Here is a 62868-nt window from a genome sequence, read left to right on the forward strand (position 1 = left end):
TCAGAGACGGTTGTGGTTTTAATATAATTGCAGTGACTAACTGAAAGCCTGAATCTTTATGGAAATGTCTAAAAATATAATATTTAATCTAAAGTTCTTTCCTACTGTTCCTCTGTGCTTTTTTTGAAAGTGTGACCATTGATCATTATAATCTGAGATGGTGGATATTATACTTCAATGATAAAACAAATTGGGTGGGTATAATATGTTTTGTATTTGATTCACATGATATTAAAGCGTTTTTCATTTTATTTATTTTATCTTCAAAAGTTGAATTGTGTCTTTGGGATGCTTTGACATTGAACTATCAAAATGTTCAGGTACTCTAAACCATCTGGCTAGAGTCTGCAAATTAAATTTGCAAACAAAAACTATACGGACACAGGTGGGTTTTGTCACAAAATGATTTTCCCAACTTCTAATTCTAAACATGACCTCACAGTTTTTTGCTTGTAACTCACAGCTACAATAGTTTATAAGTAAGAGCAGTTAAGATGATAATTATTCCAAAGTGCTGCTGTGTGTGTGTTAATCTTTGCCTCTTGTGCACACACACAAACAGCCTGACCTTGCAAAACAACTACTTTATTTAATGTGTATTTGATCCAATAATGTGCCTAAATCAGGAACTCCAGTAAATTAATTGTTATATGTTTTTTTTTTTTTAATCAAATCCATACAGCCCAAATCTGACAAGAAAATTGATATTTAGTAAATCAACAATATTCATTCCCAATAAATTAATAGTTGACATGCGCTGCATTATTTGGAACCGCTGCCTGTTTGCCATTATTTTTGGTTAGTTTTCTGCAGCAACAATAATAAAATGGTACTTCACGACGGTACTTACACATACAGGTAAAGCCAGTGGCATTAGAAAAACCTGTCGCTTGTGTTTTCCAGTGGTCAACACATCTTGTCCTGTGCAAATAAACTTTTTATTTGACATAATTTATTCATAGTGCATGTGGCAGTTTCTTTTCACCTCTCTTCTACTCGCCATGTGCACTTGGAGTGGGGGTTGGTCTTGTTACATCTGTCTTAAATTACTGTCAGTAAAGGCCACACAGTCCCTCTGAATCATCAAATTTCAAATTCTACATATGGGTGTTAGGTCTACCTGAAAATGTAATAAAACCACTGAGCAGGCAGTAGTGTGAATCATGTCAAGCACATCCAAATAACCAAAGATTGCTTCTTCAATTCAAGGCTGTTTTCTCTTCCTTTTTCCATTGAGACTGAACATGTGAGCGACTATTATTGTGTAAGGCAGCTGAGTGTGTCTGTTTCTTTGTCTGTGTCACTGTGTTTCATGTTTTATAATTGTATACTTCAAGGCCAATCTAACGCACAAAGCCCTCTAAAATTAGCTAGTCTGTGAGTCATCTTTGAAACCATCCCATAAAGGTTACATGATTCTCAACGGCAGCAACTGCAATCAGGGTCCGTTGAATGAGATTGGGACTTAAACCACTGAGACCCAAGTGCTGTCGTGTTCTTTCACATGCTCTCAGTCAAACCTCATCAGGGTCTGTGAATGGAGTCAGTTACCTTAGTATGGTTTAAAGTGAAGGTTTGTGAGTCTCTGAATTGTTGTATCATACATCTGATATTACTGATGTGACGTGTCGAGGATCACAATTTTGTTACAAATTCTGTAACAACCTGTTTTTAACCTTGTTCATGGCAATGCTATAAGGATGGCAACGACTGTTGTTTGGTTGGTTCAGGTTTTGATATTTCAAAAAAATGTATTGCCCTGAAAAGTCATTGATGGTTCCCATAGGATCATTCCTACCAACTTCAGTATTCCTCTCACTTTTCACCTACCTTTATGCCATCTGACATCTGTGTTTAAAATGTCATTTCATTCATTAGCATTCAGCTGAAAATGCATATGTGCTTAAGTACAGTGTGACTTTTATAGTGATTACTGTAGCTACAGTGGGAATAACAACCACAGTGATATAACACCCAATAATAAGAAGTACATACATGTATTTTTGCGTAACTGTTTGGACAATACGTATGTTTAGGGGGGGTTTTGGATCTAAACATTCACCATGTGCCCATATCTGCTTCCTCGATAGTGTGTAGCACAGCAACTGACCTATTGAGTAAAGAGAATGTGTTTAAAAAAACGGTGTCAAAGAAAATAAAGAATGTGGACACAGTTCCTAAACTTGCCAATGACGTCAGTCATGTCCTCTCAGCACAAACAAAGGCAGCCTTATTAACTTTAGGAAAGCAGGATTTGTTCTATCTTTGCAGCTTTTATTTCGACTGCATAAGAACTTTCATTACTGTCGTTGTGTGCATTAACACACTATTTAACACCTTTCAGAAAGAACTGTAACACCTTTTAAGCTACTGCAACAACTGAAACCCCCATGTTCGTGAACAATATCTGCATTTTTTATATGAGCACCTTGCCTTTTATCTTATTGTTTTCTAAAAATGATGTTCTTGCAGCAAAGGGGAGTGGAAAAAAAGACCCTGACTGCATGAAGGTAATTCATATGTATTATTCATCTCTGCCTCTTCCATTTATACTTACAGTTGGCTGAAGTTGTATACAATGAAACAGCTAGTGTACACACTGGATGAGAGGCTGCTTGCTGCACCCTTATGCTGTTATTGCATGTTTTGCATTTTCATTCCCAGAAATACATGAAATTCCATTCTATCAAAAATGAGGACTTAGCAGTCATAACATAGGTGAACATATGCATGAAATGTATCTTCTTGGCTGCTGTTTTAATGGTGTGTATCCTCTTTGTTGAAGCATAATGTGGTGTAAATTAGTGATCATTGTAGTTATGAAACAGCAGCAGAGCCTGTCCACCCTTCCTCAAGATTTACAGAGAAAAAGGTAGAAATGTTGCTGCATGGTCTGTGAGCCTGTCATGGAGGAAGTCATTTTTCTGCGGCACCATCGCTTTCAGATGTGGTCAAACGGCACGGTCTCCTAATGCAAAAAAAGAACACATATTTCTGAAAATGAAGTGTTTTGAGAGAAATGACTTTTGGGGGGAGAGTCCCTTCATGGAGACGAGTAATATAAACTCACAGAGAGAAAGCTGTGTGGGAGACAAGAACCAGTTTCATAAAGTGTTCCATCAGCAGGGACCTCCAAATATAGAGCTGACAAATGACCAAACTTTATTACTCATTAAAATTGCATTGTATATACATCTCTGCTCAGGTTTTATTAAAATGTTTCCCTTACAGGAAGCTAATTTAATTAGATTTTTTTTTGCGAAGCAATGAAATTACAGCATTTGCAGGAAACGCTCTGAAATATTAATAAATGTTTTGTATATTCTTAGTCTTATACATCCTCATTTATTGAAACAGCTGGCTTTGTAAAAAATACGATCAACAGAACACCAGGTATTTTCAAGCCTTAAAGAGCAGCCTCTTAAGTAATAATGAGAGTGAGAAATGCAGTGCATTTAAGTGAAAACCCTGATTAATTATGTATGATTAGAAGACTCTTAAAAGCTTTGGGGAGAGAAAAAGAAAGAAACTACATAAACAGAACATGAAGTCCAGAATGGCAGAAAGGATAAGAGATGTGAAATTGTAAATGAACCTTAAGTATACAGGTGACTGCAGAATGATGAGAGATATTGCTTCTGCATGACTGGATACCGGCTGACCGTTTGTGTACAGGTCATGTCCCACTTACTGAGATCCATCGCTTGCAATTTTATATCAATGTTTTATATTTAAAATGTGTTGTTTAGAATTTGTGTTATAGTATAACGTCTTTTTAAAAAATATATATAATAACATGTATCAAATGCATTGAAAATGTCTTTAAATGTCCTGGATGGATGGATGGATCTAAATGTCCTTGCATTCATCTAAATATTTATCTTATTTGACTGCTGTTGAGATCTAGCCGATAAAAGTGGTGCTGTGTTAATACAAGAGGAGATAACAGTGTTTACCCAGTATATTCTTGGAGCTACATGTATGTTTTATCAAAGAATGAGTCACTGAGCAGAGGTCATTTGGAAATATGATTTCAGCAGGAAATACATTCAGACATGCAGGTCATGCTTTACAACCCCGATAACTTCTACAGACCTCTGTTGCTTTTATTCCTCCTTTCTTTTCCTCACTCTTCCTCCCTGTCAGTGGCATCATGTATGTTTTCACCTCTAAAGTGATTGTACCTGATTTATATGACAGGCCTTTAACCCCGCGTGTGCTTGTCCATCAGCATCAGGCAGAAAACACCCAAGGGCATGTGTGAGCAGGACCAAATCTGGCTCTCTGTCATTCAATGGCTGTAACCTCCAACCAGAATGCACTTCAACAAATCACATTTATTCCTGCACTGGTCGGATGTGACTCAATCGCACAAGGTGAGAAGTGCTACGGGTTGTATGCTACCAAAATATATTTCCACCTGATCAACAATCCTAGTGAACTGTTTATTTTTGAAAGAGTTCATTTATTGTAATGTAAATCCTAGGAATAGAGAGTACTTTGGATGTGGCAATTCATTGGCAATTCAACAAAATCAGACCATTTGAATCAAACTTGTTTTTAGATTAGGCCTGCAAAAATTAATTGGTCGTGAAAATCTGAGCCGAAAGAGTGCACTTGCATGCATTTCTTAAACATTGTATTGCATTTCAATACTAAGAGAGAGAAAACTAAATTGAATGTTGTCTCCACCTGCAGTCCGTAGATGGCAACAGCAGTGAAAGTTTCATTGTTTCAATGGCCCCACTTACTGGTCATGAATAGTATTACTAGCTAAAAAGAGCTTGTGGAGGTTAGCCATCATAAATATAAGGTTTAGTTTTTGTTGAATAAATGTAGTAGTTGAATTAAATCATCAATTAAGTGTCAGTTAATTAGTTGGTGAAAAAAAATGCAAACATCATTGGCTCCATCTTCACAAATCTGACGATTTGGCAATATTCTCTGAGTGATAGTTATACTTGTTTTAATCAAATATTATTTCAACATCTTTTGTCTTGTTGGCTGGACACCTTAGGCTATTGATAGCTGATGGGTAGTTAGATAAGGCTACTTAATTTAAACTATGGCACAAAAATGCATAAAAAATTCAAAAAATGAATAAAAGCAAAGCTTAAGTAACCTACCGTGGGCTGCTATTAGGCTATGTAAGAGATAGATAACATGCTAATATTATCACACAACACTAAAATTTAAGTAAGTATTTTATAATTGGTCCCAATCCAATTTATATGTATTACCTTTATCATATTTAGGGGATATTTCGTCATTTAATCAGTCTCTATGCCATATACTCTTGTATTTATGCTATGAGATCGACTATTTATGCAGTATTTAATATATCTTTTAGTTAGACAATGAGTAAAATATTTCGTACATTTAAATCAAGTTTTTACGTAGTTCCCGGAAATGGGTTTTTGTGGAGATTTCAAAATAGAAGTCATCTTACTTGGTGATCACGTGACTCCTCTGTTTACAGGCATCCGGAGAAACATGGAGGACACCGCTGGCAGTAATCCCCAATCTCTCGGATTTACAGAGAAATTAAAGTCTTGGCTCTCCTGGTCATGGACCTACGTGTGCTTCATTTGGTTTGGCATGGTTCTGATCATGATATACGTCCTTTGGAGCCCGCTGAAACTGCAGGAAACTCTTACCTCAGGTGAATGAAAGCAAATGCTAGCTAGCTATTGTTAGCATCGGGTAGCTGGCTTTAGCTGACAGCAAGCGGGAGATGTTTGTTTGACAGTCGGATTTCTAAGCCATTAATGCACAAATAAATTCATTTTTTGGTTAGTTCGTAGTCGAGTCTTTACATATGTATGTCACCTCCGAGTTATTTTATTTTCTAACAGCAGTGTGTATTGAATGTATTCATGATAGGGTATTTTATTGTTGTGTGCTCATTTTTACACAATGTAACTGAGAAAATGTATGGGTCTACATGCCACCTGCTTTACTAAAGCCATTGTCAGGTTTTTCTGTTGAAATGTGGTTTGTTGCATGGCTTTTTTAATTGCACGGTCCCAACATAGGACACCTGATAGCATTATGGCAGTATACTAACTGCCTCCCCTTCTTCTTTCAGCGTCAGTGTTTCTGAATACACTGACCCCCAAGTTCTATGTGGCTCTCACTGGAACCTCCTCTCTCATCTCTGGACTCATCCTTGTAAGTTATTCCTTACACCGTAAAACCTATGTTTAATTTACCATTTTTACAAATATATTTGATTGTAAGCCTCTTGCTTCAATACAATAAAATCGTCCCAAATTCTGAATTATTTTTCAAATAAGATTAAAACCAAGGATCTAATGAAAAAAAGAATGATAGTATACCATTGCATTTTGTTTTTAAACTGAGGGATGAAAACACTTTGCGAGTGGATAAATGATGGAGCAGAACAGAGGTTGAATACATCACAAACAAGAGTGCTCTTATGTTGGCAAGGCTATTTAGAATAAAGTTTAAAAAATGGATGCTCACAGAAAAATGGTATGAATGGTGCAAAATGTACTTTTGCCAAATAGTTGTTAAGGTTAACATTTATCCAGCCACTCAATAGATTACCATTTTATCATTTTGGGGCGAGTGTGACTGCGAGGGAGTGCAGTCTTCTTTGAACCAGAAGGTTGTGGGTTCGATCCCAGCCTGTGCAGTCAACATGTCGATGTATCCATGGGCAACTTAACCCTGAGTTGTTCCCGATGGCATGGCCAACGGTTTGTGAATGTGTATGAATGGTAATTCCTAGAGCAAGTGGCACTGCTCTGTATGAATGGGTGTGAACAGGTGAATGACTTGTAGTATGAAAAGCACTTTGAGGAATCGTTAAGACCTGATAAAGCGCTTTATAAGTGCAGTACATTTACTATTAATGTTGTGCCCTGATGTAATGTAGATGAACAGATTTTTCGCAGGGGAGAAAATAAAAAGATGAAACTTACCAGACAAAAATACCAGCTCACACATTTATTGTCATTATAACGACAGAGCCTTGTCTTCTCTTTGAAATGGCATTTTGGGCAGAGATGAACTGCATTTTGCATTAAATTAGTTTTTGGTTGCTTCCAAAAGGGGGGATGACAGAAAAGTGTAAGAACCACTGTCTAGTCTAGTGATATGAAAGCAATTACCACGAAGGGATCACTTGCCAAGCTTTTATTTTCTTATTGCATACTTTATAAAACATGTTGTTTTGTGTTCATCTACAGATATTTGAGTGGTGGTATTTTCGTAAATATGGGACCTCGTTCATTGAGCAAGTGTCAGTGAGCCACCTGCGTCCTCTGTTGGGTGGAGTGGAGAGCAGCTCCACGACTGGTCTGTTTGCATCAGTTAATGGAGAGGCAGAGCCCAGGCCCAGTGTTTCTGGTAAATATGAATATAATATAAAATATCACAGCAATGCTACTCATAATGATATCAGCACTTATAGAAATGTCTTCCTTTCGGTAGAGTGTAAAGTCTGGAGGAACCCCTTAAATCTGTTCAGAGGAGCAGAATACAACAGGTATGTGTTATTCAGATTTGGCACTATGGAACTCCCTCTAATAGTGTGTCTTTGTCCAAGAAGATTGCTTTATATCTGCTTATAGATTGTGGATCATAAAACCGTAGCTCAACAGTTACTATTTTATATTTTACACTACAGGTACACCTGGGTGACAGGGAAGGAACCCTTAACCTACTATGATATGAACCTGTCTGCTCAAGACCATCAGACCTTTTTCACAGGAGACACTCCACAACTACGGCCAGAAGATGCTGGTAAGTTTTACTCCGTGACTAACAAACAAAGATGTAATATTTCTCTGAAAAAAATTAAAAGACCACTGCAGCATTATCAGTTTATCTTTTTTGACTATTTATAGGTATGTCTTTAAGTTAAATGATGTTATTTTATTTTATTGTATTCTATAAACTACTTACAACATTTCTCTGTGTTGGAATTCAACAGACACTGGAATGGCTGCCATACATGTAGAGATTGAGATTTAAGAAACATTTCGAGTGGTCTCTTAATTTTTTCCGGAGCTGTATGTCAGGATTGTGAGGCAACATGTTTCATAGCCTTGAGTTTCTCATCTCTTTACAGTTATGCAGAAAGCCTGGAGAGAGAGAAATCCTCAAGCCAGGATCAGAGCAGCCTACCAGGCCATCGAAATGAACCAGGAGTGAGTCCTACTCTTACTCAGTTTTATACCATCTCTTAAATACTGTATTAATAAGTATGACACTGTATCTTCTAAGTTGTATTGACTCTACTGTACAGTTGTAATGCGTTTCATATTGTAAAAAAAATAAATGTATTTATATGATGGCCTCTTAATTTGGGCTTTGGTGTTCAAATGATTGCCTTAATGCTTTACATTTACAAGTGCAATTCAAACAGGAAGGGCTTTTGAAAGTATGTCTCTTTGTGTCTTGTATTTGTCTGCAGATGTGCTGCTGCCTATGTGCTCCTAGCAGAGGAGGAAGCAACAACTATCACAGAAGCTGAGCGCCTCTTCAAAAAAGCATTAAGTATTGGTAAGAATGGATTTAAATTTACATTAAGTATTCAAGCATTTTAAAACATGAGGCACAATTTCAAAAATAATAGCCAATTAGTTTAGGAATAACTACACCTACTTTTATTAGTAGTTATGCAACATGCCCTGCCACACCCTGTGCAGTGCCAGCAGCGCAGGATGGCTATAAATAGAACAGACTACATCTGTCCCCAACCACTTGTGATGAAAGATGTAGTCACAGGTGCAACATGCCATCAATGCATCAATGCTTTTCATCTACGCAAGACCACCATGTTTTAAAATCTATTGACTGAGTGTGATTAAACGTCTCATATTTTCTTCCAACACAGCTGGAAAAGATATCAACTTACTGGTGTACATTAAACGCAGAATGGCAATGTGTGCACGCAAGCTGGGCCGGATTAAAGAAGCAGTTAAAATGATGAGAGATGTGAGTGTGATTTGTTATATAAACATGCATCTAAGGCCACTTGCTTACTATACCTTCAACAAAGACAGTAAAAAAGTACTTACAAATGGTATTTTTACTGTTTAATGTGTTCTGTCTTCAAAGTTAATGAAGGAGTTCCCACTGCTGGGAATGTTAAATATACACGAAAACCTCTTGGAGGCACTTCTAGAGCTTCAGGCATACGCTGATGTCCAAGCAGTCCTCGCCAAATATGACGGTAATACGAAACGTATAAAATAAAAAGAAATCCGAAGTATTTCTGTTTGCACTAGAATTACCTCAGTGACATTGCAATCTTCACAAAATATGAGATATGTCACATGACCCCTATTTCCTCTGCCATTGTAGACATCAGCTTGCCAAAATCAGCCACTATATGCTACACATCTGCACTATTGAAAGCACGGGCTGTATCAGATAAGTATGTGTCCCTTGTTTTAAATATCTTTTGAACCTTGCATACCACTCAGTGTCTTTGAAAACCTGTTGTGTATGTTGGTGCTAAGGGCAGCATTAATTACAGTGTGAGCTGCTACAGTGTGTCATCTGTGGTGATTTGTCACAGGTTCTCTCCAGAGGCCGCGTCACGGCGAGGGCTAAGCACGGCAGAGATGAATGCTGTGGAGGCCATACACAGAGCTGTTGAGTTCAATCCACACGTGCCAAAGGTCAGTCATTACACCAATACACCACACACAGAATCTGATGGCTGCGGGTCACAAAACCAATTCATCACTTTTTGTTGTGGTTAGGTCTGTCACAGTACAATTCTTCTGTTGGTCGATATATAACCTCAGGTATAATTGTGGTGAATAATATTATTCTCATTTTAAGACCATTTAATGCTGATGACAAAATATTAACATACCCTTTCTTAAAGTCTTATTTTGGTTGGGAAAACCCTGTTGTTATTCTGGCAGCATGCAGGCCTTGTTGTGCCTGTTGCTGTTCCTCAATTAGGGACCAACCCTCTGTTTGGGCCTCATACATCCTGTTTAAATTACACACACATCTTTCAAACATATGCATTAAAGTCTGTTTTCATCCATGCAGCTGCTATGTTAGATTGTTTTTAATCACATCATTTCTATATTTAGTCCAATAAGGCTGGTCTCGTATGCCTGCCATGTGTGAAGATCACACACAAAAAAGAAACAAAAAGGCAGAGATATAAACTAACAGTCATAAAATGTATAGGTGAGTTATGTCAGCAGTAACAGGTGCTGTAACTTACACATAGAGCACTCTTGATTCAAGACATGCTATGTACCGGCTCACCAGCAGGTGACGGTGTGGGTCTTTAAACAGGAGCTCTTAATTCCTTTTTATCATACCTGAATTCTCCGATTTAGATGATCAAGCTTGGTTTTAATGCATATTTGTCAACTTATATCAGTGATTTGGGTGATTATTGTTATTAGTAATAATCATTCAAAGTTAAATCCAACACTATTATATGTGAAATGGCTGCATTCAACCTTTTTATCACCTACACTTAGAAAGACCACACAGTGTTTTTGGAATCATGGCTACATTGTGTGTTTTAACAGGTAGTATAGTTTGGATTCCACATGTAGGTCCCTAGGAATAGGGTAAAAGTACAGCAGAGTGCTTTCGGTTTTGTATAATAAGAAAGCAGCTCTTTTTAAACAACTGAACCATGGAGAATATACCACTGGATATCTATCGGGCCTCTCGCATCAGTTCCCACAGGATTAGATGTCACGCGTGCACAAACCGAGTCATACACAAGTAGCTGCTGCAGAGTTGTGTCTCAGTTTGGCCTTTGTAGTGTGGTGTTGTTTCATCTCGCAGGCTTTTTTTTCTGAGAAAGAGAATCAGTGTGTTTGTGTGTGTGTGGGAATGAGGTGTCAGCCAGCACTTTGATCCACCCTTTGGTTTTAAAGTGAGGGCCCTCATTTTCACTGTCTTTCCAACGGCTCCCTCCCCCACTGTGCCCAGAGGCAGCCATCCTCTCTCCTCTCATCACGTACCCTCATCCTGTTTCTTATCCTCTCATGTTCCCTCATCCCCCGTTTTAGCCAAACAGAGAGTCTGATGTTGCCCACCATTGCCAACTTTAGGAAATTTGTAGCACACCATTCCCAGGGAATTATTGCTAGGCTCATCTCTCAGCCTTTGACTGGCATCTGGTGCTTAATCAGGCCTCTAACAGAGTTGTGTTACGTTTTGAGTGGCTGAATGTAACAAGGAAGGAGGGGGGGGTTTTGCTTTGTGTTGTCTGCCATGATGAGTGCACCTGTGACTTCTGCCTTTCTAGACACAGGCTGGTCTGTCGCCACCTTAAGTAGGGTTTGCAAAAGCTTTTTTTCGAAAAGTTCACTAACTCTGTAGTCCTGTGTAGATTTAACTCTAGCTACCTAAATAGTGTAGAAATGTGTGCATACTTAAGTGTCAGTCTTATGTTAGAAAGTCATTGGCCAATCATAGGGCTTTAACTAATGGATACTTTTAATAGTAAATCATCTATCATTCTTATCAGTACAGTATAATCAAAGAAACTGATTTTAAACAGCTAAATGTCATATGGTGTCAGATAAATGTATTATCCTTATAGATGCGAAATAATAACTAAACAATTATCATTCTACATTTATACATTTTACATCATCAGTGTAAAGAGGAAGGAGATGCGTCAAAGCTTGTGTGTGTTTGTGTTGCTCTAGAGAGGCCATATTACATACCAGTGCTACACTGAGCTGGAGCACGGAGCAGCATGGAGAAATGTGAATCCATGGGAATATTATTTTTTCCCCTTTTTTTACGATCATCATCGATGTACCAGTGATACCTTGGTTTCAAGAAACTTACTTGTGACAGGGTATGAGTCATTCATTGCCTGGACCAGTGAGTCAAATCTGTGTGTGGAAAATAGTGATAGAAGTGTTTTCTCCAGCCTCTAATGCAAAACTGAACCTTGATCACCTATTGTGTGTGTGTGTGTGTGTGTGTGTGTGTGTGTGTGTGTGTGTGTGTGTGTGTGTGTGTGTGTGTGTGTGTGTGTGTGTGTGTGTGTGTGTGTGTGTGTGTGTGTGTGTGTGTGTGGTGTGTGTGGTGTGTGGTGTGTGTGTGTGTGTTGTGTGTGTGTGTGGTGTGTTATCATAAGGTATGCCAATAATGAGTTATATAAATTATTATGAATTTCATACCAGGCTGCATCACATGAGCATATCCAAACTCTACAGCCACACTCACACATGCTTCAGTCTGGTTCAGTGCACACCGCCTTCCTCCCAAACGACCCTTTCCCTCGCAAGCTCTCCATCTTGCCCCTATTTACTCTCCCCCCACCTTATATTTTCCTCCCCTCCTCATCTTCTTGTCCTTCTCTATTTATCCCCCTCTTCCACATTTCGTTTTCTCCATCTGTCTGTCCATTCCAATCAGCCTCTCAAGCAGCCAGTGGTTTAAAAACTGACAGTTTTCTGGATGCTTGGACAGCTGATCAATTGTTCCTGCTATCTAAATCTGTAGTACATTGAAATTTACCACCACTTAGGTCCATGCACGTTTATTTTGAAGCAGTTTTGATGACCTGATCCCATTTACCTTGCTAGTTTACTCCACTTTGGAAGGCGGTTTCTCATCTCACCCAATTCTGGTTGACATGTTCTCCTCTAGATCACATATCAAGGCTCAGAAATGCAGACCTTTGCTTAGTTTACCTCTGAAATTGCCTTTTTGGTTTGTAAATTGAGACAGAGCAGCAGTCATGGGTTTGTTCTGTATTAAGATGGATGAGGTTTGATTCAGACAAGGCAAAGGGAGGGAGAAGTAAGGAATGGCCCACTTTAAATAAAAGCTGTGAGCTGTCTGCCCCTGTCCTCAGTAGAGGTTGGAGTAGCTAGCAGAGGCGTTTACTGACTGTATGAGGTTCCTAATCTGCCACACCTGTTTGTCTTTATGTTCCTTCGCTAAACACGTGTATGTTTGTCCGACCCTTATAGAGCCACTACAAGGCTGATGTCATTGTTGCCTGTGTGTCCCATTGTGAGCAGCAAAGTGCCGCAGATTAGAATCAGAAGGCAGCTTATGAGTTATGCTCTGGGTTTATGACTGCCCAGGGATAAAAGGAGAACACATGAAACCCAATCCCTTCATCAAAGAGGCGACAGGGAGTGGAGAAGCAGGCCGAAGAACGAGAGGGTGGGGGGCGGTCGGCCGGCACAGAGGACTGAGGTGTCACCAGGACTAATACCGTGGCATGCTAGGAAGGACAGCTGAGCAGCCAGCCTCTCTAAATGGTTAATCTTAAAACACAGAGGACCCACATCTACAAGGCTGCCATACACTGGTTATTCAAAGTAGCAAAAAGACTAAAACTGAGTTAGAAATATGGGTAAAACTGTTAAATATTCACGTTTAACCAAATAAAAAATGTGCTCGCTAACGGATGGTCAAAATCCTAATGCCCTAAATTAAAATCAGCTTCCTACTCATCCTGGGTTTTCTTTAGGTGTCAAAATGTATGGTTTTTTGTTAGAAATAACAGTAGTTTTGCTTCTGGAGCTGGCTGACTGCCTCGACTCCGGTGCCGGGGGAGTCAAGGATGGTGAATGTTTTGTGCTCAGAAGAAAGGAGACTGAAAATGGTGAGGAGGATGAACGCTGACAGTCAAGTATCTTGGCTGGAGCAGAAAGAGCTGAGTTAAGTCAGTCAGACAGAGGATAAGTGAGAAGGTCAAACAAGCAGCTTCTGGTTGTCTTGAGTTGCCGGTCCTTGTAACGTCTACAGAGGCTGTCAAGATGGAAAGAGAAGAGGCTAAGAGATGAGTGAAGAGGAGTATTCACACCGGTTTGGTAGTGGCGAGCTGTTACCCATGAGGGTGAGAGATTCAAGAGGTGGCCAGCGAGAAACAGATGAGTAGGATGGGCTGTCTGCAAAGAGCATGATACACAGAAATATGTTTGAATATGGCTAGAATACAACAATGAAGATATTGGCAAGTTGGAGAAAGACGGGGATGAGCCAGGTCGTAGAGCCCGGGCATGCTGTGATCATGAGGGTTGAGAGTGGAGAAAGAGGGTAAGGCAGGGCGAGATGGGTGAAGCATCACGGGCTGGCCGGCCGACTGGATAGATGGATGGATGGCTGGCTGAGCCTGTGACCATGGAAGGGATTAGACAGGATTAGCTGTGGAGTAACCTTCCCAAAGTGTCAGTCTGAGATCCAGAGCGCTGTGAAGCTGGCCGCCTGGGAATCCAGCACAAGGGGCCACACACACACACACACACACACACCCATGCCACACTGGGCACCACAGATATACATTTCATAGAGTGGCATGTTCACCAACTTTAGCATAAACTCATCAATGACTCTTCTATGGACAGAGATCAGGCTTAACTTTAAATAGATATTGCAGAAAAAAACAGCATGCAATATTTTCATTACATTTTGTCTAAATGCTTGTTAGCTGTAATATCAGAAAGCATACCTGTTCTATATGTTTTAACTCTGTGATGTGGGCCTTGGTCAGCAGAGTGAACCGACTGACTCACTGGGACAAACTTACACAGTAGGGGAGGAGAGGAGGGGTGAGCATTCATGGAATGAGTGTACTGTACTGTAACAATAACACACTCTCGCAGAGCTTTGGAAAGCTTTTCCCTCCCACCTTGAACAATTGCAAAATAACTCAGACAACAAATACTTCACATGAAGAAAATATGTATTCAGTCTGCAGGGAGTTCACTCGAGGGAATTGCACAATGAAATAAAATAAGTGAAGTGCTGACTGAGATACAAGAAGAAGATGTGAATGAAACCATTAGAGTGGAACAAATTGGCTTTTAACCATAGGTGGAAGACCAAACCTTCAGCAGCAGATTTTAGGCTGACAGTTGCTTACTTCTCATTCAGAAACATCTCATTTCAGTTGTGTTTTTCTCACCAGCAATAAAATATTTGGTTTCCTTTGCCTACTTAAATGTCAATTTTTCGCAGGCACTTTGCATTTATGCTCTAAAAACACTGTATATAGAACGAGTACAGTGACAACAAAGTTTGCCAACTATTTTTTGTATATTTGAATCAACTGCAGCCTCAGTTTTTTTGCAGAGACAACAGTCTCAGCACACTTTCATAATTTTTGACTGCAGTATAAAGTGCTACTTCTCAGCTATTCTTTTCAGAAGAAGTTCAGAAGCCAAAGACATTAAGGTACTGACATCATGTTTCTTGCTCTTTCTGCTGTAGTACTTATTAGAGATGAAGAGCCTGATCCTTCCTCCAGAGCACATTTTGAAGAGGGGTGACAGCGAGGCAGTGGCATATGCTTTCTTCCACCTGCAGCACTGGAAGAGGGCAGAAGGAGCCTTAAACCTACTACACTGCACCTGGGAGGGCAGTACGTACCACTGTTACCTTCTCTATTGAATACCACTGCTTTGAATATTACATTTTGTTTTGTTAACCGTTTTGAAATCATACTTTCTCTTGGTATTGTCGAATGCCAAAACACATCATTCTATGTATGGTCAAAATTCACAAGAACATACTTGTTTTGTTCATCATCTTAATATAATTTCCCATTTTTGTTTTTACAGCCTTCCGGATAATTCCCTACCCACTGGAGAAGGGTCACCTGTTTTACCCCTACCCAGGATGCACAGAAACGGCAGATAGAGAACTGCTGCCCTGTTAAGTATAATAGCTAAGCATAGCTGTACAAAGCTGCTGATGATTTGCTTCATTTTTCCTTATGGCTATGTCTCACTTTCTTTTTTCTGACCGTGCTCTCTTTTTCTCCAGCGTTCCACGAGGTGTCTGTGTACCCAAAGAAAGAGCTTCCCTTCTTCATCCTCTTCACAGCAGGCCTTTGCTCCTTCACTGCCATGCTGGCCATGCTCACACATCAGTTCCCTGAGCTCATGGGTGTCTTTGCCAAAGCAGTAAGTACTTTTTACACATCAAATGTATTTTCAAAGTCGCTGTTGTCATACGGTTGTGCTGATTAAGATAATGTACTTATAGTCATGACTAAAGATAGTATTGTATCATCTTTGCTGAATCTCTGTTAGGGTCATTTTATAAAATGCACGTTCTAAAATGAACATGTTTACCTCTGTAGTAGTTGCTGCCTCGATTAGTGTCTGTAACACCTAGAGGCTCATGGGAGTCGTAGGGTTGTAAAGTCCATGTTTACCGCCAAAACAAGCTGTTACCCAACTAAAGCTATCAGTGTCTGCAGCTGAATAACGCAAACATAACAGTGTATCTTACAGCCTCAAAGGTTTAGGAACTTTGAATAACTTGCTTTTACTGTTTATTTGTCATAGAAGTGTTGTGTTATCTGTTTTTGCTAGTTTGGCAAACTCCTAACTTTGGCTAATCCTTTGTTTATGACCCTGTTTAGTGCGGCCTGCCTTAACATAGGCTTGTAGCAAAACAAAGCCACAGAGAACATCTAGTGCTCTTCCTTTTGTTATGGGAAAGATTGAGGGGAGATTTTTATAGCAGCCCTGGCGAGCCTGGTTTGTGTAATGTCCAGTTGGAGTGCATGAAAACCATGGAGGGAGGAACACAGAGATCCTCACGTCCTTCTGAGGCAAAACAGATTTCTGTGAATCTGCTGCTCTTGGAAAGAAGATGCAAGCTACACAAGACAGTGGAGGGGGACGCAGTCTGCCTTTCCTTTGTTTATGGATACCAGACATGCAAGCATAGTGGTTGAATATGTTTCATATATAGAACGGGGTTAGAGCACTTGATTTGCACTTGTCTGGCCAGGCTGATACGTCCACTTATGAGACTATTGAAGTGTCAAGTGTATCAAGCGCACCTCAAGTAGTTTCAGAGAGAAGCCATATTGTAATATTTTAGAGGGCATTTTGATATTACTAGCTAACTTAAATCATTAACATGTGCATATGTATGCTCTATTATACCAAATATATCTTAGATCTGAATCCTAGATGTGAGTGGATATATGCCCTGCTCGTAGTCGTAAAATGATTGTTTGAGTTTGTCCTTTTAGTTTCCTAGCATGAGATGCATTTGTTTTTGAGACAAAAATGGTATTGGTCTTTCTTTTTTGACCTACAGCAGAAAATAATAATAATAACTTATGATAATTGATTTGTGTGAATGCCACAATGTTGAATTGCATCTACAGTGGGGAGAACAAGTATTTGATACACTGCCGATTTTGCAGGTTTTCCCACTTACAAATCATGTAGAGGTCTGTAATTTTTATCATAGGTACTCTTCAACTGTGAGAGATGGAATCTAAAACAAAAATCCAGAAAATCCCATTGTATGATTTTGAAGTAATTAATTTGCATTTTATTGCATGACATAAAGATTTGTAAGACTTCCGGCTCTCACAGACCTGCTAGTGTTTCTTTAAGAAGCCCTCCTGTTCTCCACTCATTACCTGTATTAACTGCACATGTTTGAACTCGTTACCTGTATAAAAGAGACCTGTCCACACACTCAATCAAACAGACTCCAACCTCTCCACGATGGCCAAGACTAGAGAGCTGTGTAAGGACATCAGGGATAAAAATGTAGACCTGCACAAGGCCGGGATGGGCTACAGGACAATAGGCAAGCAGCTTGGTGAGAAGGCAACAACTGTTGGTGCAATTATTAGAAAATGGAAGAAGTTCAAGATGGCGGTCAATCTCCCTCGGTCTGGGGCTCCATGCAAGATCTCACCTCGTGGGGCATCAATGATCATGAGGAAGGTGAGGACTTGGTCAATGACCTGAAGAGAGCTGGGACCACAGTCTCAAAGAAAACCATTAGTAACACACTACGCCGTCATGGATTAAAATCCTGCAGTGCACGCAAGGTCCCCCTGCTCAAGCCAGTGCATGTCCTGGCCCATCTGAAGTTTGCCAATGACTATCTGGATGATCCAGAGGAGGAATGGGAGAAGGTCATGTGGTCTGATGAGACAAAAATAGAGCTTTTTGGTCTAAACTCCACTCGCCGTGTTTGGAGGAACAACAAGGATGAGTACAACCCCAAGAACACCATCCCAACCGTGAAGCATGGAGGTGGAAACATCATTCTTTGGGGATGCTTTTCTGCAAAGGGGACAGGACGACGGCAGCGTATTGAGGGGAGGATGGATGGGGCCATGTATCGTGAGACCTTGGCCAACAACCTCCTTCCCTCAGTAAGAGCATTGAAGATGGCTCGTGGCTGGGTCTTCCAGCATGACAACGACCCGAAACACACAGCCAGGGCAACTAAGGAGTGGCTCCGTAAGACGCATCTCAAGGTCCTGGAGTGGCCTAGCCAGTCTCCAGACCTGAACCCAATAGAAAGTCTTTGGAGCGAGCTGAAAGTCCGTATTGCCCAGCGACAGCCCCGAAACCTGAAGGATCTGGAGAAGATCTATATGGAGGAGTGGAACAAAATCGCTGCTGCAGTGTGTGCAAACCTGGTCAAGAACTACAGGAAACGTCTGATCTCTGTAATTGCAAACAAAGATTTCTGTACCAAATATTAAGTTCTGTTTTTTCTGATGTATCAAATACTTATGTCATGCAATAAAATGCAAATTAGTTACTTAAAAATCATACAATGGGATTTTCTGGATTTTTGTTTTAGATTCCGTCACTCACAGTTGAAGAGTAGCTATGATAAAAATTACAGACTCCTACATGCTTTATAAGTGGGAAAACCTGCAAAATCGGCAGTGTATCAAATACTTGTTCTCCCCACCATTATCAAAGCAAAATGTTGTCATAATGGCCAAAAATACATTAGTTGTGAAGCTTTATTATGGAATAACTAATGAACCACATACTGTGTACCTGTCATGATTATAAGGGTCTTTGCTCTTAATAGTGTCCGTCCGAGAACCATACAAATATATCATAAATCACATTTAAGGCTCCTTTCAAGATTTAAAGATGTCCTTTTACCAGTTTTGTATTTCAACAATTTGTAACAAACGTTAAGAAATCCCTTATAATTATTTCATTTTCAATATTTATAAAATGAAAGAGATACTAAAAGTCAACATGATTTACTTGATTATTAAAGTATGTTGATATGTAAATCATAGATAATCTAAAGTGTATTCCTGTATCAGACTTTACAGTATGTCAGGCTGTTGCTACAAACATTTAAAAAATGATAATACTTGATAACTGTTTTTTTATTCCCTGCGACCCTGCTGCAAATCAAATGTGCTTTCTGCATCTAATGTTCATCCAGTCACATGATGAATGCCTTGTTGCAATGTCTCCCTGTTTTTAAAAATTGGGCAAGATCAGTACTCATATTGTCACACCTGTCTTGTTTACAGACCAATAGGCTAAAGAGTAGAACACACCTAGCGTAATGTTCTCCATGCACTGCCAGTATGTTTCTGTTTGAATCACAACTTTTGTAAATGTTTTACTTCAGGCACTGAGACGGAATAACAATGATTTAGTGAAATTATGTGCATGGCTTTATTTAAAGTGTTTTACTCTGAACATTATCTAAGAATGGATGGGAAAAGTTTTTACTGATGTTTAACTGAAAGCTCATTCTGCTTATTCTCTCTCTTTCAGTTCTTCAGCACACTCTTTGCACCCCTGGGCTTCTTCGCTGACAAGATGGAAAGCTTCATGCCGTCCAGTTTTTGGCACCAGCTGACTCGAATCTGACCCCAACACAAACACACACACAGCACACAGACACACATACACACATACACACACACACACCAATACCACTCCAAACCCTCAGACATAAAGTGTTTGCTCTCCTGTCTTCAGCATTACTCTCCACTTGCTGCATTGTTACTGATTATGTTGGCTGAGGTTGTATCATCACGGCAATACGCTGTCAAGATACTCTCCCACACTGTTCCAGCAGCAACAGTTTTCCAAAAGCACATTTACTAAACACTATTTTAAACGATTTCACAGGGTCGTTCACCTGTCATTATGTCAGCACTAGGCGAAGTTTTTGAGTTCCCCACAAAACCTGGCTGTAGATTACTTTGTCCAAAAATCATATAAGTGACTTGTCAGAGATTGTTCCATCACGATAATGAATTAAATCATGATAAAAGCGTAAACAGAATGTTTTATATACTTCTATGACTTCTGTCTAATCAAATAAGTCAGTTTAAACCAATGTCTTACTGACAACAGGAAACAGATACAATACTATGTACTTTACAAGGTGAACTGTAGACAATTTTAACCAATATTATACTATTTCACTGCTCAATTATTTCTATGCATCACAAAATATCCCTCCGTGTATTTGGAATGACTACTTTTGTGTCCTTCGTCAACCCTTGGTGCCCTGTAGACATCCAATGTGACAGATTTAAACTTATGTAAGACCTCCAAAACAGAGCTGGGATTTACACCCCTGAAGGGCCTGCAGTGTATACAGCACCTCTGCAGTTTAACAGTTGTTTCCATGGCATAACACCTCAGCACTATATCACTGGTGCAACAGACGCCCCCTAAACATCAACTTGTTATTATCGCTGGTTACAGTTAGTCTGTTAGTCAACTTCTCTTTTCCCCAATCAATTATTATGCAAACATAGCAGTACTCATACAGAGAACATACCAGCACAGGAATTGTAACAAATTACATTACTGTTGTTCAAAGTACACCCTTAAAGGAGAAATTGGTGGAACATACAGGCACACTTTTTTTTTTTACCATCTAATAATTTTTTTATCAGACTAAAGATGCCAGCATCCCCCTGTTGTAAATGATAATGTAAAAGCTGACTGATAATGTGATAACCTGTCAGAAACAAATGGGCCTGGTTTGAGATCTGAAAGCCTGTAAGTGTAATATATATATATATATATATATATATATATATATATATATATATATATATATATATATAATACGTATATATACTCTACGTGAAATGTAATGATTGAAGTTGAAACATTCAACTGTTACACCACTTATTTGTGAATGATAAGAAAATGATGCTGCATCATCCTGCATTTCTATTACATTAACAGGTTTATTACATTGTAAACCTTTTAGGGCAGACCTGTTTACTTTACTTTGTCAAGTTAAGTTACCTCATATTATATAGATGCAATACAATATAGAGTACGAAAATGTACTTAAAATCTCATTCTACATTAAATTTGATAAAACTTGATAATAAAGTGCCTTGTAGTACATCCCAATACTCACACACTCTAATTTGGCATTTATTGTTTAGTGGCTACTCCGTTCAAATATGATGGATTCAATTTGATATATAGAGCATTAAAAAAAATGTTTTTTTCTGTATTTGTTGATTGTTCAATGATTATCATAATTACCGTAGATAGAGCAGCCAAGTAACAATGGCAAACATACTTGTGAAAAAGTAGAAAAGGGCCAGCTGGTAATGATGTAATGACATTAAAGAAAATAGTGTTACTACAGTTTGTTCCAAATTTAGATTGTATTTTTAATATGATCTACTGCAACGATTCTGGTTTGCATCCGGTCTGTAATATGTCTGTTTAAATTTGTGACATTTGAAATGTGAAATATTATTATGTGCAGCTGAAATGTATAAGAATACATGCTGAAGACAGGAGACTGTTGAAGAATTGAACTCCCATTGGATGAGTTTGGAAGCAAACTCACAATAAATTTCTCTTTCAGTGTAATTTCCGTCTGTGATTGTTTTGTTGTGGAGATCTTTTTATGATACTCTTCTAGAAATGCTGAATTGGTATTTTATTAATGATTTTGTAAGCCCTGAATAATTTACTTTGGGTGCGAGTACCAGCACTTAAACAAAAAGGGGTGAAAATACATTTTATGTGAGATCCAAAATGACTACAAGAATGCCAAACAGGTCATCTCCAAAGTAAACGACTTTCTGAGCAATGTGAGGGAAATTTTTAAATAATTTCCCTTTTTATTTTGTGTGCAATCCCCCTTCATAGTTTAAAATCACTTCTGTATTGATAGGAAGTTATTATCTTGTTCAAGGGCAAACTGCTCCCTCAGTCTGCCACCCTGCTGCTGCTCCTGGATTATATAAAGCCAAGTGCCGTCATTATGATTACACCACTCCACCACCATCAGCGGATGCTTTTATGTGGCATATTCCCAGTGAACCACTAGTATCATAATCATACACCATACACTCGCGCTCAAGTAGTGAACAGCAGTAATGAAAAATCGCTGTTAAGGACTGTTGATGGGTGCTCAAGTGTTTGCTCCCAGTGCCAGAGTGCAGATTCATTCTGAAAGTTAAAACATGAATTGTTCACTGACCTCCAACTGACCTCAAAGTCAGGGTAAGTGAGAAATTATAGGATAAACATCATCATTTTACAGTAAAACTTGAGTTTTTATTTTGTACCCCACTCATGCCGTTAATTTAAAAAACTAAGGTATGTTTGAAACATTTACAACATTTAGGGCCACTGCCAGTAGGGTTAGTAGGCAAATAAAATACTAAAATGATGGTTCTGAGAATATATACTTCTTGTGTGGGAAACCAATGCAGTTGGTAAATTATGTAGCAAACACTTAAACATTCCTGTGGAAAGATGCAGTCCTGACAGTTGACTAACTAAAAAAGTTTGTATGTGTAAATGCCCTGCTGCCAGTGTACTGAGTTCCCCAGCACGATGAATTACTGAACTGTTGTGGCTTGGGATCTTTGCCAAATGTGTCCCTGAGGTTTCATACAGTAGAGTATGTTTGACTAAAATCTACTAAGTCGGTCTCAAGTAAAATAAAACACTGCTAACATACAGTAGGTGTATGATGTGATCTTTCGAAGAATGAGGTGAAAGAAATGTTCTTTCGCAAACAAATGAACAATGATATTTTAGATATTTTGTACGGGATTAATCCATTAGTTTTTTCTGATAAAAACATAATGTGTTAATAACTAGCTGTGCTGTTCCTGCTGAAATGAACATCTCCACTGACATGTCCTTCTTTAGCTGGGGCCCTAAAACGCCATTTAACACCGGGAGTCGCTTTCTGTCAGCTGTGGGACCATGGAAACTTCTCCCAAAGATGTTGTTCTGCTGAGACTGCTGCTTCACTTTTCCAAGGTAGGCCCAGCCTTTGCTATCATGCTGAAGTTGATGTCTTTGCTGCTGTTTCTCTGCGTGGCTGATTTATGAATTATGAAACTGGTAATGCTGTTGGCTGCTGTGTTGTTACCCTGCAGGTGTGTGAGCAGCATTGTTTTTTCTTGAATGCTACTTTTATATACCTCTGGGCCAACATTGTGGCTAGGGTTGCAGTTTTTGTTGTTGTTTGGCGCAGTCACTTACAATGCTTTTTAGGTCTTTAGTTGAGCATGATATTGTGTATTGGCTCAAGAAAGCCTAACATAATGTTTATTCTTACTAAATCCTCATGGGATGATAAACTCATCTCATCTACAACACTCACTCTTATCCATGTATTGTTTTCTGTTCATTCTCTTTGTGTATGAGACTTCATAAACTGACTTTTTATGCTCATGGCCTCATGCCATTCATTCTTTTTTGCAAGTTTATAATGCACATCCTGTCTTAACCTGCTGCTGCTGCTGCTGCACATCAGGGTTAGGTTGAAGTTCACTAGATCACAGAGGCACAGTGCAGCAGGTGCTTGTGGCTAAATTAAATAAACTTCACATAATGGCAGGTGGGATATCTGTTTGTGGAAATATTTGTCTCTGCTCTCCTGGTCTATGGTTGTGGTGTAAAGCAGCGTCAAGATGCCAAATATCAGCTCTTTCAAACTATGGGATTGCCCTTGAGCAAGGCACCGGACACCTCCAATCCCCCCTCCCCATTGCTCCCCGGGCGCTGCCCAATAGCTGCCCACTGCTCCTAGTACTAGGATGGGTTAAATGCAGAGGACCAATTTCACTGTGTGTGCTCTGCTGTGTGCATGTATGTGACTAATAAAGAGGGTTTCATCCTCCGATTCTATCTTCTATCTATCTATGTTTGAACATGATTTTCTGAACGTGTGTTTGCTGAATGAATTCAAGAATTACGCATTTCCTATTAATGAAATATTTGTGTCAGTAGGGCTGCACAATGTCTTGTTTTTTTAAGGCGGAGGTGTGGTCAAAAAGGCAGAACTGAGCAGTACACTTTAATGTCTGTTTAATTATTGCAAGTCATCTCATTGCTGCAACATTCAACAATGTTATCGCATATTTTCATAATATCCTATATCCCTATTCAATAGCTGTGTGATACCCTGAAGTGAAAAACAGACACTGAACCCCAATATGCTCATTTATTGTATTTCACTGGGGACTAAAGTGTCAACTTGATGCCTAGACTGTAATGGTCTTGGGTATTGCTGTGAAAAAGATCATTTACATTGTATAGTCCTTAGTTTATGGGAGTCTTTTCCATTTTCTAAGCTATCGAAACATACTGTATGTGAGATTTATAGCTGGATTCTCCATGTTACAAATGGTAATGATGTCACTTTGGTGAGGATAATAAATCCACTATACGTTTAGCAGCTATAGACAGGTCTATTCCCTGTCCACAAGGAGCTCTTAATTACTGCTGATAGGGTCAGAAGGGGCATCCTCTCTTCCAAGAAAAACAGTGAAACTATGCACAGATTTTCAACACTTTCCCTAAATAATCTAGAGACCAACAATTTCCCAATATATACATATCAGCATGTTTCCCATCTTGCTGTACATCATAGATATTAATCATATGATTAGAGACAGTATAGTGTTTTGGACCAGTCAGACAAGTTCAAGGAGAATATTCAAATGTTTAGTATAAGACTGACTCAACTCTGAATATTTTTTGACTCCTTATGAATTGTAATGAGGGATTACAACATTTCTCTCTTCAGGTTTCCCTGAATGTGAAACCTCCGTGTGGACCACACGGTAAGTCTCTCCCTTGGGCCAATTTTAGCTCTGAAATGTTGTCAAATAGAGATGCCCATTTGATATCACTATGATGGCAAGGAATGCTTGCAATGCCTCTCCTGTTATTTTTACATAGTTCAACTGGATCACACATTGTGGGGAACACAGCAGTACAGATATTTTGTCAGATTTTGAACACCGGTGAAGCATTATTAATCTACTCTCAGTATGTACAGTTTATGTAATTGCTTGACATTTCTTTTTAATAGTAAGTCCCCTGATTTTAAATTGTCCAATATTGCCCCTTTTTGTAACCAGTCCCTTTCGTTTCTGGTAAAACATTGACTTGACTGAACTGGTAAACACCAACATGGTTGGTTGAATTATCTTTGTCCTCTCCCTGCCATAACTGAATCAGGGCTAAAACACAAGGGACCCTGTAAGCTGTAAGAGAACGGAAGACCTCTAATAGGAGTTGCAGAGGGAGGATCAACAAGGTTTAATATAGAGCCAGTAAGGTATTTTGGGACCTGCATTTCAAAGGTGAAAATACCTCCCTAGACACTATTACAATCTAGGACACCATTGCTCCAAATGTTGATTTTAAAAAAAAAAACCTGGATGTAAAATTCAGGCTGAGATTGAACGTCAAACATTCATTGGATCAGTAAAATATACACATATTAATTTTGGGTGAAATGTAATTAAAAAAACATCTGAATTCTTAAATCCATTGCCGCCATGAATACACGACTCAAAATTTTAAATGTTTTAATGTTTATTAATCAATCAATTGTTTGCTTTTAAAATGTCATACAACTTTGAAAAATGTCCATCCAAGTTTTTCATATTTTGTTAAAGTCTAGTTTCTGATGTCTTTTCAGTATAAAACCCAAAATTATTTAGTTGAATACAAACAGCAAAATAGGAAATCTATTTGAGAGACTGAAAGGGCCATTTAAAAATAACTCTAATGATGAATCATTTATCAAAATGATTGGTGATGGGGAATTTTTGTACTTTATTTAGGCAGTTCTACATCCAAATCTATAAACGGATCAGTGGAGGCCGGGGTTTCCAATGTCTTTTTTAGGAATCAAATGTGATATTTCCAAACTGTGCTCTATCAGTCAGAAGAACTGGGGAATAGAAATATGAACTTTTGAGGTCGGCCCCCACTGTATGTGAACAGCTCTCACCTTTCTAATCTTCAAGAAAAACACAGCCAACATGCTCTTCATTTACATTCATAACAGACTCCTTTGTTTGCAATTAACTTTTGACTTGTGAACGTTTGACACAGTGTGTCATTTGGCCTTGTTCAAAGCACTTAGCTTTGGCTCCCCTCCTCATTACGTGGACTTGAAAAAATCTGTTGACTCTCAGCATCCACCGCTTGTTGTCAGATTCATTTAGATCTATAAACCCCTGTGAGGGTTGTGTCTCCAATGGCCTAGCATGATGTCTGGCTGCGTTACCAGATGTTGAAAAGTCCAATTCAGGGTCTGCCGCTTCCTCAGCTCTTTCTGCAACTTCTTGGCCCGCTTTTACAAAATACTTCACTTCTCACAAACTAGCCTGAGCCAGTGAATGTGTTCACAAAGGACTGAAGGCACAGTTGCATAAGATTGCATTGTGAACGTTTTCTGTCACAACAAAAGTGGTTGACAGAAGACACATGCTTTGCTTGCAACTGCAATGAAGACCAACTGATGATGACAAAAGCTGAATTGGTTTGAAACAAGACTTCGTAAAGATTTAAGCATAAACAGAAACCTTGTGTTTTCATAGGATGCTTTATAATTAGGATCTTCAGCTTTACAGTATATATCTTGCCGTTCAGTTTTATTAAGGATCTATGAAAATTTAGCAGCATATAATTGAACTTTAAATGTACTTTGTAATGCCTTCCAATTTGAGGGCATAACATTATTAGCAGCACAAACAGCTGAAGTGTCTGTTGAAGATGGTAATCACAGTGATGCTAATTAAAAACAAGCTCTATACCACCATAAGTAACTGACATCATGAATAAGTTCATCATCTATAAATCTATGACCTGTGTGTCACCATAAGTGATCCATTTCTTTAAAAGCTGTCTTGAACTTAGGACAGCATCAACACAGAATGTAAGGAGGTTATGTTTAAACGGAAACAAAATAAAGAAACTGCATCCGATAAAGCATTAAAGGAAGATGCACAAAACAAGTACGACCAAGAGAAACTTTAAGTAGGTACACTATTGGATATAGAGGACTGAAGGTATGCCAGCTGCATGCATGTTGTTTAAGGTACATTATATAAGATCCAGGAGGGGCAGTTTCTAAATAATTAATCCATGAGACTGAAGACTAACAAGTCACAAAATCAATACACAGCAGTTTGTGTGGAAGTGCATTTCACAACTTTGGGTCATCAAGACAAATTTGTTCTCTGATGATTATCAGGTAAACGGATGGATTTCGGGTTTAATCAAATGAGCATCTTCTGCACTACAGTATATGACCTACTGTATATAGGGCTTTGTGTTGCAGTAATGTCTTAACATCTGCCTGAACACTGCACCTGGGCAATTGATTGAAGCTGTGGGTTTAGCACTGGAACAAAACATGGAAACAGAGACAAAGAACCAGAGGTAGAAATAATAAAGTTCACATTAAGGCAAAACAGCCAGAATGTGTTCGACCATTTGTGAAAACAGTCCATATGAAGCTTAATTTTTCCTGTTTAATGACTCCTTTTTCTCCCCAAAATGTGCTAAATGCAGTTCTGCAGCAACTATACAGCCACTTTAACTTGTCTCTTGTTTGCGTCTCCTTTCTGTTCACAGTGTGATTGTATGATCTTATTCGTTCAGGAACTTTTTCACCAGAGCCCTCTGACTTACATAAGTTTGTTGCACTCATTAGCAGCAACTGTCTTTTGTATTTTAAATGATTTGTAGCAGTACCATTCCAATATCATTTAAATGATACAAAGTCAGTGTTTTTACAATATCTTAAAACATTTTCCCGTCTTTCGTTATGTATCTTTTTCTCTTCAGGCGAAATAGTTGTTGTTATAATCAGTCAAATTTACATACATTTTACACATTGTAAAACAAGCAGAGAGCATTGTTCTGCTTTAAACTAGGGTGAATTTACAACAGAATAATATGATGTTCAGCCATTTTGTATCAAAGATTCAAAGTTTGTCTTAAAAAAGCTCAACAAATTCTCAGAAACACTATTAAAGCAGTAGACAATCAGTAACTGGGCCTAATTTCCAGTTTAGCGGCAAGGTCTGTGAAGTCTCTGCTTCAGGGAGTGTCAGAAGATCAAAAGCAGGAGTTATTACAGTTAGGAAATCCCAATTATATATCCTATAATAAAATGCAGTCTTTAGCGCAGGTTATTGAGTCAGTGGTGACTTGTGATTGGCCAAGCCTACTCATTAGGTTATGTCCAGCCAATCGGGTCGCTTGTGGGGCTTGCAGGTGTGAACGTCAACCAAGTCCTCGCAGTCTTGGCACTCCACAGCGCAGCACCACTTGAACTTACACTCGCACTTGGTGACACGTTTGACTCGCATGGTGTCGTAGCCCCGCCCACAGCACATGACCTCACAGCCGTCTGTGCCTCTCGAGGACTTGTTGCACACTCTGCCTGCGGTGCCCAAGGAGCCTGTAAGAAAATGCATATACTTTTTAAATGCTTGCATAATAGAACCATACATTTGGTTCAAAACCATGTTGTTCACTATAGTATATTCCACTTACTAGCCAACTATACATTGTAAAAACCTTTTTGGGGCTGAAATTGTTATTTTATTTTTTACTTTTTCATATACATTTGAAAATAAGTACATTTATTAAAAAACAAGACATTCTTGTTTAGCTGCTTAATGACTATGCTGTGTGCAGTTCCTACTACAGTTTGATTATGTGAGCTTTTACTGAAAACTGATTCATGGCACTGCCATAATAAGCTTGGAATTAAGGTTTGTTATATTTGTGGTTATCCTATATACAATTTTATATAATGGTTACAATATTTATAGGGGTATTGTAGTCATGAATTGAATTACGTTTCCAAAGCAGTCACATCACGAGACAACACTTGATCAAACCGTGAAACTTCTTAAATCTAAAAAATAACACTTTCAAGTGTTACAGGTATTGTGGTTAAAATGTACAAATAAATACCAGCCTGAATTCAGTAAGTGCAATATTAAAATCACACAAATTTGTATTTTATTTGAATATTTGCCCATCTTTCAGTTAAAAGACCAAACAATTAATCAACTATTGTATAAAATATTCTGCAGATTCATCGATAACAAACATAATCTTTAGTTTCAATTCCAATTTGAGCCAATGATGCGAATGTGTGCAGCTTTAAAGGCATCAGAAACCTCTCGTTGAAGTGTAAACGATATGTATCTTTTCTATTGCACATACAGTAACTCTATAGTCGCTCTTCTTCTTCTTCTCTTTCAGTCGTCATCATCAGATCAACTTAATTCAGTTGTGGTGATGACATATTGGGGCTGTCCAGAGTTGCTAATGTTGGCAGTTGACCATCTCTCAACCTTCTGAAACTATTTTTCCAAAACATAACATTACTATTCCCACACTGTTCTTTAGGGTATTGGCTTACAGACACGCTGACAGAATAGTCTCAGAGACAAACACAAAGGTGTCCATGTACTCAGGTGTGAAATGTAAGCCTAAGATCAGATGCCACATCTAATAACAGAGCATCCCTGAAGTAAAGGAAAAAAGATAAGAGGAGATATTCCCCTCAGGCTCAGGGGAGTGGAGCCTAATACTGAAGGAAGGATTTGAAAAATAAGCCTGCATGTATCCTAAGGCTATGAATTCCTATACAATGGAGATTAGTAAGAAGGAGGGTCATAAGCTTCTTTTTAGATCACCTTTTAACAAGGAAAGAGGGCCTTTCCTTTGAGTGGACACACCTACATTACTCCTTAGTTGTCAAGCTGCAACCAGGCTAACAGCAGGGAGGAGCGGGAGAATCTGGAAGTACAATCATATGCACTACGCTCTCTTACCTAACCTATTAACAGTGAGCTAGTGAACTCCTTCACGCTCTATTGAAAGGGAGTGGAGGAGAGAGACAGAGCTTAACAAGGTAAAGCAAACTCTGGGAATTAAGGAAATGTTAAAGGTCAAATCATTGAACGTTAAGCTGAGAAGGAATGCAAACCTTCAGTAGGTTTTTAAGAAGATTTTCAGGAACAACCACCGGTTTGACTTGTCTCATAACAAAACATTTAATTGTCTTTTGAATTATGTGTACAATGCTTTGCTGATATGATACCTCAATAAAAAAAGAAAACAAGTATGGCTTAATTTAGAAATACTGTAGTCCTCACACTAGGAATCTCACCATCATCTACTGTATGTGTTTTGGCCCAATCAAAGTCTAAGTACTTTTTAATATTGGGTAATTGTTGATTTAAAAAAAAGTCCAATTCGATATTGTCTTTGCTTTAGCTGATACCGATTCATTTAAATATGCCAGGATCCACCTTAGGTATGATCATTGGGATGGACTTTGGTGATATTGGCTTATTGCACATTCGTTTTGGCATGCATATACTGCATTTGCAGATAAGGGAAGAAATCAATCATTTTAGAAATGGTGAAATGATAAGTTTTTCCTCCAGAGAGCACTGACAAGTTTTATTTTTATTTTACTTGGATTTGTAAACTTGTTAAAAACTTAAGCATGGCTAAAAATGAAGATGTACAGGGGAAGATGTTTCTGTGTGTGATTTAAAGGTCTCCTATTATGCTATACTTGAACAATATCTATACAAAACATGTCTGTAAATAGTTTTGCTCAAAATAACAAACAAATCTCCCATTGTAGCATACCTCATCCCCCTCTATTTCAGCCCTGTTCCTGAAGTGCTGATTCTGTGACTGTCGCTTTAAATTTGAGCTGATCTGAAGCTGGCCACGCCCCTTTGCAGGTCATGCAGCCTTCTCTCCTCTGTGAACGTTTTCTACCGGGAGAAGATACTCAGCTAAACGCTGCCGTGATTAAACGCCATATTATGTTCCAAAGCACATCAAGCATTATTTCTGAAACACTTATTTTCTCAGTGTTTACCACTAAAGCAGTGACATTATCTGTATTCTACACTGCCTGGCCAAAAAAAAGGTCACACACTCTAATATTTTGTTGGACCGCCTTTAGCTTTGACTATGGCACGCATTCGCTGTGGCATCGTTTCCACAAGCTTCTGCAATGTCACAACATTTATTTCTGTCCAGAGTTGCATTAATTTTTCGCCAAGATCTTGTATTGATGACGGGAGATTCTGCGCAAAGTCTTCTCCAGCACATCCCAAAGATTCTCAATCGGGTTCAGGTCTGGACTCTGTGGTGGCCAATCCATGTGTGAAAATGATGTCTCATGCTCCCTGAACCACTCTTTCACAATCTGAGCACGATGGATCCTGGTATTGTCATCTTGGAACATGCCTGTGCCATCAGGGAAGAAGAAATCCATTGATGGAATAACCTGGTCATTCAGTATATTCAGGTAGTAAGCTGACCTCATTCTTTGGGCACCGAACGTTGCTGAATCATAGCACTGCCCCCACAGACTTGTACAGTAGGCACTAAGCATTATGGATGCATAACTTCAGCCGCCTCTCTTCTTACCCTGATGCGCCCATCACTCTGGAACAGGGTAAATCTGGACTCATCAGACCACATGACCTTCTTCCATTGCTCCAGAGTCAAATCTGTATGCTCCCTAGCAAATTGGAGCTGTTTTTTCCGGTTAGCCTCACTGACAAGTGGTTTTCTTATGGCTACACAGCTATGTAGTCCCAATGCCTTGAGTTTCCTTTGTATTGTGCGTGTGGAAATGCTCTTACTTTCACTATTAAACATAGCCGTGAGTTATACTGTTGTTTTTCTACGATTTGCTTTCACCAAACGCTTAAGTGATCACTGATCACGATCATTCAAGATTTTTTTCCGACCACTGTCCTTCCTCGAAGATGATGTTTCCACACTGTCCTTCCAGTTTTTAATAATGCGTTGGACAGTTCTTGACCCGATTTTAGCAGTTTCAGCAATCTCCTTAGATGTTTTCTCTGCTTGATGCATGCCAGTAATTTGACCCTTCTGAAACAGATTAACATCTTTTCCACAACCACAGGATATGTCTTTCGACATGACTGTTTAACAAATGAGAAGCTACTCACTGCATCAGTTAGGGTTCAATAACTTGTTGCCAGCTGAAACATAATCACCCATGCAGTTATTATCCAATGGGAGGCTCTTACCTATTTGCTTAGTTAATTCCAGGTGGTGACCTTTTTTTTGGATGGGCAGTGTATATACAACAACGCTAAGTCCCTCCTGCAGACATCCTGCTGAACACACAGACACACAAAGGTGCTGTGGAGGGGATTCAGCTCACCGACTGTATATTGCGGACGATAGGTTGGGACGTGTCACGTCGGCGGGACGTTGCCAGGAGTTCAATGAAAAGCCAGCCCACATTTCGGTTATGATGTCATAACCAAAGCAAATCTGGATCAGCTCGTTTGTATCCCCGTTTTTAGAGATGTGGGTAAGGAGGAAAACAGAGAGGGTTGTATTTTCTGACACTTTGTGAGTCTCCTTACACACCGGGGACATATATTGATGTATAAAAGACAGCAAAAAATGCATTTTGCATAATAGGGTACCTTTAAGTAAACTGACTCTTTAAATGTAATCTTTATTTTAAAGAGCACTGAGCTCTAAATGTACTGTGTCTATATATACATTTACAGACTACATTTCATATCACTGCCTTTTTGTGCCTCTTTATTTGTGTGCATGAAGCATCAAAACATATTACACTTTGTTTAGAGCTCCTTATTATAGTCCCCCTTTGACATAAACAATCATAGTTTTTCAACCTACTTCTTCATTCTGTCACTCATTCACTCACCTGCAGAGCGGTCCGTGAGACAGTAATCTGGTGAGTTCTCGACGTAAACCAACTCATTCTTGGTGCTTCCCTTGAAGTCTTTGTCAGCTACCATAAAGCCCGTCCCGTCCTGGTTCATGGTCACCTCGATGGCTGTGTTGTATTTCTTGCGGAGGTAGTCCCCGGTTCGCCTGAAGTCAGACATGGCGAGCCAGCAGGTCCTCAGAGAACAGGAGCCACTGACCCCGTGACACTTGCACTCCAGCTTCATAAACCGCTTCACTGCCTAGAGCAGGGGTCAGAGGTGACAGGGTGTTAATCCTAAAATGCTGTCGGTGGCATAATGTAGCTGCGATCAGACCTGTATCACTTTGACTGAAGTTTACTTTAAGTTATATTCCTGTTGAAATGACCGGTCTTGTCTGTGTTGAAACTAACACTGATACAAGTATATTCACTCTTTATGCTGATGGGATATTTGATCTTACTTTGATGCCTATGCCAGGAGTGTTTCCAGTACAAAAACCCAATTGAATATTATACTCTTGTTCTACCAAACTTTAAGATTACACTCCAAATCTTTGTTGGACTACATCAATTAAATATTACCTAATGGAGTACCGTTATATACAGTTTACATGTTTTTTTTACATTGAAATGTCATGATTCTAATATTCTATGAAATAGGGAATTTACTAGAAATTAGTTTAAGATTGACTGATCATTTCAGCTAGAAGATCCAATCAAAATATAATCAGCAACAGTTTTAATAAACATTACAAGCAAAACTACATTAAATCTGTTCTCTAGCATCTGCAATACGGATAAAGGCTTATTGGACAATTAAGACAACGATAAATCAATGAAGTAATAAATTAATGGCAGTAATTGACATAATATATAAAATCACCGGTTGGGAAAGCCTATCTTTTCCTTTATATAGTAAAATAAATGTCTAACAAATAAATGTGTTTATCATATTAATGCAAAACTCAAGAACATACTACATTTCATATGTACAGTAAACTCTCTAAAACTTGGTGACTCTTGAAAAAGCTAGTAAAAAACTACACCATTGAACATGGAAAAGTTTGATTTGCAAGACTGATTACTGTACAATGGTTCGATCAACTTCAGTATTAAAGGGATGTCTAATGGGATACTTGATAGAAACCGTTTAGACCACTGACAACCATAATTGATAGTGTCCATCCAATATGAGGAGATTAAGATATGGGCAAATGTTCTCGTCTCTCATAGTCACTTATCGTCAAACACATGTTTAAAGTATAGAAATACGTCTTTAAACTGCAAAAGAGCACCAAAGCTCAGGTATCTACATTAAAGCTGCTGCTCACCATACGACCGCACCGGTTGTTGTGCAGGTTCATCAGTGCGCGAGCGTCTTTCACCATCCTCTCTCGAGCGTCTACGAAAGCCTTGGCAAATTTGATACCGTAGTTGATGTTGTCGCTGCATCCACCCCAGTCAAAATTGCCCCTGTCGTCACTGTCTTGCCCCCGCTTGTGGCCATCGCAGTTGCAGATCTTTAGCTCTCCCTGGCTGCAGGCCCTGGTAATAGCGTAGACCACTCCGGCCGAAGAGATTGCGTACACGAACGCTGCCTCACGGCTGCCTGGGTGCGCAGAAAAGAGAGGTTTTGCAATTAAAAGCTTTTGAAAATAGTTTAATATGTTTAATGGAAGATTGTTTGCAGATTTTTGTAATGCCACTCTCTATTTCATGTTTGATCAAAACTTCTCGGAAAAGCCATGACTGGTTTCGTTTCTCCTTCTTCTTAGTTAAACTATTGTTTCTCTGCCCAGGTTCATGGTGTTACTGATGAGTAAAGCAGTCTCCTTCTAATATATTCCAGACAGCAGGAGCTCAGAAATCAGTCCATTTATGGTGGATGGACCAGCAGCATGTCAGCTATTACATCACAGTCCAGTCGACTCTCCTTTCACCTTTTATTTTGCACAGATGGCATCTTTCTCAGTCACTGGGCTGTGTTTTCATTTCAGACAAGAGGATATTTTTGGGGGTTATTTGGTCTGGCTTTCCCACCCACCTCCTGCTCTCATTCCTACTCACGCAATGAAGCAGAACACAGGCGATGTGTCAGGGAGTAAAGCTTTGTCTGGCTGCCAGAAACATCTACCCAAATATTTACATCTCCTATTACTGTTTATACATCCCCAGTGTGGATCTCTCGATCTGCTACTTGTTTTTCGGAAAACGTTCACTTTCCCAATCTTCCCTCATTCCAGAGAAGGTAAAACACGCACAGCAATTTCTCTTTCTGTTTGTATTCCAGGAAAAAGTTGAATTAATAAGATACCTATTAATTCTCTGCTTATCTTGTAACAGCGGAGACATTTACGAGGATGATTAAGTGGAGTGTCACTGACATAAACAACCACTGTCACGCAAGTACAAAGAACCACAAAGATAGAAATCCCATTCACAGACTCACTTCGCAGCATCACTCTGCCAAACACCGTGTGGTCTCGGTCTAGTGTGGTGCAGTTCCAGCGGTGGTTCCTGAACTGGTGCTGGCACTCTTTGATCCACTCTTTGGCTCCCTCTCCGATGGACTGCATCAGGTCCGGGTGCCGTTGGCAGAGCTGCCGCTGCTTGTTCACCAGGCCAGGAATGTTGTCACAGATCACACGAGCACCCAGCGCTCCGATGTACCTACAGACACATAATAGTTTATGGTGAGTTAAAGGGATAGGATTAGTGTCACATTAACCAGTACTAAATGGTAAAGTGTATTATATTCTGGCCAGTTCATTAAGACAAATTATCTCTTCAGTGTTTCCTCAGATGGGTCTTATGAGATATATTACCCTTGCTGCCAATAGATAGTCTTGATAAGCTTCTTTTTTAACGCGGTATATGTTAAGGTGGAACATTAACAAGTAAATGCAGATATAGTCTTCCTCATTTTAAATAGCTGAATAAATGTTATATACTTTAATATCTGATTTAATGTAAGTGTTACAGATGGCGATGATGGTATTACAGCCATCTTTCACCGGTTTGTTGACTTTTCAGTAGTTCTTTAGACCATTTGAATCTGTTAGACATTCCTGATATCTACAGCTTCCTGGTTGGGACTAGTTGCACTAAAACAGAGGTGTCCCCTTTCTCCACGTAGAAGCGGCAACCTGATTTTTTAATTTTGTTTTTTGTAGTTATAAAACAAAATACAATGTGTTGGGGAGATCCAGCATTGGCGGTAGGTTGATTTAGGTGTTTCTTGGAAAGAGCTTGTAAATTGTTCCCAATCGTTACGCTAAGCTAGCTTAGCCTTCAGCTGTTTGTAGCTATACATTTAAGGTACATACAAGAGAGCCATATTAATCTTCTAATCAGACTCTCGGCAAGAAAGCGAATACATGTATTTCTCAAAATGTCAAAATCTTTCAATCGAGATTAGCATTAGCATTGAACTACTAACAGCATGCCTATTTTTTTTTACATCATTACCCCTCTGTCTACTTGAGACTCAGATATTCAAGACTGAAGAGATTATTAAATTCCTCACGTTCAGTGAAAACCTCTTTCCCTGTGACAGGCTTTAGCTTCCTGCTCTATTCAGACATAATCCCTTACTTTTGAAGCAACTCTTAAAGGTTGGATCACATGCTGGTGATACTTTGACACTGGGGGGGCCTCTTATCAACAGAACATGAGGACAGTCATCTACAGTGCAAGTGACCACTCAGGCTTTTCCCTCCCAACCACACAGATGAACCATATGGAGACGCCCCACCCCCTGAACCTCCCTCTCTAAGCCTGCACGCTCCACTCTCCATCCGGATATCATTATAGTCCTTAATCGCAGCCACATTTGTGTCGCCTGGCCACCGAGACAGAAACGGACGTAGCAGGCAGTTTCCACTCCTGTTATGGCTGTACCGGGCCCGTTCTCACTATGACTATCTGCCTGAGCAGTAAAGCAGAGCAGAAGCACTACTTGTGTTTATTGTGTGTTGTACACATCGGCTGTGCCAAAAGACCCCTGACTGTCTCCAAGAGGACACACACATAGAAGGGGAGAGGGAAGGGGGTCCTGTACAGCAAGACACATGGTTCTCATCTAAATGATCTCAATGGTTAAAAATACGACCTAACAATGAGAACCTGGACTAAATAAGTATTAATCAGACACAAAGCTTATTTTCTTTCAAAGTGTTTCCTGCTCTCTCTCTCTCTCTCTCTCTCTCTCTCTCTCTCTCTCTCTCTCTCTCTCTCTCTCTCTCTCTCTCTCTCTCTGGAATGTCCAAGAGTAGTAGTTTTTCTCATAATATATTTGCACAAGACAGAATTACACAATGGTAATAGGATAAAATAATGCTTTAGATCTCTTGGGAAATTACCGTCCCAAACTGTATTTACAAAGGGTGCATTTTGAATCTAAATCAGTCCATGAATCAGATGCTAATTGGTATGTGGTGCATGGCCATGATTCAGACATAAAGGAAGAACATGTAGAATTAGTACTGCTTCAATGTGGGTGGTTGGATATAAAGTACATATCAAATACAATTTTGAAAGTGTGTCCTGAGATATGAGAACAACTATTTCAGGTGGGTGGGATAAGGGGGGTGCCCCATCATGTTTTTTGTTTTTTTTCCTCCTCTCAGCATTTAAAACCTCAAGAGAAATCATCAAGGGGCATTTATTCATGCACCAGCGCCTGCACCTGCCACTTGCTCTGGGCAAGATTGATGGATAGGGGAGATTCCCCCTAATACCATTAATCTTCATAAACATACGACACACGTTGCTGCACTGAAGATTTCACTTTGCAATGATATTTAAAAGTAATAACATCAGCAACCAAAAATCCCTTGCAGATGAAAGCGTTGCATTTGATCCTTTTTATTGAACTACTTTTCGGTGGTGTGTTGGCAACAAAACCCAACAATCCTTTTCAAATGATTTACTTTTTTTTTTTTAAACTATGATTTGAAATACACAAGTTAGGTACAAACCGCTTCTTTTTTTCAATTGTCTTTATTTAATTTAACTGACACAAATAAATAAAGGATTAACGAGTACAAATTATGAATTTGGTTTAGGCATTTTGCATCAGGGTCTTTTAGCATCTATAATTTACGCTATTGGTTTAGCAAACTATTAGTTTTACATATTTTTATCAGATAAGTGTATGTAATCTAACACATCGTGGTTGTTATTAAACTCATCTCAGTATCAGCAATATAAACATTTGAAATCTCACTCACCACCACGATGAATCAACCCTCGGAGTGAATATGAGCAGCAGCAAAATAAATATGAAGTGTATTTTAGAGTGATGTTGGACTTTTTTCCCATGTCTGATCCTCATAGCCCTGTCTGATAAACTCCGAGATTTCGTCGGACCAAACATGTTTCTTCTTCATGTGTTGGCAAAAACTGCACAAGCAGGTGTGAAAGTCCTTGAAGATTGTTTGCCGTCCATCATCGGGGAAATGAAAAACCTTCACAAGAAGGAAACGCGTTTTATACTCCAGCAATTACTATTTAATAATGGCAAATATATTTTCTGTCAATACATCCATAATCTTCATTCGCGTCGGGAATTGTAAATAACAGAATAATCCTTCGTATCAGATGTCTCTAAAAGTCATAAATTCATGTTTTTGCCTGAGTCGTTGGGTACCGAATGTAATGCCCCAAAACTTCAGATTATAAATACAGAATCCGATGCTGTAAAACAGAAGCAAACTCCGTTAAAGTCGCTCAAAATGAGAAACAAGTCGATTGAAAGACCCGTTTTTGAGGATGTCACAGACATCGCTTGCACCTTCCCTCCTGTAGTCCAGAATGAAGATGCTCACCGAAACGCGCCTCGCTCCGCTCGGGTGCGTCAGCTGTCTGTGACCCGCTCCAACCCCCCCCCCCCCCCCCCCCCCACCCCCCTTTGTCTGAAAATTACAAATAGCGGTATGTAGACCAACAGACAGCAGTATGGGAGATGTGTATATTTAGTTTGATGGAAAATAATCCCTTACTGTAATGTCGAGGGTTAAAAAAAATCAATGCATCCGACTTGATGCCACTTTAGAACAACCATTAAAGCATAGCCCAATGATAGACCTATAGTATGTGCTAGCACACACCTATTATTATTTCATTAAGTTATGCAATATTTCCATATGGGGACTTGTAACGTGGGTTATCCCTTGGAATTGTGTACAGTTCAGTTAATTATATAAGTAGGCTGTGTTCTGCATCAACCTTTTTGTGTTCAGTATCATTAAGAAAAGTGTTGTTGTAAGTTGTGCAACTCAACCAAAATGCCTCCTGTGACATGCATGTAAGGTAAATAGTTTATTTGCAGATATTTTTATTAATAGTTTTGATTTACATTATGAAAACATGCACGGACCAAATAATTGTGTTTCCAATGAATAAGGTCATTCCTCGTGTACGTTTGGGTAATCAATGTAGAGGAGAAGGTTTTGCCATGGGAACCCGCAGCAATGAGGGGTCAAGCTTTCCTACTTTGACACATCATTAAACAGGAACTTGGTGTCTCCATAGAGATGGGTAATCCTTCCCAGGGGGCATTTTAGACATTGTTTCATATGCCTGCTGGTTCAGTGTAATGCAATGCCCTTGCAGATTTAAACGCATGAAAGGATCTGTACTGTTGTTTGGAATCTTCTTACTAGAGATGTCTAAGATTTGAACTGGTTCATGAAACACATTCAAGGCAGTGCGATACTTAAAATAGCAAATGTGCACAGAATTCAACCAGAGAATTCCATTTGTTTCATGAAATTTGACAGCACCCATCCTTAGACCCTTTTGTTTAGCAAAGAAAAACTGCAGAGGAAACTGGTAACACAGGGAAAATTTGACATGCGTTGGTCGTGACATCTTTGTATGTTTGAAATACGTATTGCAATTTTTACAAAAAGGGTATTTTAATTGCGCACAGACCCTATTGTATAATTCTTGAACAAGGCTTGCATTTGACATGTCTTCTAAACCACATTCCATCGATGCAATGAGCCCTTTGCAGGATGAAAAAATGTGTATCTAGGAAAACTTCAAGCAACTTCCAGGAACCACAAAACCTCCTTTCTAAAACAATGGCCTGGAAAGAGCACAAACACACAAGCGGAAAACATCTCAAAGATACCATTCACACAGAGGATTAAGACGTAAGAGTTTAGGCTGACTGTCAGAAGAGAAGCAAAGTCCAGATCCAAGATGTCTGGACTGAGGCACCAACAGAAATTGGAAGAGCCTTGAAAGCTGAGAATCACATACAGAAGATGTCAAAATTGAGACAACATAAGTACAGTATGTCCATGAAATGTCCTCCTTTTTATTATTGAGGGTTGTCAAGGAATGAGAAAATATTTTGGCCTTGAAATACATTTGTGTCCTACAGTATCCGGTGCTTAGGTCACTTTATTGGGGAGACCGCAGCACATACAGTAGAAGTGGCCTCCTACATTTGCATAGCGGTCTTTTGACATGGCTTACAGTACACAGCATGTGTTTTACTTCTTGGTTTTCCCAAGTTCAATGGGGCTCGATATAGTCCTTTTCTGAAAATGATTTATACGTTCTAAAATGATGCCTTCATGCCATACAACTGAGAGTAGGAGAGTAAATATCTCCCCCCTCCCTCCCCATCTCCAAGCACTTCAACCTCTCATGTAATGCCAGCGGAGTGCATGTTTGTAGTTCAGCTCACATCAACAGTCCCGATCCAGAAACAGGTTTGTCTCATCAAGCCAATGTGGAAACAAATGACCCACCTCAAGGACATCCCTGCGACTTCAGTGAGACACTTGGTGCTGTGGCCGTCCAGCAGGTAGAGGGAGACGCTGACAAGACACTATGTGCATACACTGTGTGTGTGTGTGCGTGTGTGTGTGTGTGTGTGTGTGTGTGTGTGTGTGTGTGTGTGTGTGTGTGTGTGTGTGTGTGTGTGTGTGTGTGTGTGTGTGTGTGTGTGTGAGGTCATTTAATCAGTGAAAATCCAGGGGTGTTAGTTAGAGACCTAATGTAAAGGTCATTAACAATGTAGCTGGCTAAAAATACCGAGGCACAGACAAAGAATGTAATAGTCATCTGTAGGATTGCCCAATCACACATTTTCTTACAAGGAATAGGATTTTTACTTGAAAAAAAAATGCACATACATCTGTATACTTTTCAATCAAGATATGCTTCATACCTGTGTCAATACTGTTACTGTACTTCTCCCTTTTTTATTCTACACACACACACACACACACACACACACACACACACACACACACACACACACACACACACACACACACACACACACACACACACACACACACACACACACACACACACACACATAGCCCAGCTGTTTGTCCTTCAGTTATATCATATCTGGATTTGGAGTGACACTCAGATCCTCATTACATGTGACCCTGTCTTTCTTTACCACAGGACAAGCTATGGATTTTACAGTGACAACTCTATAACAAACTGCTTTACAGGGAGCAGGTGATGGGAGCGATAACACTCGTCATCAGGCCCTCCCTCTCCTTCTGTCTCGCTTTGAGCCAGCTCCAGCTGTGGTCTTTAAGAGGCTCAGTGTGGGGGCCCGAGATCCTATTCTAGGCCCGTCTCATGGCCTGGGCTAATTTTGGATGGAAAAGAGGGGACAAGAGCGAGAAAAAAAGAGCTCAAGAGGATAAGAAAGAGATCGAACCACTACGAGGCACAGCGCAGTCGAGCGCTCACATGACAGTGATTATGGCATTGATGTGGGACCAGTGCAAAGACAGAAGGCGTCATTTATTCAGACAAGAAAATTGACGCGGTGACGGGCTCCAGTTTGCTTTTGTGCAAACATGTCTGAAATGAGAAGGTCGTAAATTTGTGGTTAAACTCATGACAGGCTATGTGCTCCCTCCTTGACCTCCATTTTGTCATCTCATTCTCACAACATGACACTGCAGCTATGACACCATGTGTCTTATTATGTGTCTGCTTTTGCGCACCACAGTCATAAAGTACAACACTTACCAGGTCTGCCCAGGAGGGACATGTGGCGGCTGCAGCAATCATTCTCATATTCAAGTTTATTTATACATATAGTGCTTTATCACAAGCATGCCTTATGCAAACTTACTGAGAAAATATCCAACAAATCCACATCTGAACAAATGGTAATAACATAGGAAATCTAAATGGTCCTTTCCAGGAAAAGGGGAAACCAGGATTGGCCAACTTTCTGAGGTCGGCCACTTACTGTAAAAAGATTTTTAATCCACTGTTCTGAGATTTATTTCATGGAACAAAGTTAATTATTACCTCTCGTCATGTGGAATCCTAACAGGAGGAGAGCCAAGTTTCAGTTTAGGTCAAAACTGTAGCTTGAATGAAAGTTTGAAAAAGCAACATTTTGAGGTCTTGCAGCCCTAAGCCTCTATCATCAACATATTTAATAAAGTCGGTGTTGGAATTGAAGCATCCATTTTCGAATGAGGCTTAAACACAACTCAAACAAAGACAAACAAGGAAACCAGAATGTGTACTGTACAAGCTCCCATTGACTATTAAGGTTTCTCCCAGCAATCACACAAGCGTTTCAAAATCCAGACTATTACGTCATCTGCTCAGTGTTGTGGCTTGTCTCCCAGCAGTAGAGTACAGTGAGCATCCACACTGGCAGTGACAGCAGTGAGGAGGTGGTCCCTCATAGCTCGTTGACCTGCGCTGTGTTTATGGTGGACGAGAAGGATGGGTCTCTGCTGGATAACCAGGCGTGCCTGTGCTGGATTTGGGATGCGGCCCTGCTGTCCTACACTGGAATGTTAATTAGGTGAGCCAGGATGGGAAGTGGTGACCCGTCCCGCCAACCGGCCAACCCCTTCCCCAACAACCAAGAGGGGATTAAGTGTGTCCGAAATCCCTGTCACTGTGTGCCCTGCATGTATGATATAGCATGATGTCAGGCCAACTTGACTGATTGATTGTCTGTGTGTGGATGAGAGGTCGACACTATATCAGGGACGTTATAGAACACAGAAAAGATATTTGTTGAGACAGACACGTATTTCTGTTTTTCTTTTATGGAATTTCCCAATTCCAAACAATCCTGACTGCCCAATTTCTCCCTTAAGTTGCATCACTTACAAAACATACCACTAGAGTGCTGTTTATATTTCAAGTAAAACAGGGCGCAACATAACAAACAATTCGGTCCACTTAAGGGTTTCACAACTTATCTTCACAACCAAGCATGAGCAAAAGTTGACTCTTCTTTTCAGCATTAAATTCTAGTCAAAGAGCACATTTGCACAACAAATACATATAAAACATATTGAATAATAGTACAAAGTCTATATTAGTGTCCTTTGTGATAAATTAATAAAGCCACAAATGCAGTACTAACTCCGTATCTACATGCCATCTGCTTAGCAACTCCACTGAAATTTGTTTTACCATTTGTTTGAATTGTTACTACTTAAAAAGATAATAATGTAAATTCTGCATTAAAATAACATCTGTATTTTTTAGACACAAATTCGGCATAATATAATGTACTATAGTACAGTATAATTTATAGCTATGGTTTAATAATGATGCATTTTTCCTTTCAAGGTTTCAAGGTTTCTATCATACTTGGAGATGAAGTGCATATTGATATTATCCTCTAAATATTACGAATTAAAACAGAGTGGCTTATTGTTTATATGGAACAAAGCGTATTAGTGCAGTGCATCCCAAAGCCCATAGCAATTATTCATGCATTTCCTGCCAGCCGTAGGCGACTAATCAAATACTGACCCCTAGAGGACACTTCCTGACTGTACAGTTCCTAAACACTACTGTATATCCTTCAGATTACAGAACATTAGCGGAATTGTCATCATGAAATTTAAGAAAAAGTTTATTGGTGTCCCTAATATGTAAATCATTATCTGAGGATGCTAGATACTGGTTTCTAGTTGGATAAATTAGTCCCATTAAGTAACTTTCTCATTGAATATAAATGTTGGATTTTATAAGGTAAGGTAAAATATGATACTACTGAAGGTAGTATCATCAATAACAATATCAATAATAATAATATCATAATAATATATTATAATAATAATCAATAACATTTATTGATGCTATTAATCTTATGTGAAGTGGCTAGGTATAAGTGTGAAATGCAGTGGGGCGAGTTGATGCTTTTTATTCATATACGATCATCAGAAACAAACCTTTTCATCAATGAATCTAAACAATCACTTGCAGAATAATTGATAACAAATATGGAAGCAGGCTCTCCCTTAAGAGATTAACACTTAAAATAAGCAACATATATGTAACTCCTTTGAGTTTGGAAAAAGAAGACATAAATAGTTGACAATCTCTGGGATTAATTTATTCAATCTGTCACTTTCCAGCATTTACAGTACTGTAAAGGATCTGATAAGAGTAGAGATAACCAACACAGCAGTTGTGATATGATAATAATCAGAGCCATGATTGACTAATAAAACCTTTATCATGATTTCCTATAAATGACAAAAACATGACATCTATCAGCAACACTAATCTCATTGTTCTCTGTGGTCTGTTTAAAATCTGAGACATAAAATTATCATAACTGCAATATAAAGTAATACATGATTTAAGCTCGGTATGACACTGAATAGATTGTCTTCTGTGCTAACACATCATACATTAATAACTAAAGAACATTTATAAAATACATTTTTATAAAAACGGCAGCTAAGTACAAAAGAGTGCACACTGAAATCAGACATATATTGTAACAAAAATTGGTCCAAGGACTACTTCTTACATTTGGTTTGAAGATTAGAGTATTTGTTGTAATAACAAGCAACATACTATGGAACATAATGCCTCTTCAGGTGGTACACTGATTAGCATTCTTTGGAAATATGACACAAAAAATGTAGAATACTTTCATAGTACGGTGTGCCCGACATAAAGTATTGGCACAATTGAAACTAAATTTAGTAGTTGTAACTCTTCATTAGTACCAGCCCCTTAACCGCTACCTAAAGTAGAGCGCATAAAAGAAAAATCTAATAAATACAAAGACAGTGTTTGAAGGGACCTCTGTTCAATAAGCATAGGATGTAAATCCTGTCATATACAAAACAATATATCAACTTTCAAAAAGATGAGATGTGGATTAAACCATCATGTCACGAGCAAAGCAGCAGCGGACTAGTTTATTGATGACTCAAATGATCAGTTAGTTAGAAGACACCACCATGTCCAGTTCTTTGACTCCCTCCTGGCTGGAGGTGAGGCCACAGCTGCCTGAGAGGGCGGAGTCAGAGAAGTGGCTGGCAGACCGGGGCACTGCGGCCGGGGAGGGGGGCGCCTGAGCCAGACTGGGCTTCTTGGGGGGGATGGGTGGAGGATTGCCCCTGTCGGCCCTGGGGATGGTGGGTGATCTGATCCCCTGCTGCAGTGCCCCTGCTGCCCTTGCTATGACCGGAGACAAGGGCGCAGCCAGGCTTCGGTAGTCTGTCCCAAAGGGCGAGTTGTTGGGCGATGCGCTCTTCGGTGCGGCGTTCTGCTGTCCGGTGGTGAAGCGAGACAGGACCTGTGTGACGGTGCTCCGAGCCATCTGCTTCACTGGGCTGGCTTCAAGCGGGGGACTGCTGGTAACTGGGGGGGCATCCTTTGGCAAGGGGGGAAGGGCGGGTTGTGCGGCCTGGGTCTGAGGCTCTGGGTCTATGGTGCCTTGGAACTTGTGCCGAGCAGCGTGGAAACGCTGGTTGATCCCGGCTTGGTAGGGGGACTGGTAGCTGCCAGGGCTCGGGCTGCCTGGTGGCCGCTTGGCAAGGACGGGTGAGGTGCAGGGGGAGGAGGTAGGGAGATTGGATGAGGAAGCCTGGTTCTGATGAACTGGAGAATTTTCATTTCCGTTCTGTAGACAGATGTCATCTGAGAGGCCGTTGTTTGGGTCGTGGTGCCCGTCGGTCTCATCCGTACAGTCCTGACCGTTGACGTTTGGCAGCGCATGTTGCTGTGTGTCTTCTCCAATGTCCTTGACTGTAACAATGTCTACTGCTATCTGTCTCGCAGGAGCTCTGGAGGCCCACTCCTTTCTTTCTGCCTGTACTGGAGCTCTAACTACCTCTGTAACACCTCGCTCCTCCAGCTTCCTCTTCAGCTCCTGTACCTGATCACAAAAATCGTGAAAGAGATGAATTTCAAGTAGAAATTTGGCTGTACAATGCGAGCCAATTTTCTAAGGTTAGATGAAATTACATGAAGTAAATATAGTATGCAAAATGTGCAATCTTCTGCCACCTGCATGATCAATGCCTTAAGTGTTCCCACCTGTTGTTGCAGCTGACAGCAGTGAGCTTCCTCCTTCTTCAAACGTGAGCGGAGCTGCTCTCGCTCTGTGTCAAACTCGGCCAGCTGCTCCTCCACCCTCGCCTCCATCCTCAGAGCTCGCCGCCTCTCATCCTCCAGTTCGTTTCTCAGGTCCTGACAAGACTCCTTCTCCTGCAAAATTAAAACAAAATATGTTACACCTGAATGCAAAATATAACAAGAAACAACATTTGTTACAGCAAAAGAAAATAAACTTGTTTTCAAAATGTTGATACCTTGTCGAGTTTACGGTTCACCTCACTCAGCCGGTGACCCTCCTCCAGAGCGCGGGAACTTGCCCACTTGCACTCTTTGGCAAGAGCGCAGGAGAGCTGCTTGTGTTGAGCCCGTTCTTCTTCTAGCTGCTCTGTCATCCGCCACTGCTCTTTTTCTAACCGCCGGACCTGGCTCCGCTCAAACTCCAGCTATAGAGAAAGAGGCAAACCAACAATGAACAAAGTTGTCAGAGGAGGTAAACATTGTTTTGCTTTAGTCTTCATCCATTTTACTGTCTGACTCAACGTCTATTAGAACAGTGGTTCTCAACTGGTGGGTCGCGACCCACTGAGTGGGTCGCAGTTATGCAAGTGAAAAAAAAAAGTTGGAAAAAAACCCAAAACACGGCAAGACAAACTTTTATTTTGAAGGCCGGAATTTCTAATGCTGCGCGGGCAGTAGCCGTTTCACTGGAAATGTCTGAGACCAGAAACGGTTTTGAATATTGCTGTCACGTAGTGATCCAGGATTGGCTCCACGTCTTTTTATTTCATACAAAAAATATGTGCTATAGAAAAACATTTATAATGTATCAGTTTACTTGAAAGCTTTTGACACCAGTTCACGTAAAGCTTTCCCACAGTACATTTTGTGCAAATATTTACAGTGCAGCCCATGTCAATTTTAATTAGAGGGCACCTGTTGTTGTAGACGCTCCCTCTCCTTCTCCAGGATGTAAGTGACATCATCTCCCTCGGCTGTGTCCTCAGCATGCCTCCTCTTCTCCTCCTCCAGATCTGCAATGACCTGAAGCAAACACAGTGGGGAGACAGAGAGTCAAGAGGGAAACCATCTGGTATGGTCTGCCTTACGCTGGCCAATAACAGTTATTTTTGAAGCTACTACATTGTGAGTGAAAACGCTGATGGCAGTTCAGCTAAATGGTTACATAACTAAGCTTATTTAAATGAGTACCCTGTTCAGCCCGCCTGCAGGGAAAAGTATAGTCATCACTCTATGGTTTCACAAAGCCTACGATGATTGAGTGTTTTTCACAGTTCCAAAACATGTCATTTAAGTATATACCAAAACAAAAAAACACACATAAGGCATAATATCCTTGTCTTTATGATTTAACACAAAATCAAATCAGGAGACACTGTCTTCATTAGACAATCCTAGATTGTTACATTAAACAAAAGAAAACATGAAATAAGATAGCAGATACTATTTTTTTCTTTGTTTTTATTTCTGTTACTGTGCACCTGTGAAGGACTCTTAGTGTGGGCCTTTTGGAAATAGTTCATGCTGAAAACGATGCTGTTTTTAATTTGTTATTTTACTGTTCCTTAAAAACATCTACAGAAACAAGAGTTTTAATTCGTTTTGTGTACCAAACTGTTTTTGCCAGCTGTTTTTATACACTGTATGCTTGAATAATCCTTATTGCAAGTTGCTGGTGGCAATCTCCATTTAAAATATTTTCAAAATATTTTTTCACTAGTGAGGACAAGCATTTTTTATCTTTCATGTTTCTCAATTTTTAGATTTTAGATCCGCATGAGAAACCAGCTCATTCTTGCCTCCCGTAATTAAGAACCACACATCCACACCCACCCTTCTGTGCCTGCTTTCCGCTGAAGCTAGCTGGGCCAACATCTTCTCCTGCATCCTCCTGCAGTGGCTCACCACTAGCTTGAGAACCACCAGAGGGTTGGAGGTAGAGGAGGGACAGCCCTGCTCTTTGTTCTGGTCCCCGACAGCCTCACTGTCTCTCTGAAGGGCCTGGAAGGGGTCGCTGAGGTTGTACTTGCCATAGCGCTCCTGGATGAACAGCTCTTTACGCTGGCCCTAAAGGGAAGAGAGGCAGGGGAGAGTGTAATGGAGCTCAGCGAGGGACAGTGATTTAGTTACAGTACGTTTGTGGTCTAAAGGTTACTGGGTAGGAAATATTCACGAGTGGAATGGCTTTGGTATGAATGCCCTTGTTTACAGAAAAAGGCTTCTTGGTTTTACCATGTGATTTATTCTTTCTGATCACTTTTCTTGCTCCTCAGGCTTGTTTTAAACTCAGCTGTTACTGGATAAAGCCTTTATACATTTTCAAGAGAGAATTTTTGGGGTTGGGTTTTACAGATAAAAAAATCCGTTGGTAGGTTGGTTCAACCTTTGATCCAAACCGAAATATCTTAACTATTGGATGCAATGCTGTGCCAAAAAGACTCAAGTGATCCCTGACTGTTGCTATATCCAAAGTTTTCATTTATTCAATGAAATATTTATTGGATATTGAGGGATTTCCATGAGCATTGCAACACATAAATGAATGAACCCATCAGAACGATCCTTTTACTTTTTTCATGTAGCAACATTTTAAGTCTGACTTTGTCCAATACTTATCTGAACACACACTTAACTGTTTAGTTTGAACCCTAACTCTAGCTGTAATCATTCATAGCAGTCACTATATTTTACTAAAAAAACTGACATCCACATGACTTTACTTTGGTGTTATTATGAAATGATTGGATGGTTCTAATCCCTGATAGTTGTGATTTAACATGTGTCACTTCACTTATATGTAAAAGGGGAAACAAATACTTTGTTCCACACACATTATCAGCTTCTCTAATACTTGAATGGCAATTATCTTTAGATGGGAAGGAAGGGGAAGAGAGGAAGAAGAAATGCAGAAAAATGCCAGAGAAAGAGTGAAGCAGAAGGAAGAAGCAACAGATGGTGTGTGTGTGTGTCTGTCTATCTTTAGCAGGACAGCTGCTCTATACTGGACCTAAGCCAAGGCAGACCTGTTCTATGTTTAACCCGTGACAAAGGAGGAATAATGGCAGCAAGACAGTTCAGGTTCAGCAGATGCCTTTGGGCCATACAGGAAAAGAGGGAGAGGGGGGTAAGAGAGAGGGGGAGATAAAGGGAAAGAGGGGGAGAAAGCTCTAGGTTGTCTTCGTGAGGTTTCAACAAAAGAGGATCAAAAGATTAGAGAGAACAGTATCCTCTTCAGCAAGGTGAGGACATAGCTCCTGATGACTGATACTGAGATTACTGAAGAAGTTTAGTGTGTAGCCAAGAGCGTGGTTGTCCCTGAAGAACAACATTCAGCTGATTCACTTTTCTTGCAGAGCATTGAGCTGCAGATTGTTTGTGAGGGTATTAAATTTGATTAAACACTCCTTTTATAACTTTTAAAGGAGATTTGCTTTCTTTCTTTTAAACCGACTCCTGGGCTTCAAATAAACGAACATTTCTTACAAAAGCTGAGTACATAGGTATTTATGACCCTTTAAAATGGCATTATATTGGAGTAAAACCACAACCTTTATAACTAGGGATACCCATACTTTTTCAAAAACAATTTTGATTTGTTTCGTTACTAAATACTGATGTGATACCAGCAATTACTTTTTCCCAAAAACATTTCTGTAGATTCACGTGGGGACCTTACTACGTGTGGACCCACTGTGACTGGATGAATGTGACACAGCAAACGCTGAACTCCAGAAAGACATTGACTAAGAAACTAGATGTAATGCAGATTGGACACTTAATGGCTGATCCATAAATAATTTCATCAGATTGCATATAACATTGATTGATTCTAAAGTCTAACTTTTATACTGGTGATCGAGACATTGTCATATGACTGACATGTTACGTACAAAGAGAGTTCAGCACCTGGAGTTAGTTAGCAAAGTGTTAAAAATACAGAGTGCCATTTGATGGCTGCAGACGGAGAAGTTCAAGCAATATTCCCCAACAGATCCAAGGCTTGGTGATTGTCATCTTCAACAATATTAGCTCATCTGACACGAGGGAGGAGGGGCAAGGCTGCCGGGCAAGGCTGCTGTTATTTGATCCAGTCCACTGAGGACTGTGTGAAGGTGGCTCAAACAAGGAAAACACAGGATGCCCAGGAGGATTAAAAAATGCACGTTTAAAGTAGACGCTATCTGAAGCCCTTAATCTAATGCAATGTAGATTATGTTATGAAAGTGGCATATAGCCCTTGTCCTCACTATGTTCATACAATACAGGTTTCACATCTAACCGACTTAGAAAACATGACATTTGCCTGCCAAATATTTCTTTTGAAGGCGTACTTGTGATTAAAATAAACACTACAATTTCTTTAATGGGTCTTCTTTTCTTCCTAAAAAAGGTATCTAATTTTGCAGAGAAATCCTCAAAGAGAAATCTGACGACAGATTTGGCCGACAGCCCGACAGTTTTCCCGTCAATGACTGTCTGCTCTGATGTTTCATTTTACGGTCAAAGATTGAAGCTGCTTGGATCAGGTTTACATTCTAGACACCTACGTTGCCTCAGGATAAACACTTAGTCTGACTTTCATTGCTGCAGTTGTAAGCAATACTAAGAGTGAGAAAAAAACACTTTACAATCCACTTCAAACACAAGATGAAACTATTGTGAAACTCATCCAAACACGTCTACAATTTTTAAAGATCAGGTCATTTTTGCTTTTTTCTGTTAAGTCTCACACATTACGAGAACTGAATAATTGACCTTTAAATACTATTCTCTTATTCAAAAGTCCCCTTTTACACAAAGGTTCACCCATGAACACAGACTCAGTGTCCCTCTGCTCACTTCCCAGCCCATCAATGCACAGACTTCCACAAAGGGAGGCTGTTTTCCTCTGCTTCAATCCTCCACTGCTGCAGAGAGGCTGGAAGAAGGGAACAGAGGAATAACAGGAAAAACATTCCTAACATTATTTCATTCTTAACACCTAACTCCTTCCATTGCTTAGTCCTTACATCAGACTGTACATGAAGAGTGCCCATAAACATTCACTGCATGGCTACTACACACTCTACCTCCATTATTCATGCTTTTTCCTTTTGGCTTTCGGTTCTTGGCAACTAGTGTGCTTTTGCTTGGGATGTTTCTGTGCCATACTGCACTGGTTCCAATCCAGCTTATCTTTTGCTGACACATGCCTGGATTTCTGTTTAAGTTGTGCGAGGTTGGTGACAAGATTTGTATAATACTAAGTGATGGTGATATATGAAATCTCACCCACGAGTCCTATATATTGCAGAGCTGCTAAAGCAGATTCTTGAAATGCTCATGTATGTCAATGTAAATGGATGTCTGGAGAATAATATTCATCAGCACATGATTGTGAATGGTACAGTAAGTGACACTAATCCAATCAGCTGATGCACCTCAAAGCTACAAAAAAGGCTGTTCTTCCCTATTTGTGCCCCATTACCCCATAACATGCATGGTTAACTGTTAAAAGTACGTCCATTTGAAAGCACTTGTCAACACACCATGTGAACTTGACGGTAATTAAAAGGCTCATTTCCATATTTAAGTTCCCTTTGAACTTAAGTAAGTGAAGACCCATATTCCTTCCCTAAGCAAAGGAAACACTGGATCACAGCAGAGCTTTGTATGCCAAATATGAGAATTGCCAGAGACTTAACTTCCTTTTGAAAGCCACAGCTTGAGCAGCTGCTGAAGTGAGTCACAAATGGCAAAATGTAGCGGATAGCTAGAATACCATTGATAGTTCTGCATAATTTAATATAGAGGACCACAGAAAAACCACTTCATTAACCACACATCCTGTACTTATACTACATTCAGTAGAAAACACTGATAAGAATAGTAGATTGTTTAAACACCGAGAATAGAAATGCGAATAAAAACTGGCCAGCTCCAGTTCTTTTAACAATAAAGCAATGGCATAAAAAAGCAAAGAGTTGTAGAGGGGTGGTATGACCATGGTGATTTTTCATTGAGCCAAAGATTTCTCACATGACATTTGGTGTGGCAGTGACACGTCGGTCATGAGCAACATGACTACATGTACTTCTCTTATTACTGTAGGCCCATGAGCAATCTTATTGTTGAAACCAGACTGGAGTGGATCATCTGCACGTAGACAGGGCAGTTTATCCAGCAAAATGCTAAACATCTGCATGCCAACATACAGGAAATGCTAACCATGCTGATGGATTTGTCATTTGTTTTCTCAGGTATTTGGTTATGAACCGTTGGGCAAATTAAAACGTCTACCTGAAGACAGCTATCTAAAAATTGAAAAGATCACTAAATGTTATTTCCCTTTAACCCAAGGGGGACATGAATGTTAATGGCAATCCATCCTTTCACTCAAAACAACAAATGTTAACCTAAAGATAGCAATATAACTAAAGACAATGGGGTTCTTCCTCTGGGGACTATGACTTTTTGTACAAACTATCGCAAATCCAGACAGTGGTTGCTGAGATATTTGACAGGATAGGTATTAGTTTGACCTGCTGCTGGTGCCATCTGCAAAATCAAGGGATCGCAATAGAAAAAAGCATCCTCTGGGGACCATGAATGGCTGTAAAATAAAAGTGCATGGCAAATTATCCGATAATTGTCGGCTTAAAACTAGAGTATTATCAGGTGATGTTTTATTGATACCAATCTGTCTTCATGTGAGGGCAAGACCCAGGATTCCCCCTCTCCAATCCCTAAAAAATTGAATAACATAACGGTATGCAGCTGAGCTTTTATTTGGAAAACATGGATGCTGTGCTGCAGATAAGACATCAGTTTCCCCAAGAGATCCTTTTCACTTATACCCTGCACTTACTCCAGTTCAGAGAGTATACCCTTAACTTAAGATCTGTAATGGTTAACACTGCAGCAGTGATCCGATCCCAGACCTGAATGAGTTAACAGTTTGTGCAGGTGGAGCCATGAAAGCCATATTCCCCTCAAGCTCCAGTTAAGGCCAATGTTTATTTGTTCTCCACTCCTACTCTCGCTCACATTGAGTCATCAGGCACCCAGTGGGCTGCAACTCTTCTTGCCTTAGATGGCCAGATCCCAGGAGAAATGGAGGAATGTGGTCTAGACACAACACATGAACATTTAGCGGAGTGCTCTTTGGACGGCTGCTCTCCACTTTGCTGGCTGCATCTTCATTTTTTGAAGCAGCAGAATGACACTGAAGCACATTTACAATAGTTTGTATTGACAAAACCTCCTAACGCCATGCAAATATTCACTGAAAGCATGTGGGCCTGCAGAACACAGCACGTCAAAGGACACGGAAGCAGAAAATAGCTTTACGATCCTTTAATTGAAAATGCAGCATTAATCCTGCTAAAGTAAAACAACCAGAGGTTTGAGCTACTTGTAATCGAACTCTGTGTGTGTGTGTGTGTGTGTGTGTGTGTGTGTGTGTGTGTGTGTGTGTGTGTGTGTGTGTGTGTGTGTGTGTGTGTGTGTGTGTGTGTACTTGTTGCATTGGGTCTACATATTCAATCTCCCTGGGGTGCGTCTACTCATTGAAACTTTAGACAAAAGACTCTGTTCTCCAGAGACATAGACTCTAGTTTGCTGCAAACATAATGGACATGGGAATATTAGCATCACAGACACATGGCTTTGTCGTTTCCATACACTAAGCTTTTTCACAGGAAATGACTGCCATTAACAGCATTTCTTGGATAAAATCTTAATTGTTTTAGCTTGGTTTTTCCTCCTCGCCGTGTTGCCAAATCTCTATTTACTTTGGATCCCGTAACACATGCATGACTGATATGTTTTACTGGTATTCATAACTCTAAATTGACCTAACTTATATAACACCAGGTATCAATAAACTTCCCCATGTAGGTTTGTGCAAGACCTCCTTCTGTAGGCTTGAAAAGTGTCTGCAGCATAATCTGTTATACTGCTATCCACCATTTTTGTATAACAAATACACACAATGAGGACCTTTGCTTATTGTTTCCTTACAAAAGCACAATCTAAGTTTCTCCGACCTTTCATTGTTTTTTCCTGCTGTGAAAAAAATTACTTTTTAAATATAAATGGGTTTACTTTAGGAAGAAAGAGCTTGTGCAGAGAGTCACTGAAATGTTACATTGTTACAAGCTCTAGGAAAGGTACCTTGAGGGCATCAATGACCAGGTCCCGCGCCTCCAGCTCACCCTCCAGGATGCTGAAGAGCATCAGCAACTCTGGCTTGGTCAAACTGTCCATGTTCAGCTTGGACTGTGAGGGCAAAACATAAAAAGTATCTGATTTACTAATTGATTTTTGATTTGAATTTCATTACAAACTCCAAAAACAAAAAACACATTCCGAAAGGAAATACTGAGAAACCATATATGCTTTACTAGGAAAACAAACTGTTTTCCCCCAAATGATTCTCAGTTATTACAACTTGAAACAAAGCCATGCATTTTCCAATTTCACAAAAATCAGACATCTAGACAGACATCTAATCTATATCATCTAGCCCCCTGATTTATGAGCTTAATGTGGATATAATCTTGGGTGGGGGTTATTTTGCAGGACACAACCATTGTACTACATATGTTGTAACGTTTTTTCTCACGAATGAAAAGAAACCAGACAGCTTATGGTGGGTGTAGGGCAAGAGTTGCGCTACAACAGAACTATTAAAGAGGTCAAAGGTTGAGCTCAAACAAAATGTGAGGACCTTACAGTACATGAATAAAACAACTACTGTTCAAAAATAAAAGAAGAGCATCCTAATGAAAATGAGGCCACATTGTTTTCAAAGTTGCTCATTTCATTTTCATATTACATTTTGGATATTTCAGCATAATAATGTGACAAACATTGCAACAATACAAGCCAACATGCTCATCAGGCACAGATAGATCACATATCAAACAACGGCTTTTAAGCTGTTCCATCATCTGTCTTAAACACTTCAAGCTTAATATTTGTGAATTCAAATTTGACTTTTAAGTTCAGTGTTGAAACTAATATCACATCACTTTGTTTTGTTTTTCCCACTGAACGTTCATTCATAATTGCTCCCGTGACAGTTGGTTGTTTTGTGTTGGAAATGTGATGTGGTCTCTTTGTAGTGTCTCTGTGCTGTAATCTCACAGCTGTGTTGCTACTGCTGACAAGCCCTGCGGTCTCCTCACCCCAAACATGCAACCTCACTCTGGCCAGAAGAACGTATGCGGGCCTCTCTTTGAAATAAGATCAAAGCTGGCGTTATTATACTAAGCATCCTTTTCATATCATTATGCTTGATGTGTAGATTGCTCCTACACTGGCCAACTACTTACTAGTAGGAAGTAGGCTCTTATTCGATAAAAGTCTCAAATGATCTTACTCATTGCTGTTTACTAGACATTTATCCACACCTGAATTACGATTCATTCAACAGTGTGCTGGGGCTTCTCTCAGAGCACTCTGTGGTCTCCAAAACTTTCCATACCATGAAGTCACCCAAAGTGGTTGGTCTAATCTCTTTGGGCTCTGGGACAGACAGGAGCTCTTTGCCTTTCAAATATGAGCTAGTAGCTACAATATTTCCCTGTGTCTTCAATAAAATTGAGAAATCTGGAGAGCATATTTCCAGAACTTAAACATACTGTGCCACTTATTTAGAGAAGCATACAGAAAGTAAGAGGTGAACTGCACCTACAGCCTAATCCCTACAGCAGCGTCCCTTCACAAAGAAGGCACACAGTGTTTCAACTGTGTGCCTTCACCAGCACTCATGCTCTGTGGCGTAACCACAGGGGTAAAATGCTAATTAAACTACTGCACACACACCTCCCTTGGTTTTGCTTATATTGACTTGCTCGCTAATTTCACAGTCCGCTGTAATCACTGTGCGGAAGTGTTTGCACTGTGTTATGAGAAATGTCTGGACCAGTTGGAGCCTTCATGTGTCTTCACGCTTGTTTAGATCCTCATCATTATTTAATATTATTTCACCTAATCCCCGAGGGTTAGAGTTAGTAATCATGAGGGTACAAAAACACTAAGCGATATCATGGGAAATACACATTTTCCCACACGGTGGCTCTAGTTCCTAACGAAAGCCTTGTGTCCATAATCCTTTTTATCCGTGTTTGTTTTAAGCCTGGTCAGCCATGTGCTTCGTCTGCAACACTGTAAACTCATTAAAAACACATAGAGGCTCCTGTTGCAAAAACACATGCTTTGCCCTGGTACAAATAGGTTTGTAAGTAGCTGCTTCAGAGTCTTCTGTGAACAGTATAAATGGAAAATGAACCTCCTTCACTCAAATCATCTCAAAGTCCATGTCATTAAAAATCCAGTTCTTCTCATGTTGCTCAATTTGAATCTAAAGTTATACTAGCAATATGCACGACATTTCATAAAGCATTCCAACATAATTATCTTTTATACACACATACAGTGCAACACATTCCCTTGTCTTTAAACCCGTGGGAGGATTTAGCCTTCACATCATCTTGCAGCTGACTGTAGCCCACTGGTCAGGGAGGGGGGTCACAGACTTGGCCCACAAGAAGAGGGTCAACTGAGGGGAAGTACAGCAGGAGAGGTCTGCTCAGTTTCCTTGTTCTTTTAATCATGATGGCTGACCAGATGCAGCATGTCTGCCAACTAAATTGGATTTGGCAACTAACCTATTTCTTGTGTAGGTTACTTAGGCTACTCACACAGCTTGCTGCCAATTGGCTTTTGATGCATCCTAGTCTTTAAAAACGAATGCATTAAACTAGTATGTTGCCATTACAGAGTAAATACACGTTATTTAACAACTGGAACTACTGTATGTGAATTTAATCAGCACTTTCTTCAAGATCATCAGCAGCCTGACTGATGTGTTGACGTTCCGCTACTTCCTTTCTTCTTCGCTGAAAAGATATAAATACTGATATATCTTTAATGTATTTTAACTGTAGTTTTTAGCACAAACAAAACACACCTACGTGACATTTAATCTTAAGAAGATGCAGTGCAAACGGTTCGGCCTGTAGCGTTGACTACTTTTCTGTTTTTCTTTTCTTTAGAACCAGAAAGTGGCTAAAAGACGGTGAAACAGTACAGATGATCGTCTCCGGTTTGAAACCGCCGACCCCAAAACGTTTTTTGCGGATCTTCTTACCTTCATGAGGCCCTCTGAGGTCTTTAAAAACTCCAGCATGAACTTTTCTCCTGTCAGGAGATTTGTTTCACTTGATTTGCTGCCTCTGATCCCGACACAGCGGAACAGTTAGCGGCCAAACACTGTTCTAACTGAAAGCTCAGCTAGCCAATAGACGAGGCAGAGCTTGGGACAATGACCAATGAGTGGTCAGTTTCTGGGAAAGTGGGCAGGGCCAATGACGTCCCACCTCTTGGATTTTGGTTGGATTTCTTTGTTTAGTATTTGTCGAGTGCCTGCCTCTTCTTAAGAAGTTTCTTATGGGTCGTAATTACTTTAAGCACGCAAACCCTCCGGACGAAATTATATTTGATGGTGTCAAAGTAGTGACTGCCACGTTTATACACTTAACTGATGTTTTTTGTCATCTGTTATGTTGATACTCCAAAATATTCCTGTAAAACTTATTGACAATTTAATACATTTATATGTTTTTGAGATTGAACAGTTATACTTGTGCATTATATTTTTAAAATGAAGCATATATATATAGTCATATATTTTTAAAAGATTAATTAACGTTAATTTGAACTGTATCATTTTTATTATTTTATGAATTATAGCAGTGTTATTGATTCACTACAGTGAAGTCTATGAAGGCTATGCACAGCTATTCATATATAAATACAGCAGCATGTTACAAAAAACCCAGTGGTATGCAGAGAAAATAGCCATGACAACATAAAAACTAAATGCCATAGGTCATAGAAAATACCACCACATAAACCATCTATTGACCATTTGTTTAATTATCCCAATATTATTAATTATTCAATTAAAAGCATCCCTTGAATTGATTCTTCGATTTATGGGATTACAGTATTATTGACTGCCATCTGGTGGCATAATAGCCTAGTCTGCAGAGCTACAGGAAGGCGACGTGCTGTTGAAGCTGTTGAAGTCAATGGGTTTCTGAGTTGACCTGGTAAATCTCAAGCTTTACTGGCTGTACGTTAAGACCTAATATAACAGCCAGCTCAAACAAAAGGCACTGACAGCTCTCAGACCAGAAGCGGTTGAAGGTATTTTAGTTATATATATTTATAAATCACAGAAACATACTTCCCACAACTCCTGTCTCTTATTAGCAGCACAGAAAAACCTAAAATTGTCTTTGAAAATCTAACGATATAGTGGCTGGGGGGAGGTCATCAAAGCTGTGTTGTTGTTTTTGTTGTTTTGTCAGCTGTTAGGCAAAGAGCTCCAGATGCCATGTGACAAAAATCATTTGAGGTATTCATCGTGTTATGGATCTGAAAATAAAAGTCAGTTAAGGCTTGTAATACATTAGAGCTGCCAGTAGAGTGCAATGCTCACACAACTGAAAGCAAAGTATCCAAAGTGGTATGTTCACCCAATAAACATGCAGAGACTAGTACTTCATATCCAGTTGTTTCATTATGGATAAGCATAATGGACAGTCCAACAGTTTTACTGTTACCATTTGCATGTAATCTTGGCAATGTGCTCCAAGTCAGATATACACATAATCAGCAGCCAAATACTCATACAGTGATTTAAATGGTAATACTTTAATTTGAGATTAAAAAAAAACATGGGTACATTTGATCTGTTGGACTGCACTATTACTTGAAGTTACTTCTGTATCAGCACCAGTAAGGCGTCCTATCTTTGGCTATGCAGCATCTTTGCACTATTTGAGAACCACATCCCTATTTTATGCTATCTTGAGGGTATACGGAGAGCAAAGTCAGACAATTGTCGCTCCTGATAGGCTGATGGTGCAGGGAGCCTCCTTAGCCTTAATAGAGAGTCTCTATTTCAGGCTCTTCAATTAAGCTGCTCTGCTCAGCCCGCAGACTGGCTGCTGTGGAGATCTCTGCCCTTACAGTCTTTGTCCTGTGTCCTTCCTTTGCCAAACACGTTTCTTCATTTTTTTAATGAATACTTAATATTTTCTCAAACACAGTTTTTTATATTTCTCACAAATCATTGCCATTGTTTATTGTTTACAAATAATTTGATGCCAAAACCCTGAAGTCCTAAAAGTCCTGTTTGAAAGAAAGACTCTCCAGTCAAAATATTGTTGGGTCAGCACAACCTCATTTTTGTTCTCTTGTAATTTTTCACACCAATCTTCCCCCACGCTCTCTTCTCATATGTGCTGACATAATCGCTGACTTGGCTGTTTTTGCAAAGTCCAAAACTACATTTCGCTAAAGGTGTCCTGTCTTTCACTGAGTTTTAAATGCATGTCCAAACAGGAGAATCAAATTTATCTCGCTGTAATGGAGCATCATGAAAAAGACACTTCAACTTTCACAATACACCTCAGATTGGATCCCCTCATTTGTGCTAAAGATGTTTCAGGTTCCACTAAAATAAAATGTTTTAAAACTTCCCTTAAAAACTGCGGCCGCCATATAACCCCCAACATCTGGGGGCCCAATAATAGGATTAATACAACAAAACTTCAATCTCCTCCTCTTGTGCCGAATAATTTTCTGCTTCAGTGAAAGTATTTTGGCATTCAGAATGAATATTTCATCTCAGTTTCACACCTGGATCTCCATGCCAGACATAATGTGGAAATGACACACCGCGGTGGCTCAGACACGATCAGAGGAGTGATGGAGAGAGCGGTAAATATAGCATTCAAGTCTTGGCAGGAGCTGACAACAATCTAGGACCTAATCTGAGGCAGTTATCAGCATCTGTTGCCTGGCACCCAGTTCTGTGGGGGTTTTAGTTATTCATCTATTGCTCCATATCTGTCACTTCTTTATTTGCATCTGATTCCCTGTACAGAAGATGCATTCAGGAGTGTGGGAGGATGTAACCTCTCAATACCCCCCAGTAAGTCAGTCTGTCAGTCTGTCAGTAAAACACACATGGCTACTCCGCTCCCCCGATTGCATGTGTAGCTGTGAAATAGGTTAAGGTTGAGAAACTGATTTGTTTTGCCAGTGGCCATGTTAAACATAAATTGCCCGAGTGCTTGACCTTGAAGCAGTCCTGATTAGTTATTTGCATATCTCCAGAGATGAAATGTGTCATCAAGCAGCAGACAGTTCCCAATATATTTGTTTCCTAATCAGATGGCAGCAGCTGTATGTGGAATTTAATATCTTACAGCTCATTTGTGTATTCTCTGCACGTTGCACCACTTACAATGCTATAATGTAAGGCATTTATTGAACCCTAAAAACTGTGCTCCCTGTTACCTCACTTATTCAAGTGAAGTTTCACCTCAATCACTAAATGATAAAGATGATCTCTTTATGGATAAAAAAAATAAAAAATAGAACCAATATAATTTATGATTGCGACAACAAGAAGTCTCCGAGCTTAGACAAACTATAGCCCTCTAGGTATGAGCTGACAAAAACGGAGCCGACTACAAATCACTGGCTTACAAGAGAATCGAGACAAATGGAGGTTCGGGGTATTAGAAGTGATTTATGGGCACCCTGGGTGACATTTGAATCAACTTTTTTGACAAAGTTTTTTTCTCCCAAGCCAGAAAAACTAACTCCATCAAATTTGGGTGTCTAGCAATTCTTTACTATCAAGACTTGTGAGTTATAAAGCAAGAGTTTGTTGATCAGCATGGCTTGGAGAGTTTAATGACCGTGTCGGAGATGAATACACCTCAGCTCATTTCCCTGAAGGTGACTTGTTTTTGTAAACTATGCAGCGAGAAATACATCAGCTGAGTTTGATGGCATAGAGGTACTGTTTGATTTAATATGTCATTTACAGCAAGAAAAATGTACGGCTAAAACTCAAATGCTCATCAAGCCAAGTCACATCAAAACCTTGAAAGGTGACTTATTGAGTCATTTACGATGTCGACAATGAAATGAAAAGGATCATTGCTTTAGCTCATAAAAACAGCCAAGCTAAAACAAGTTTGCTGGAGATAATATTTCACTTTAATACTTGACCCAATCTTCATGACTCAAAGAAAAGGGGTTGAAAGTTTCTTCTCTGTAACTGGCAATATAACATGATCCATACCACAGATGCAGACAACTAGCCAAATGGAATTAAAATACAAGGGCCATGTGGCAGTCTGGAGATATCATGTCTCTTTCCTGCTTCCACATGATACTCAAAGTACTGTCTAAAAACAGCTATTTGAATAAATAATGGCATAATACATAACATGGATATCTCTGTTGGAAGAGGAGGTCTGATTAACCAGGCAACCATCCAAGCTAAAAGCACCAGATAGCAAAATTATGAATGGTAATTTAATCACATAATGGCTACTCAAAAAGTCTAATTCCTTGTGTATGCTCCTCAGCAGCAAGTATGCTGTGTGAATTTTAATGACGGCTATCGAGGATGATTGTTTTATTCCATTTAGACAACTCTGGTAGTGACTTATGGTTAATGGGTTATCTCCAACTGATTGTATAAAGTAACTCCAAGGGGAGCGCATTGAGGTGCATACCTGATATAAACTCTATAAACTGAGTTAGATGTTCTACTTCATAAGAAATATAAAAGCTATAAAAGCTCAAAGCGCACATTTGTCATTTCTTCTCCTGCTTTACAATACAAACTTCAATATTTATCTAAGGCGCAAGAGAGTATTCAAAGATACAGTTGATAAGATTTTATGATGTGTATTAATAAATGATGTTAGAGGTGACTGGGGGTTAAATGACACCATTCAGTTTTCATTGTTGATGTAAATTCAGTCCATGTGACGCTCCTCATTCTGCAGCTGTCTGCGCGGAACTGCAAATACCTTTAATGTTTAACCCTTTTGTCAGACGAGAAATAATATTACTGGACAATTCTTCAAAAATACAGGGGTTCACATACAATGATGAGGAAGTCAACATTTTAAATTTTGATATTGATTAATATTTGTGGATTACCAACTACCAAGTGGTTAAGGGTACAGAAAAATCTTACAGACAGTCATTAAAAATAAACAATGTTAATTTTAGGTCTATGACTTGAGGGGTGGTCTGGTCCTCTGCATAAAGTCAGACGTGTTTCATTCCTTTCTTCCACACAGATCTCCACACACATACGTTTAACGCTGAAGCATTTTGGCCAAAATGTCACAGCCATCTAGCTATTTTTTTTTAAAGTTTTGTTAGTAAGGAGTTAAATGCATGGTTTTGTGCTTCAAGACAGATATTTGATAATCAACGTGGAGGACATGTGAATAAAGAAACAGCAATGTCTTGTATTGTGGTAAACTGCTAGCTGTTTTAAAAAGCATGATAAAAAAGAAATCAAGCTGTTATCCTGTTCCAACATTATCCATATTTGCTACTCAGTTGATACTTGTAAGGTTTTATCTTAACAGAGTACAGGCTTTTAGAAGGAAGGAAAATAGATGTGTCTGGTAAACGTAGCTCTGTCTCAGGTTACACTGACTGAGTTTTCTGGAGTAAAAAGCCAAATCATCAAATAAGTGGCTGAGATGCTAATGTTTGCTCTAATAGCTTTGAGGATGCTCTTCTAAAGAGTGGGGGGAAACAACACAGTGTAGGTACTGATTTTTTTAAATAAAATCTAATCCTGCAACTTCTTTTGGTCAGGAAAACTATGATTATCCCAAACATGTT

At 39.6% G+C, this 62868-nt stretch overlaps 3 protein-coding genes across 5 annotated transcripts; 1 reads left to right on the forward strand and 2 right to left on the reverse strand.

The window, feature by feature from the left end:
* The first annotated feature begins 4264 nt into the window (after positions 1-4264).
* Positions 4265-21611, forward strand: st7l (suppression of tumorigenicity 7 like). The gene is made up of 16 exons (XM_063911557.1): positions 4265-4376; positions 5480-5662; positions 6089-6171; positions 7215-7374; positions 7459-7513; positions 7655-7770; positions 8099-8177; positions 8444-8532; positions 8867-8967; positions 9091-9205; positions 9337-9409; positions 9554-9656; positions 15208-15358; positions 15558-15650; positions 15763-15902; positions 19527-21611. The coding sequence occupies exons 1-16, from the start codon at positions 4295-4297 to the stop codon at positions 19620-19622; spliced, it is 1719 nt and encodes a 572-aa protein (XP_063767627.1). The 5' UTR covers positions 4265-4294; the 3' UTR covers positions 19623-21611.
* A 2446-nt stretch (positions 21612-24057) lies between these two features.
* LOC134883198 (protein Wnt-2b-A-like) lies at positions 24058-38584 on the reverse strand. Its single transcript, XM_063911459.1, has 5 exons — positions 38016-38584; positions 35234-35454; positions 34116-34393; positions 32779-33043; positions 24058-28476 (listed from the first exon to the last, which is right to left on the reverse strand). Exons 1-5 carry the CDS (start codon positions 38159-38161, stop codon positions 28247-28249), a joined length of 1140 nt encoding a protein of 379 aa, XP_063767529.1. The 5' UTR covers positions 38162-38584; the 3' UTR covers positions 24058-28246.
* Positions 38585-43986: 5402 nt separating this feature from the next.
* Positions 43987-57408, reverse strand: LOC134882343 (CTTNBP2 N-terminal-like protein). Of its 3 annotated transcripts, none has more exons than XM_063909983.1 (7): positions 56559-56600; positions 54292-54396; positions 47971-48204; positions 47053-47160; positions 46374-46562; positions 46099-46269; positions 43987-45937 (listed from the first exon to the last, which is right to left on the reverse strand). In XM_063909983.1, the coding sequence occupies exons 1-7, from the start codon at positions 56568-56570 to the stop codon at positions 44999-45001; spliced, it is 1758 nt and encodes a 585-aa protein (XP_063766053.1). In that variant the 5' UTR covers positions 56571-56600; the 3' UTR covers positions 43987-44998. The 3 variants fall into 3 exon arrangements, with proteins under 3 accessions (XP_063766053.1, XP_063766054.1, XP_063766052.1); XM_063909982.1 differs by lacking the exon at positions 56559-56600 and adding an exon at positions 57275-57408 and having other exon boundaries at positions 43988-45937; XM_063909984.1 differs by lacking the exons at positions 47971-48204; positions 56559-56600 and adding an exon at positions 57275-57408.
* Positions 57409-62868: the final 5460 nt, after the last annotated feature.

The sequence above is a fragment of the Eleginops maclovinus genome, chromosome 20 (genome assembly GCF_036324505.1).
Source record: "Eleginops maclovinus isolate JMC-PN-2008 ecotype Puerto Natales chromosome 20, JC_Emac_rtc_rv5, whole genome shotgun sequence".
Lineage (NCBI taxonomy): Eukaryota > Metazoa > Chordata > Actinopteri > Perciformes > Eleginopidae > Eleginops > Eleginops maclovinus.

Bases quoted from the DNA above. Each gene is read 5' to 3' on its own strand.
- LOC134882343 (XM_063909982.1), bottom strand. From the start codon at position 57,313: ATGCTGGAGTTTTTAAAGACCTCAGAGGGCCTCATGAAG. The intron at 48,205-54,291 runs GTACCTTTCCTA...TCTTCCCTTTAG, and splicing joins TGGTCATTGATGCCCTCAAG to GGCCAGCGTAAAGAGCTGTT. The intron at 46,270-46,373 runs GTATCAACATTT...TTAATTTTGCAG, and splicing joins TGAACCGTAAACTCGACAAG to GAGAAGGAGTCTTGTCAGGA.
- st7l (XM_063911557.1), top strand. From the start codon at position 4,295: ATGGCTGTAACCTCCAACCAGAATGCACTTCAACAAATCACATTTATT. The intron at 7,375-7,458 runs GTAAATATGAAT...TCCTTTCGGTAG, and splicing joins GCCCAGGCCCAGTGTTTCTG to AGTGTAAAGTCTGGAGGAAC. The intron at 9,206-9,336 runs GTAATACGAAAC...CTGCCATTGTAG, and splicing joins AGTCCTCGCCAAATATGACG to ACATCAGCTTGCCAAAATCA.
- LOC134883198 (XM_063911459.1), bottom strand. From the start codon at position 38,161: ATGTTTGGTCCGACGAAATCTCGGAGTTTATCAGACAGGGCTATGAGG. The intron at 35,455-38,015 runs GTGAGTGAGATT...ATGTGTCTGTAG, and splicing joins AGGGTTGATTCATCGTGGTG to GTACATCGGAGCGCTGGGTG. The intron at 34,394-35,233 runs GTGAGTCTGTGA...CTGCGCACCCAG, and splicing joins TGGCAGAGTGATGCTGCGAA to GCAGCCGTGAGGCAGCGTTC.